Genomic DNA, 72,089 nt, shown 5'->3' on the forward strand with positions numbered 1-72,089 from the left:
GCCTGTGGGAAGTGGTTCCATCCACAGATGGTGACTCAACCTCAGCAGCCTGTTTCAATACTTGATTACTCTTTCCATGAGGAAAATGTTCCTAATACCCAATTGAAACCTTTGGTGCACCCCAAAATCATTTCCTCTTGTCCCATTGTTTATTACTCGGGAGAAGATACTGATCCTTTCCTTGCTAGAACTTCCTTTCACATAGTTCTGGGGACCCATAAAGTCTCCCCTCAGTCTCCTTGTCTCCAGACTAAACAATCCAAATTCCCTGAGCTGCTCCCCACATGACTTGTGCTTCAGAACCTTCACCTTCAATCATGGAATCACAGAATAGTTGAGGCTGGAAAGGATGTCTGGAGGTCATCTCGTAGTGCACAAAGCCTGCCTCATAGACCAAAAGTGTGATCCTCTTCCTGCTTGTGGCAACATAAATCAGAAGTTTACATTTTCTGTAGCTTCATTTTCTGTTGCAGACCCATGGTTAAGCCTGAGTTGATTTGTTTTGGCAATGTGCTTGGATTGTTTTGGGAGGCAAACTCCAGAAGTTCCCAGAGGATATCAGAAGTAAAGCTTTGCCTATTCCCCTGGGCTTCCAATTAAGATAGGATTCATTTGCCCTGCAAAACATGAACTCTCATTTTGCACAGCAGGTGCAGCATTACTGACTGACAGAGCCAGAGCAGTACCCAGGCTAGGTAGGGCCACTGAAGCTCATCCCTCCCCAGCTTTGCACAAACGTGGGTGGGGTGCAGTCCATCCCCTTCACCAGGCCACTGAGAGGCATCTGAGAGGAGGCTTACAGAAAACAGGAGAACATCTCCTGAGGGTGGAGGTCAGTCTGAAGTCAGGAGGGCTCTCAGTGTAGGGAAGGAACAAACCTGAGTATGTTTGTTTCTCCTCAGTGTAGGGAAGGAACAAACCTGAGCCAGGGTCTGAGGCAGAGGCAGCCTGGCTGAGAGAGCCACCGTTACCTGCATGCAACAGCAGCACACTCATCAGCTGCTGCCAGCAGTGCCAAATCCTATTTTCCAGGTCATCAATCTTACCAGCCACTGCAAAACATTATGTAACTCCACTCTACTTGATATTCAGCTTTCATCACATCTCTGTAAGGCTTAAGCCAAAGATCTGGGCAGATTTTGCAAAATCAGGTCCAGTCTGTTAATGGGTGCCTCATGTTTTTGCTGTTGTGGCTCGGTGTGTGTTGCTCCCTGCGTCTGAGACACCATGTCTCATGCACATGGGTTGTGCAAGGGCTGTCAGGCATCCCCCCAAAGGCTTACTAAAGCATGCGGCCAAGCTTAATGTAGTGTGCCACCCAGTAAAGTGTCTGGGAGAAGCACATATTCATGTGATGAAATGAGTTACTAGGCTTGGCTTTGCTGGAGTGGCTTTCTGTAGCTCTGAGCCTCTGGCAGGAGCAGCACTGGCTGGCAGCACCCCAGCCTTGCCCTCCATCCTCGCTGATGGGAGAAGCACACAGTCCAGTGAAGAATAGACAGAGAGGGTGTGCTCAAAGAAGGAGCTCCTCACTTTGAAACCCCAGTAAAAGGCTGTGTGTTGTGTCAGCATTTCCCAGAGCATCCCTTAGGGCTGCCACAAGCCCACTGAGTTGGTTTTTCTGCTCCTTGCATCACCATCGCCTAAAATAGCAATTCACATTAATTTCTGTGCTTTCAACCCACAGTCCTCAGTCCAATGTCACCCAGCCACACAGAGCTTTACAGTTCCCTGTATCTCTTCTCCACCTCATTCTATTTGAACATTTTGCAAAAGGCAGACTTTGAAGATGTGACAGTCCAAGAGGTAAGAAAATGAGGACAGCCTTGGTGGGCCAGACCAGAAGTCCATCTAAGCAGGAATTCTGATGGTCTCTGGATGGAGAAGGAAATTGATGCAGAGGAAAGAGTGCAAAAACAGCGTGGCAAAACCCATTGTACAGCTTTCCAGCTGGATAGCAAGCCTACTGCAGCTAACAACAATCTAAGACCACAAAAGTAGGAACAATCACAAATCTTCCCACCCTCTGTGTGCGAGATGCATTGCTGTCTTTTTTTCTTAACATGCTGTGTGGGTGTTACAACAAAAACCAGTAAAAATATTAAAAGTAAACTCTCCACAAAATTCACCATGGGGCTGTTAGTACAATTCTCTCCTGCAGGACCAGCTGGGGGATCAGCCACACCTGAGAGATGTGAGTTGCTTTGCCAGGGCACCATTAGACAGCACCTGGATTTGGAGGGTCATGGCCAGCCCTGCCTGGAATTCAGATGTGGCTCCTATTCACAAAATCTTTCCCACATGCTCTCTGCTAACATTTAATATCTGTGTAGTTCATGCTCATAAACACTTCAGAGCCCTAGCTAGTCACCAGGGGGTAACTCTGCATTTAAATATCTGTGGAGGATAAATATCCCATTGCGTGTTTAGGATAGGACAAATGGCTCTCTGCCTTGAGTTGGTAGAGGGATGACTGGTTGGTATGAATCACAAATGCTGTAGAGCAATACATAATTCCAGATTGAGCACGGTGTTATGGCACATGGTTATGTTCCCTGATTTGATGGCTTATTTAACTAATCAGCACAGCAGGAGCAGTTCATTCCAACTATTCCAATAAATGAGAGCTCTGTAATTTGCACATGCAGCTGTAATAGTTGTAATGCTTCATTCCTGCTGTGCTGCTTAGTTACATAAACCATCTAGTTGGAATCAATACTTATTTACTGTACCTAATCAACACAGTTTGAATTATAAACTTTCAGAATTTGCATATAAGGTGAGCTGCTGAGATTTCCCCCAGGTACAAATATCTGAGAGTTTCTTAATCCGTTCAAAAGGTCAGGAGAAAGGGATGAAAAAAGCAGCAGAATAACTAACAGCCCCTGTGAAGGCTTTGTTAGGTCTTTTCAAGGGAAATGCAGGGGTTTGACATTCATAACAAGAGGCTGCTGGAAACCACGAAGGAAATACAAAAGAGCAGCCTCTCCTGTGCTGCAGGAACTTTGACCAGTAATTTTCTGGCAGCTTTTAATTACCAGTGGATGGGCTGATGGGCTGGAGGCAGAAGGAGGAGATGAAGGTCTGGATCCCATCACAAAGCCTGGTGCCATTTAACAGCACCTGGGCAGGCAGGGGCTGGTGAAAACCTCCATGCACACCAGAGCTTCTGTATCCCAGCTGGTGAACCTGTCCATTTCCTACCTGGTATCTAACAGACAGCAGAGATTCAATGGCCCTATCTAAGGCACACAAGGCTCATCCTCAATACTGCTTCTCTTCAGACCCCCTCAAGCCTGAGCTCTTGCCAAAACCAGTATTAGCGGCAAAAGATGGTGTAGGGGATGGCTGACCACCCAGTCCATAGCCCATTCTGGCATCCTCCTTGAGATGCTGGCCACAGAGTAGCCCAGGAGCCATTGGGGTGGGCTGTGCAGGAGGCAGAGAGGTCTCTACTTGCATGGGCAGAGGGGCTGCTGGGCCAGCTGGGGGCCCGGGCTCTGCTGCACCCATCAAGGGGGCAGTCAGGATCTGCCCAACCTCCCCTCACAGTGCACACCTTGAAAGATTAAGAGAGAACCCTATGTCCATTTGAAACAGAGCTGGACAATTTTGATTCCCAAGATAATTTCCTCCTTGCATAAAAATAATAGAGGGAAGAAGGGGGAAGTTGAAAAGAACTTCATCCTCAAAAAGACACAGTTTAGAACTCCCAGTTCTCAAACAGGTTTGCCTTGTCAGTTTTGTTTTGATTTCAATTTAAGATCTTTGTTTTAATAGAATATTCTCCTGGAGGAATGCACAGCCAGTTTGTCACAAACATGTTTAATCAGAACAGATGGAAGGCAAAAGCTGGTGATTGCTGTGAGCTCATGTGCCTTCACATGGTACATCTGGGCTTGTCTTTCAGAACTGGCTCCAGGCTTCACAGCAGTCTATGCAAAACTGAGTTTTTCAGCCCAAAGTAGGCAGATGAAATGAGCCTGCCTGGGGAGACAGATTTGCTGCCCTGGTCTGGGAGAAGATGTTGTCTCTGCTGGTGTCCCAGCACAGCCCTGGTTCCTTTGGGAGCAGCAGGCTGGGGAGCACTCCTTCTCAGGGTGTCAGTGCTTAGTGCCTCAACCCTTCCCTGAACACCCCTCTTAGCTCACCTGCACAGGCACCTGATTCTGCTCTCAATGTTTCAGCACACCTGAGATGTCTGTTTGGAATGGCAACAGTGGCACAGGCCATGGGGCAGCAGCTGGGGCAGGTCTGGTCCATTGGGGTATCTTAAATGCTCATCTTTAAGCATTAAGCACCATGTTTTAAAACCGAGGTAAAAAGACCTGCTGGGTGTTGTATTCCTGTATTTGGAAAGCACTAAGAGACATGCAAGAAGCTTGTGGACTCAAAATGTGTCCCTGAAGCAGAGCACTTGCACCATGGAAAAAATATCCCAGTACCATGGCACCAAAACACATTACAAACCACAGCCCTCTGGGCATCAGCTTGCTTTGTGAGTCTCCCTCTGGCTTTTCCAACTAAAGGAAAGTTGGAACTAAGGTGCTAAAGGAAATTACACCAAACATGACAGCTTGGTCCCCTAGGCTTAACAGGGCAGGTCCCTGTAAAGTGATAAAGACTCTGAATAAAGGCTCTGTAAAGTGATAAAGGCTCTTGCACACTTTGTCTGCTCTATCCCAGCAGACAAAGGCCTATGTCCCTGATATGAGGCTGGCTTTTGTCCCAAACTTACTGAATGACATCATGAGGTAAAGACATGGCCTCTGCATGTGCCTTCCCCAGTAAAACATGATGAGATCTTTTTTTTTTGTAGCACAAAGTGAAGTATGTGAGCCTGGGAGATCAGAAATCTGTGCTTCTAAAACAAATGCAGCACACCAGTGAGCACACGTGTCTGTCTTCTAGAAACAATCAGCATGTAGAATGCTATGTCCCAGGGTTAATTTTTGCTATTATTGGAACTCTTTTACTAGTAGGCATCCTCTAATGTACCTTGAACCCCCTCACCTCCACTACCTGTGGCTGCAGAATTGGACATCATCTCCAAAATTCAACAGAAACCCCTTCAAAACCCACAGTGCTGTTGGCAATATTTGCATCATGGCACTCGCTTGCAGCATGTTTTTCACAGCATCCCATAACCTGAATGCATTTCCTAGCTGATCTTCATGGGATGCTGAACAAAAAAAAATAATTTGAGCACTACTCAGATCTCAGCTTGCCCTTGTATCAACAGTGTGCAAATCCTGTGACCAAAAGAAACAGATTGAAAACAAACCTGAACAGATTTTCCACCTAAAAGTACATACACTCTGATGGCATCTGCCTGAGCCTGAGGAAAATCTATTAAAGTTAAGGAAATTGAATCTCAGTATCACTTTGGGCATCAGAGGATCCCTCCCTTAGGATACAGGTACCAGCCAAGGCAGGCAGCTATCCTGGTGCTGCCCAGTGTAAGGGCATCCCTTTGCACTCGTGTTCCCGGTACAGGAGTACAGAGCTGCCCAGGAGGTGCTGCCCCTCTGCTCCTCCACACTTTGCTCATTTGCTGGGGGTGTTCTGCCCTTGCCAGTTGTTTTGTTCTTTAAAACACATCACAGCTGTGATTGCATTTGCAACCTGAGTTTGTCCTGGAGCCCTCAGGTTTTGGCTTTGCTGCTTTGTCAGGGGATTCTGGTCACAAATTCTTTGCTTTGGGGTGCTGGTTGCTGTGTTCAGGTTATGGAGGGAAGCTGACAGGAAAATGCAGGGGTTTCCCCCTTCTTTTATTTCACTGAGAATATGTTTTCAGTCATTAGTTATTCTGTGTCTGTGAGCATTTCAAATAACTGAGTGGAGGTGGATGCTCAGAGATATGAGTTGGTGCTTGCTTTTACTCTACCACTTCAGATACAGAGAGCTGAAATATAAGACTAGGAAGAATCAAAGCATTTCACAATGCTTTCATCAGGGCTTTTTTTCTGCCCTGGCTCTGTTTTCCTGATATGTTGGTCCCAGATTCTAAGTAGCTGTCTTCTCTCCTGATACAGCAGAAATTCTATGGTGTGAAAGACACTCCTTTCATTTTTATCTCACATTTCTGCCAATAATCATATATATATACCTATATTTAGTCATATGGCTCTCTCCATGACAGGGAAGAAAGCAATTCTGGCATGAATATACTTGTTCACATGCTGAATTTTCATTTGCTCGAACGAAATTCCCTCTCCAGCCATCTGTTTATCCATCCATCCAACTACTCATCCATCCACACAAGCAGAAAAACCCATAAAAATATTTGGAGAAAAACAACCCAAAACCATACAGTTGCAGCTGTAATAAACTGTAGGTAATGGCTAATCTTAATTTTAGATTTTTTTGACAACCTATCCCTCTCTGATTTATGCTGTGCTGCCAGTATATTTATGACAGGAAAACTAGTTGAAGAAAACAACTAGTTGTTGGCCGAGCAGCTTTTAAAACTCTGCTTTAGTGCTGCTGTTTACCTTTTGAAATATTTGGAAATTATCAGGAAAGGTAACTTGGAGAGAAATTCTGCTGAAACCTTTCCTCTGGTGTGTTTTTTCAGGCAGGTGTACTAAGTAATAGGAAGAGAGTTCTGCTTTCTGACAGCAGGCACGTAGGTAAGAAATGCAAATGTTTTAAGAATGAAATTTGTTTAACCTCGAGAAGGGGAGGCTCAGGGGGGACCCAATTGCTCTCACCAGCTCTCTGAAAGGAAGGTGGAGTGAGGCTGATCTCTTTTGCTGTGCCTGCAATGATAAGACCAGAGGAAATGGCCTGAAGCTGAGACAGGGGAGATGCAGTCAGATACTGGAAAAAATCTTTCACTGTGACAGTGGTCAGCCTTGGAAAAGGTTGCCCAGGGAGGTGACCATGAGTCACCACCATCCCTGGAGGTGTTTAGGAAGAGTCTGGATCTGGCCCTGGGTGATGTGGTTTAGGGGTTACAGTGCTAGTGCTGATGGCTGCACTGGATGATCTTAAGGATCATGACCTAATGATTCTATTGTGTCATTATGATAAACATGGTACTCTCCAACGGTGGAGGGAAGAGCTCTGCACAGTAATGTTTAGGTGGATAAATCTTCCAGGTGCAACTTCAGTGATCCTTTAGGAGTCAGAAATAGATGTGGAAGAGGTTACACAAAATTAAATCTGACAAAGGAATATATCTGAGGAGAAACATTTAAATATTTTTGCTCCTTCACATGGTTTTGGCAGAATAGGCAGTAGATCTTGTTGCAAGTTTCTGTACAATATAGGACACACCAAGAACACCTAAGCAGCGCTAAATAAATTATTTTTGTAGGAAATTGTCAATTTTTTCACATCCTTCACCTTTTTCCCTGTATTCCTGTGTGCCTCATAGTTTCCTAGCCTCACCTCCCACAAAAGCATGACCAAAAATTAAGGCCTTACCAGCTCACTGTCCTTCAGTGGGTCTTTGTTGCTTTAGCTCCTCCTCGGGGTTGATGGATTTTGCCCAGCCATCCTCCCTGGAAAACAGCATTTCTCCTGCTCTGTCATGCAGTACTCTTTTCCCTTTGGGTGGTCCCTGCTTCTCTCTTGGAATCCAACAGGAAAGCAGGTGAGGGAGGTTCCTGATGGGAGTTTCCCCCTTGATCAGCTCCACTGAAGCTTCTGCAGGGAAGGGCCTTGGCCAGGTCAAACACAGAAGCATTTGCAAGGATGTGCTTCCATGGAGATAATCTTACACCTTTTTTAGGCAGACCTGACCTCACAAGGACATCAATGTCAGCGTGGGACATGCCAGCATACAATCCTGAGCTTGTGCTGCTCTCTTTCCCAAACAGTCACTCAGGAGGTTTTCCTTGATTTCCTCATGATTTATTCTTCACACACCAAAGTCATTGATTGATATGTCCATCCTAGGGAAGTTTCTAGATTCCCTTGGGACTTTGATGCCATCAATAATTTAGATATTGTTTCAGCTGTGAGCATTGCTTCTGCTGGTCCCCAGGGATTGTGCCCTGCCCTGGCCTGCTCTGCCCTGGTCATCCTCATTATTTTCCAGAGGACAGTTCATCTATAAAAGCCACTGACAAATCTATGTCAGAGGGAAAGCAGAAAAATCTGTAGGTGATCAGACTTTGACATCTTTGGTTCTAACATTAAGACTGTAGTACATTTCAATACTATGTAATTTGTTACCACTAGAAAGGTGTGTTGAAACTTCTGGACTAAGCAATCTTATTGGTACTGGAACCTAATCTCTAAATTAGGGAAATTGTGTAGTTCAGATGTAAAAGTGGAATGTGGTGAGCTAACACAAGGAAAGTCAATTCCCTGTTAGCTCCCAGCATTTCCAGGTCAATTTAGGGCATGCACATCACAATACACGACAGTGGGGAGAAAACAGGCATATTTCATTCCCTGCCTTTCAGATCCCAATAGCAACAATGAACTCTGGCCAAAGCACTTGTTTGGGAATTTATGATCAATGGAGGTTATTGGGCCTTGGCCTTAGGTCAAGCAGGTCCCTAAGGGTCATTAATATCTATTAAATGCCCTGTATCTCTTTTATTGCTGTTTAAATGATGAGTAACTGTGAAATATAAGAGTGTTGGCCATATATCAAGTGTTTCAAGTACATTAACAGAGGCAAACTGAGCTCTAATTAAAAGTTTGTTACCATTCACTTGTACTTTCTGTCACAGACCCAATGGTTGGACTGTACTGAAAGCTGATGTGAAATAAAACTTGCAATGCTTTGCAGAAAGAAGGAAAAAGAGAGACTGGAAAATACAATACAAAATTATCTTCTGCAATGCCATTTATTAAATGAGGTCTCTAGCCTCTTCTATCTGAGATAGAGTTTATATTGGCAGCATGAGTCTTGGAGGATGCACAAAAATGGGGGAAACAATGAAAGAGGGAGTGTATTTTACGTACATCTTATTTCCAGAAAAAGAGAAAAGAAAACATGAGATGAAACAGGTTCTTAATAGATAATGTATTTTCAATAACAAAAAAAAAGTATTCTGAAGATCTTTATATTAAATTGACCACAATGGACAAAGTAATATTTTCAACATGATTTGAAGGGCAAAAAAAGAACCAGTGTGAAAGAGATGCTGCTGTGAGCCACAGGTGTTATTTTCTAAAATGAAAAGTCCAGTACATGTTTCAGGAGAAAACTAAGCAGTTTTGTGTATGGGAAGTTCTTCTGGCCCCAGACCAAGAAATCCATATGAAATTTCCCAATATTGGGTGCAAACCTTTGCCTGAGGCATCCCTCTGCACGGTGACTTTTTCTGGTGCAGGGTTGTGTGTGCAGGCTGGACTGGACACAGGGAGCAATTTTGGCAGCTAAGATACCACTGACCTCTGCTGGGAGTAATCAGACACATTTGGCTTCTGTCCTGAGTCCTGTGCTGCTCAGATGTGCTGGAGATTCCTCTGGCAGAGGCTGATGTGTGTGTGTGTGGATGTGTGTGCGTATATATATGTATATACATATATATATAAGATATGCACACCTATGTGTAACTGCACACACCTTCTATCCTTCCATCCTTGCTGTCACTGCAATTTCCCAGGTGGCCAAGTAGTTCAAAGAAGTAAAATCCATCCTGGACTTACAAAATGAAATTTTCTTGGCAGTGAGGAAGATTTAGACCTCCTCAGGAGAAGGATCCCTACCAGTTTTCTCTAGAATACAAAATCATACTCATATAAATGTACAAGATTTGTGGATCTTTCATTTCCTAAGGGTTGAAGGGCAATAACAGGATTCTAAAGGCCTGGCCTGGAACTAATGTGGCTGAAAAGCAGAGGTGTTTGTACTGATTGGCACAATTTGCAGTTTCCTGATGGACACACTGCAAATGCACTGAGTATGAGCAATACAGTTCCAGCTAAGCAAAGGTTTGAACTGGCAATGCACAAACCAAAGACAGATTGTGCAAACAGAAGAGCTCAAATAAAGAGGTGTCGTAGAGGACTTGTCACCTTTCCCATTTATGGCTGGTACTGAATAATTTTATAAATAAAGAGAAAAGATCTTTCTCTCCAGGACATCCAGTGTAGGATATTCAGTCAGTGGCTCAGAGAAGAACACGAGCTGGAAGCCGCCCATTGGAGAAAGTGTTTTGACAGGAAGTGTCAGAGATTATAAACTGAATTATTTTGTTCCCTTACAGTGAGTGGAATGAAGTAATTACTGTAGAGCAGAAAACAGATCAAATGACCCTACAATGGGGTAGTAAAGGAAATTCAAAATACCACATGAAATTTTGTTCAATGATGTTGAAAAGTGGTACTGGACATACAATTAGCAGTTCACAGAACAGGGCTACATCTAAAGTCTGCTCTGTCCATGAAAAATAAGTCAGGCTATGATAAAACAACAAATCATTCATATTGAACAAAAAAAAAAAATGTAGACTAGCAGGATTTATTCCCATACTTGAACATTCTAGCAGCTTTCCAGTTATCTATGTATTACAGGAATTTATTGTCATAAGGACAGAAGATGAATGAGGTGTTAAGACTGGAGATAGCAGAGAAAAAAGACTGATCTTGATTATAAAAAAAAGGAATGACAAGATTTAATGATGCAAGATCTAGTGTGGTTGAAGAAGAGAAGACAGGCCAGATCAGAGGACAGAGACAGGAAAACAGAGTTGTCCACAGTGACAGACAATGCAGAAAAGGCCAAAGGGAAGACGTCTGGGTTTCATTGTAAAGAGCTTACATTTCAATGGTGAATAGTCATGCATGAATGTAGAAGGACTTAAAGGCAAAGCTGAAGAAAAGAAGTTGACCTTGGTTAGAAGCTCAGCCATAGAAACAGTGTCTGAAACTCTGGGAGAAGTTACAGTTGCCATTAGAGAATATACAAGCCGAGCAAACAGAGAAACGAGAAGAATCAGGAGGGGGGAAATATTTTAAATATATATAAGGAAAATTATTTTTTCTTTTCTGGATGTTTGGATGATCGGGCAATACCTTCGCTTGAGTTGTCTCTCTAGTATGGAGGGAAGCTGTCAGAAACAGAGGACACCAGGAAGAAAGGACTGGAATTAAAAAGAGCTGGTTAGACTGCACCTCAAACTGCAGCAGGACTTAGTTCCATTTTCAGGCAGGAAATAATGGAGGTACCAACTGCTAAACATTACTAATCAGCCTTGGAGATCCATCCTGTGCTAACAAAAATTTCCACGTGCCCTTCAAATGGCCACACAAATCTGTTCAGCATTCTCCAGCTGGAAGGTGGCAGAAAAGACAACTGTGGTAAGTCCCACATGAAAAAGGAAAACCACATCCTTTGTGCTGTGCAGTCAGAAAAGACAGAGGACTATTTCTCCTGCCTTCAGGCTCTATGGGTTGGTTTTTATAAAGCAGCTCAGCCTTTGACAAACAAGAGCCATCTGTGGGCTGTCATCCTATCCCTCCCAGTTGCAATGGCTGTACAGATGCTGTCAAACTCCCACTTTCACCTCCTGGTGAGTAACACAGGTCCACACTCAGGTAGCACAATATAGTCTTTCACCCACCTGTCTCTTCTAAAAACAAGCTACAGTTCAACATCTTTAGGTATTTTCAGCGGGTTTTTGCTTATCTGAGGGAAAGGACACTCACTTTAATCTTCCCACTGCTTAAAATTCCCAAATATTTCTAAATAAATAATCTGGTCTATCCTTTCTGACCTTGAAGGACTTTTAGGCATGGTCATAGAGACAGCTAGAACCAAGACTGTCTGTCCTTATACAGGCCAGATGGTAGTATTTTTTCCCCATGTACATTTCTGTCATATTCCGTACTAAAGACATTGTTAGAGAGCTCTGCATAAGCACTGTGGCCTGTCCCTGTGCATGTTTCTGGCAGCTCCTAAGTCCTTATGAACATCCCAAATGACACAGGAATGGATTTGCTATGTGAGATTGTCAGAGTCATAAGTTTGCTGTTCAGGAAGTCACTGGAGGAAAGACATGTTGCCTAAACCAGGTGCACCTAAAGATCTCCCACTGGGTTTTGACTCTGCTGAAACACTGAACTAACCCCAGCTTTTGGGAAGTAACTTTGGAGCAAGGTAAGTAGCACGAAGTACTGGAACCAAAATTTCAGCAAAAAGCCTACAGCTTTTAGGAGCATAAAACCTGATATTAATGTGCACCCAATATCATGATTATTAATAACAGATATGGAAGAGTTAGCAGGGGAGGAACACAGGACTAGCAGTGCAAAAGTTAATTTAGATTTGTTTATTTGATTACCTGGAACACAGTACGGGCAGGAGCAGTAGGTGCCTTGTGCAGGCAGAGCAGCGTGGGTTGTACTCATCAGTATTGAAGCAATTACCTGTACAGATGTAATACCAGTGATCTCTTACAGCACTGAAATATAAAATGTTACTATATTGCCATTACATCTTGTCTAATGATGAGGGAAGGATCCTGGATGGGCAAATGCCAAAACCTTCTGTTCAGTCTTTGTCTTAGGAGGTAATAGCTCAATTTACCAACTTGTTTTGGTGGATTTCAATTTGGGAAGGAGAAAAATAAAAGTGCTTGAGTGAGAGTTTTGTGGGTTGATTTGAGGCTTTGCTGATATTGATCAAGCTGTGCTGGAAACCCAGGGGGAGAATTGTGGTTGCAAATTTCTTTGTGATTTAGATATTTGGGGTGGAATCCAGGTCCAGCTTGGGTTCCTCCACCTGGGTGTCTATGCTGCCAGCTCCAGCCAGGAGCATTTCTTCACCTGATGCCCTCTGAGATGCCCTGTGGTCCCATGACACCTTCTCAGAGCTGGCAGAGAGGACACAGTGATTACAGTGGGTCCCTGCCCTGTTACACCAGACAGGAAGAATATCCTAAACCTTTTAAACCAGAACCAGGTTAACACTACAAATTGACTCAATATAAAAGCAAGGTTTGCAGCAGCTTTTCAATTCTGCTGCCACTTCATCTGTCAGGTGGGGTATGATCTGGAGCTGCAAATTCCTCAGCATATAGCAAGTTTTCAAGCTAATAATCAAGTAAATTATCAAGTATCCTGTTAATAATAGGTGGGTAACTTAGCTGGCTATATTGATGCATCCCTTTGTTTAGATCACAGACAAATTGTTCTCTTGAGTTCTTGAGCTCTGGTCCTTGGTATGTGGGCAGGTGTCTGTAAGCTGGAACAAGCAGAGGCATGCTGAATGGGTGAGATATTTGGAGATGTGTCTGACTCCAACCAGGCGCCACAGATGAGAAAAACATTTTGAACTGCCACTCATGAGACTTTAGTTCTGGGCATGTATGAATGTGTACGTGTGTGAGCAAGGGAAGGATTTGAGACCTTACTGCATAATCCCCATGGAGAAACCTTTCCAGGCTCCCTCCACCTAACAAATCCAGTGACACTCCAAACAAACAGAAAAGCATCCTGATTTTCCACCCATTAATTCTTCACCAGAAAATCACTTTTCCTAGTACTGTGGGAAAATGGCATGTTTTATAATAAGCCAAAACACTGAATCTCTAATTTTCTACCATGGCTCTATAGATTCCTGTTCCCAGTGCACAAATCCTACACCCTGTTGTGTACCTTACTGGAAGGCAATGTTGATGCTCTAGCTGGGAGGTCAAGTCATGGCAGCCTTTTGCTCTTTTGGGCAGGTAATCTGGGTGTCTCTCATCTCCCCTGCATCATTATAAAATATACGTGCCTTTGATATAAAGACCTATTTCTTAAAACCTTCACCTCTCCATTGTCAAATGGGGTCATAACTGGCTTGCACATTCAGAAGTTAGTGCAAGGAAATGACAGACTGATGACCTGGTCACTTAACTTTGTTTTTGTAGTGAAGTGGGGTAAAAATACAGATGAGAGCAAGCACTTACTGGGCTGAGCTCCTGGGGAGAAACAGAGGTAATGGTGGTACTGTCAGGGCAGAAAAAAATTCTATCCCCAAAGGGGCTGCTAGGAAACACCATCCATTCATCTCCTGGGTCCTCTGCTTCCAGCAGCTCTGGAAGTTTCTGGGATGTAGTTACCAGCTGTAGCAGGTGCTCAGATGCCTCATTCATTCCTACATCCTTCATTAGATGGGCTCATCTTTTACAAGAGGTTGCAGCTGAGGAGCACCCATGAGTATCTTCACAGTCTTCAGCTGTGAGCAGGTAGCAGGAATGACCTATGATCAGCTGAGGATATTTCCTTCAACTTCATTTCTTAACATGCTCCTTCTGCTCCTCCTCCCTCCAGGCTGTAGTCTGTGGGTAATGGGATTTGTCTGTGATAATCAATAATTCATTGCCTTATATATTTAATCTCTGTATTTTCCTTGAAGAGTTTCTTTGCATATGGCTGAAAGCACCAGAACAAAATTACCCCAGAAGTGACTGTAACAATGCATTTCTCCTCCCTGATCACTTCATTTTCTGATGAGGAGTCTTTATTCACCTGGGTGCTTTCCCAGCTAATAGGCTATTAAAAAATCCATCACTAATATAGTGAAAAATATGTTTTCACCCTTCAGAACAATCAGCAGCTCTCACATTAGCTGCACCTGGTGATGGCTGATGCAGCTAACCCTAGTTTTCCCTACAGGCAAGGTCACAGGTAATAAAGCCATAAACCTTACAACTGGTTATTATTAATTGCAGCAACCTTTACAAAAGGGTCTCACCTGCCTGTGCAGCTCCTTTTTCTTGTACCTGACCCCACATTCAGTCCAGTTCTGCTGCTGTTGTTCCAGAGCTTGAGATAAAACTGAATAACCTCAAAAAGGCAGGTGAGAGAACTCAGCCATGAAAACATCTCAACATCATGGGGATTTCCAAGTCATCAGGTTCTTGTTTCTGCTCCCAGTGGGGAGCTCTAGAGATTTGTCCTGCTCTTTGTGGACAGAGTCCTGTGGACCTTGCCTCTGCTGCAAACCCTGGAAGTCTAGGAATGGGCCATAAAGAATAAATTCCTTCATGTACATATGTAGGTATATGAAGTAAAAGAAAACCATGTCAGGCTAGGGGGTTGTCATGTGAGTAGGGGGTCACATTATTCATGCCTCTGGCAGCCATTTCACTGAAGGACTGATTTTGTTCCATTTCCATGTAAGGCAAGGCTAAAGCCATACATAACTGGACAGAGATCCTCAGAAATGGGGCCTGAACATAAAAATCTCACATCTCCCAGGCTGCTGGGAAGAGTTCTTGCCCTGCAAGGTCTCTGGTCTCACAGTCTTTAGACAGTTAATCTTTTTGGAAATGCAAGCAGGTAATGAGAAAATCTGGGATTTTCAGCATACCCACAGCACCTTCACCCAGCCATTTTGGGTCCAAAATCCATGACAGCCATGGATTAGACTGCCAAGGTCAGCTCTGGATGTTTTTGCTGGATAATATCGCACCACCTCATCTTCCTGCTCCTGCACAGGGCCACTTTTACAAGGTATGCTTGGATACAGCCCCCCTTCACTGAGAATTTATATGGGATCATTTTATGAAACAGGGAGCTTATAAATCCAAGCCAACACATGTTGATTCTCATGTCCCAGGACAACACAATGCTCATCTTCAAAAGTCATCCTGAAACATCTATGTTCTCAAAATGTGTTGTGAGCTTTGAGTCTTTGCTCTGAATTTCAGTTCTTTTTAACTTTCTGTATGCACCTTTCCCAGATTTGTGCTGTCCAAGGACTCTGATTGCTGGCAACCACCTCTCTTCTTGTCCTTTATCTGGAGTACTGGAGGCTGGAAGTGTAAGAGCTCAGCCATACACTCTCATATGTCCCAGTGCATCACCACCAGCCCATCACTGTAGAATTGCTCTAGCATAGCAGGAGACAGAAAAGCCCAGCAGAGCATCCTGACAGGACTGGCAGATATTTCTAATTGTTTAAGAGCATCACTTTAACCACCTTAAATCAGTCAGTGCTGACACAGGACTATATTTGTCCTCAAATCCAGAGAGCTCTCTCTGCATTTTAATGTGTAGTTTGAGTGTATCCAATTTGTATGCAACACAGCTGGTACAGGTTATTTTTAGCAAGAAAATAGGTTTCTTTTGTTTGGCTCAGATAGGTGAAAATTTACCACTTAAAGAGCTTGGTGGTGTCATCTGCACCTAGGGATTTACTTGTAGGAGCTTGCTCTGTCTGTTGCTTATGTGATGGCTGCATTTGAAAAGCTTGCATGGAAAAATCATGTTTAGGAATGCCAGGCTGCATGCAGTAATGATTAGTATGAAGTTGATCTAAAAGTCTACATGTTGGGGCAGGATTTGCTTCATTTTTATTTATTTTTATTTATTTTTATTCACTGCAAGACTGCTCACATTTTGTAGTCAGTTTCACCCGTAGGAATCTGAAGCACCATTGACCTCTGTGGCATTACAGATAATTTATACATTGGTGCAACAAGGTGAAATTATTCATACTCCCAGGGCCCTACTTTCAGCTGAAATTCTTCAAACACTCATCAAAACCTTTTTTAAAATGTCCTCAGTTGCAGTTTAAGAAGGGGGATATTAGAGTCAGAGCTGCTGTTTTAAATCATACAGGTTTTTGTAGCACTTGTTGCATTTTGTTTATGGGAGAAGGAAAAGGCTGCACATTTAACTGAGTGGCTCAAACTCACATGACGGAGAAGTAACAGAGTTTACTTGGTGCAGAGAGTACAGGGAACAACACAAAGTGGGCTGCCAGTGCACCAGGGCAGTTTCATCTCTCCTTATTTTAGACATTTCCACTCTATTCAGTACCTCAACCTAACCTTCCCCTGATGTCACTGTCTGTACCTCTATACCACTAAAGAGAACAGTCCAGGGTCTCTTATTTCACTCTGAGACTGAGTGGTGCAACATAGCTTGTGCCACATGCTGGAACTCTCTTCCTCTTTGCTCCCATGTGAGCAAACTCTCTTAGACTGGTGTCCCAGACCCTCTTGCCCTCTCTACCTCTCTAACATGCATCCTGTAAGTGCTGAGTTGTATTGGGTTTATGTCACAGCCATAGAGTGACTGATGTATATTAAGTTTTTGCACAGTACTCTAATTGCAGCATGTATCTTCCTCTCTGTCACTGAATGGCTTTCCTTCTTTGGACTTCAGCAGTAAGATTTTCTTTTCATCTCCTTTCCCGTCTCTCTTCTGTCCATTTACTTTTGCTCATACATTTCCATATTGCCCACTTTTCTCCTTTTTCTCCTAGTCCTCGTGTCCACACCAATGTCTGCTTTCCTTCCCTTTGCTTCCCTCTTCCTTTCCTTGGGTCTGTGCCCCACTCCATTTTTCTGTGGCTGCAGAAGAGACAAGTTTGCATGGTGCCAGAAGCTGGCACCAAAACACAATTATATCCATACTCCTAGAACCAAGGAACTTCTCGTACTGCATCCATTCCAGTACAAAGATCTTACTCCCCAAGGTATTAATTTTATCAACATCATCTTTCCCTGATCCTCTTCACTGAGGCCGGGTCCTGGCCCTCTCCCAGCAGTAGCAGCAAGGAACATGAGTCTGTCTGGCTGATTCCTCACACTTCCTCTCCTGGGACAAGCCATTCATTCAGACACTGCCATCTGACAGAAATAAGGAAAGCCAAAGAGAACTCTCCCTGAACCCATGAGAAAGTCCAGGTCTGGTGCCTTAAGCTGACTCATGCTATGATGAGTTATCCCTCTAAGAAGTTTCTATTTCTGTTTTCTTTCCCATTTCCCTTTCTCCTTTCCCTTTCTCCTCACCACTATTTTTTCTTGCTTCTGTTGTCCCCTGCTTCCCTCTCTTCACATTGCTTTTTTTTGTGTGCATGTTGGTATAGCAGATAGGAAAGCCCCCACTTGACCATGTTGATCATTGTGGTCTTGCCAGCAACCTGCTCCCTGCCAAACTATTTTATAGACTTATCACTGACTGGATCCATTTCAGGCTCCTTGGTGTGATGACATTCACATGTTCTGATGTCATTGGGAAGAAAAACATTTCAGTATCTCCCTCAAGTGGGGGAGCATTTCATGACCAGCAGTCAGTACTGCTACTTAAGAAGGAGCAAAAGAGTTGGAGGTAAATGAGTCCAATAAAAACCAACAGATGTTTATCCTTCACTTAGGAAAAGTCACTGCAAGCAGAGCAGGGGGAAGGGGATTAAAGCTTGAAGGACCTTTGGACTGTGGATCCTCCAGAATCAGACATGAAACTCACCCTTTTTTACCTTATTATTGACAATCCTAGCACCAAGCTTTGGCATACGATAGAGTATTTAAAGCAAAGAACTCTTCCATCCTCTTAAAAAAACTTGTGGGAAATGGAAATCAGGAGCAACTTAGCAGTGCAAAACATGAAACTGCACACTCTTTAAGTGTCTCTACATCACTAGATAAAAGAGAACCAGGCCAAGCCCAGAGGCTGATTATCTGCTTCTCTGTACCCTGTTATTTCACTCCCAACTCCATTTTGGAGGATGTCAGCTGGTTCTATCCAGTGCACTTCTACATGAGAATTTAGGTGTGACTGGTCAGGGCTTCTTGGCCTCATCTTTATCCAGCAGTGTAGTAATTGCCATAAAGAATAATGACAAAAAGCAGACAAATTATTTTTCCCTGATGAAGAATAAAAAGGTGGGGTGTATAGAGGTATGCTAGGTAGCCACAGAGTAAATATGAGCCCCAAGAACCTGATGTAACCATGAGGAAATCCCTTGTGGTTTGGAGATTTACCAGTTGAGTAATTTCTTGACAAGGCAAGAAAATGGGCCATTGCTGATTTTTCTTTCACTTGAGCTGAAACACCATGTGCAGTTCTAAGCATACACGTCCAGGAAGATGCACTCAGCCTCAAGGGGAGGATAATCAGCATGATCAAAGTCAATGAAGAAACTGTGCCAAGAGTATGTGACACGTTTAACCTCGCAAAAACTAAACCAAAAATGTGTCCCCTCAATTGTATACCTGGCAGACAACCTCTAGATGGGGAAAAACAGCTTTGCAAAGCATAGGAGAGACTTAAACAGGAGAGTGGGAACTGGAAAGTTATTTCTTGCCATCAAAACACTGTCATCTGGAAAAGCAATGTCAAAGAAATCTTTTCTTAAGTAGTGTAACCCTTTTCAGGCAACTCTGATTCGTTTGTGTAGCCAGACACATGGTGATGTTGTTGCTAGCAAAAAGCACCGTTTCCCAGAAGACCTCTTCCAGTGCTGTGTGCCTGCAGTATTCACGAGTGAGAACTGGAAGGTTTAAGATGGGATGTGTTGCCCAAGAGCAATTGTTTGTAAGGTAGAAAAAGGACGGAGCTATCCACCCTGAGCTGCCATCAAAGGCAACGGGAGTGACCCTGTCAGGATGACTCAGGAAGCAGGGGGGGCGCCCTGGCTGGCAGCAGCCCTGACCCAGGGTCTGTCCCCAGCTGGGATGCTTGGCTGGTGGAGCGAGCACTGCTGTGCTGCAGGCAACCAGCCTGGGCAGAGGTCAGGGGAAAAGGAGTCAACCTTTGCAAGGACAGAGCAAAATCCGTCTGGAGGGAGAGAGCCAAGCTGAAGCAGTTCTTGCAATGGGGTGCATTGGGGAAACGTCAAGGAGCTGGTTTCCTACACCACAGTTCTGGTGTCTTATCTTGCAGTGAATTCTGTGTTAAGAAATGACACTATGTTTAATGTGCTAGAGTGTTTTCTTAAAACATACTGGGGCTTCTGTCACAGCCCTTCAGCTTGGGACAGGCATCTCCAGCCAAGATTATCCAAGGTGAATCTCCTGCACTGGAGTTTTATAGCTGACCATGGACACGGGTACTTGGGATGCCTGAAGTCCACATCCTATGTCTCCTCTTCACATTTCTCTGAACCTTTCACTGTTATGATTTCTATCTTAATATGGTTTGTGAAAAGGAAATCCTTGCTCTTCAGGGCACCATCACAGTCCAAAGTTTGACTTTGTCTTGACACCCATTCCATATAGGTTTACTGTGCACCACAGTAGGGTACAGAAATATTGAGGTCTAAATAACCTGACTAATTCTAATTAATCTTGCTTAATTCCACTCAGGAAGGCATCTGACCACACCAAGACAAAACTTCAAGCTCATGAATTCGAATTTCTTCAGAGTTATGCTCTTCATCCTCACTTCTCTTCCTCCTCAGACTTAATTTTTTACATATCTCATCCCATAGAAGTTAAGATAATGATCAACATCTTTTTCTATGTTTCTTGGGTTTGGACACTTACTTACTAAATACTCTTCTTAGAGTTTGAAAATCTAGCATCAGTGCAATTTGCATCTTATTTGATATTTTTCCACATTTGCTAGAGGCAGCTGGTCAATCCCGCAGTGCCTGAGCAAAAGTCCCCAGAGCAGCAGAACAATCTGAGTCTGTTGTTACCACCTTCACTTATGGTACATCTTTTCTGAAATGATAAAATTTGATTGCTTCTTATGCATTTGTGTATGAGGAGAAGATGTAATACTGTCTTCTATTGGAAGATTATATCGGATTTCAAATCAATTTCAATTTCTCATGTGTCTTCAATATAATTTTATTTCATCCTTATTTTTGGGTATTACATTTTCATCACTTCATTTTGCTTTAAAGATTGGAATTCTCCTGATGCCCTCCACAATAATAAATTAGTTGTAATCGGGAACATTGACTTTGATGGTGGAGAGTGGGTTTAATCCTAAGTTTTTAATAGGAACCTTTTACTTTCTTTAGTGGGATGTTGAAGGGTTTGAATTTTGCTAGATCTCTTTCTTTTCCTCATCCAAATGGAAATGCTCAGGACCCCAGCCAGTGTGCAGTGATGTCCCAAGGAACTTGTGCAGAATTTTTCAAAATGCAATGTCAGCCTTGCTGTTCTTACACTCTTGTTTATTCTTGCTAGTAGTGCTTGCACAGAACATGGACATTAACTTTTGGGGAAGGGACATGTCCACATTTGGGAATGATGCTTTGTGGCAGCTTTCTGCTTTCCTCTGAACCTTCCAATAGCACATTTGATCTGACTAACAACATATTTGATGTTTTTTCTTACACACTGTGGTCTGAGAAGAATCTGTGGAGCCCACCAGCCTGCGCAGCACAGAGTAAGAAACATTATTTTACTATACCAGCATCAGGCCAAAAACCTGTTCTTAATTTCACAGCTGTCAGTAGAGATTTTTGAAATCTTTTCCACATGGTTTTCCCAAGTGTGAAAACTAGACAGCTTGTCAACTTCTTAAAAAAGACAGCGTGACAAAGGTTTTACCTGTCACCTCAGGCCAAAGGGAGAGTCACAATGAAACTGGAAGCAGAAATTTTCTCATAATAGGGATGTCAAGCAAAATTTAGCAAGATGTAGTACCAGAGGTATTTAGGCTTGAATTGTCCCCTATTGAAGAATGCTCATCAGAGCAGGTATGAATTTTGATACATCACTTAGGGAACAAGCTTCACTTTCTGATACTTCAGATCTACATTACAATTTCATGATGGAGCAGAATTAGTCCTGAATATGTTCTTTTTATAAATCCATTTTTATTTTTATAAATATCCCATGAGATATTAATGGAATAGGGTTATACAAGACGTTATTTTTGAGAGGTTTGAAACTGATTGCTAAATATGTATTCATGGACATTGCAAATTAGGATCTGTGGTCATGTACATAAATATATAAACACATAAAAATGTATAAATAAATAAATAAATAAATAAATATGGGAGTGTGTATGTTCCTGCATTTGTATATATGAGTGTATATATTTATATATTTATTTATTTTTCTGCTGCTGTCTTTGATTACCGGATGTGAAGTATAAAATCCAAGACTAGTAAACCACAGAATCACAGAATGGATAGGATGGAAAGCACCTCTGGAGACCATCCTATCCACCATCCCTGTTAAAGCAGGCTCACCTGGAGCATGTTAGTCAGGATTATATCCAGACATTTTTTACTATTTCCAATGAGAAGCCTTGTACAGGCAGTCTGTTCCAGGGCATAGTCACTCACATAGTAAAGAAGTTCTTCCTCATGTTCACATGGAACTTTCTGTGCATTGATTTCTGCCTCTTGTCCTGTTGCTTGGCACCATCAAGAAGAGCCTGGATCCATCCTCTGGCCTCTCCAGGGCACTAACATAATTTAACAGCAATCCCAAATTTTTGCTGCTCTTCCCTTTGTTACTTGACTACTAGAAGAAATAAGGAATCAGGACGGCACTCTGAAGGCAGGGATATTATAGTACTGTGTGATGGCAATGATAATGTCTGTTATAAGCCAGAAATTGAATATCTTGAAATGTACTGCGTGTGAAACACAAAGTTAGTTCTTGGCTGGGAGACACAGTCTAAGCAACAGAGGCACAGTTCTTTCTGACTTCTGAGGCTCCTTCCTGGTACAGCCATTCAAAATAGATGAACTTCTGAAACGGAGATTTGGCCATGACTTTCTATTCACAGAACACAGAGCCACAGATTACCTTGAGTGGAAAGGGACCCATGAGGATCATCAAAGCTCAACTCCTGGCCCTGCACAGGACACCCCAAGAGTCACACCATGTGCATGAGAGCATTGTTTAAATGTTTCTTGAACGCTGTCAAGCTTTGTGCTCTGACCACTTCCCAGGGGAGTTGTTCCAGTGCCCAACCACCCTTTGAGTGAAGAACCTTCTCCTGATATCCAGCCTAAACCTCTCCTGACTCAGCTTCTTGTCATCCCCTTAGTTCCTGTCACTGCTCACAGAAGCAAAGAAATCAATCAGTGCCTGCCCCTTCTCTTGCCCTCACAAGGAAGCTGTGACTGTGATGAACTCTCCTCAGTCTTCTCCAGGCTGAACAGACCAGGAGACCTCAGCTGCTTCTCACATAGCTTCCTCCCAAGGCCTGTCACCACATTTGTAGCCCTCCTTTGAGCACTCTGTAAGAGTTCCATGTCTTTCTTACATTGTGACACCCAAAACTGCCCCCACCACTTGAGGTGAGGCTTCCCCAGTGCAGAGCAGAGCAGGACAATCCCCTCCCTTTCCTGGCTGGCAATGCTGTGCCTGATGCATCCCAGGACAGGGCTGGCCCTCCTGGCTGCCAGGGCATTCCTGACTTGTGTTCAAATTGCCACTGATCAGAAGCCCCAGGTGCTTTTCCAAGGTGCTGCTTTCCAGACGCTCATTCCCCAGTCTGTCCATGCATCAAGGTGTGCCCCTCTCTAGGTGCAGAATCCTGCACTTGTTTTTGTTAAACTTCATATGGCTGGTGATTGCCCAGCCCTCTAATTTCTCAAGATATTTCTGCAGGACTTCTTCACCTTCAAGGTGGTCAACAGCTCCTCCCAGTTCCGGGAAATATATATAGTATAGAAATACTATAAATAGTATTCCTCATAGAGGTTTCATAAGTCCCTTGATTTTTGCAGCTTTCTGAGAAAGTCTCTGGCATTCATGCCCTGACTGTTGGTTTCTCTTTGCTAAGTGACCCTGGTTCCCTGTGGAAAATGCAGCTGAGTCAGTCGTAGCCATGCTCAGCTCAGTATTTTCCCTCTGGTTCTCTGCTCATTGGACTTTCAAGGTAAGAAAGTTGTCATGTATCTGTTTGAGTGGAGAGGGGTACAGGGAAGATGGACGGGTGTCAGGATATTCTTGGTGATCACGCAGCTCAGGAATGATTTTTGTTGGTCTCCCTTCTCTTCTGATCAGGTACAAATCCTCTGTCAATGTGTTGAACTGTCTCCAAAGCTACCTACTCACATGGGCCCTGTCCTTAGATGAGGTACAGACTGTAGGGGTGGAAACAGCAAGGAGTACTAGACCAGAAGAGGCACGGGAGAGGGGATGTTTTGGTTTGGCAGCTTCCTTTTATCAGTGGGTTTCTCTGAATTGATCTTGCTGGCTTGCTTGAATGGGTAGCTCTGTGTACAGTTTTGCTCTAGATGTCTTAAAAGAGCACAGCTACCTAAGGATTTTCAGTAAGAGATCCTGTGGCTTTTAAAAGCTCTTACTGATGGCTTGTTCAGGGAAAAAGGCCTTATTTGAGTAGTGGTGTTGGGAAAGGCTTGTTCAGATGCACTCTGTCTTTGCCTCAGCATGCTGGTGACCATGGTGTCAGCTCCATTGAGGATGTGTCAGGGGTATCTCCACCCAGGGGCATTTGCAGTGCCTTGGATGAAAGGCAAGGAATATGTCTATGGTGGATGGTGGCTTTGATTTGGTGGCCTGATTTTTTTTCATGGCTTTGGATAATCCCCAGAAAATACATGGGGAGACAGCAATAACACTTTTCAGTAATAAGAATGTTTTGACCCTTGCCAGTATAAAGTGCATCACTAGAATTGGTGTCTGAAGCACATCCAGGACTTCCATATTTTTTCTCTCCCACAGCACAACCCAAGAACATATTCTCCCCATTGCCAGGCTGCCTGTTTCATGTCCTACTGTGCTTCTGGGCTTTGCCGATTTTGAATCAGGTGTCCAGGATCCCTCCAGAAAGACAGACCATGCAAACTCTAGATCAGATGATCAGAAAAAAGCAAGAGACACCACAGACCACGATCACAGTCCCTGAGCTCATCTTGCACCTTGCAAGCATGAAGATTCTCCCTGTGAGAACATGGCCTGCTGCTTACTCTGTGATGGTCCTGACAGTGAATGTCACAATGAGAGATGGTTCTGCAGGTGGGCATCAGCTCCTTTGTCTTTGGGCACTGGCTTGAACATCCCATTCCCCTGAGAAAGGGGCAGCATGTTCTCCTACGTCATTCCCAACTGGGCCATGTGCCCATCCACTTACATTTCCCAGGGCAAACTCCACCACCATAGCCCAGCTAGCTCAGGTGTCACTAGATGCCATTAGGAATTTGAAGGGAAGGGAACTGGGAAGCAGCCAATCTGGAATTGTAGCTGGCACTAACAAGTCAGTGGAGGTGGCATGACCAAACACATCACTTGGCTGTGTCACACATGCTGGTGACCTGATGGAGCATGTCCTTCCCATCTGGTCTCTGCTTTTTCTTTCCATGGCAACCATGACACACAGGTGTGGGAAGGGCTGGGCTTGTGCTGGTGTGGAGTCAGGTGTATCTGGACTCTTCCCAGGCAATGGGAAGGTTCACAAACCTGGCTGGCCATGGGGCATCCTTCTGCCCAGCTCCACAGGCTGCCCCAGTGACTGTGTGCCTGGGAAAGGCTGGGGTAACAGCTCTGAGCCGGGTATGGCACATGGCACCTCCACTTCTGGAGGATCCAGTTAAGAGCATATTCTCATTCATTATCTGCATTTATGCTTTCTTTTTAAATTGTGAGGAACCACCAGAAGAGATTGCTCCAGATGCAGTAATAAAGATCAGAAGATGTATGATGGCTGGTTCTTGAACTGGATTATTTTTCTCATTCTTTCTGGATTATTTGTCCTCACAGTTGCCAACAAAAAGCTAATTTACAGCATGTAAGGAGTATCTTACCAATGAGCAAAACATCCTTAAACATCCTGCAACTCTGGTGAGAGACTGTTTGCAAGAAGAAACCAAACCCAAGAAGGTATATATCTGTTATGGAGGGTTTTTGGGCTAGATATCAGAACGTTCCTAGAGCTGCCCTGCCAGAGACAGGCTCCTTGTCTCCAGAACTGAAAGCTGGTTATAATGTAAGAAAAGTTGGCAGAGAACAAAGATCCCTTCTTCAGGGGTTCATTTGCCAAATTTTTTGTAATGAAACACAGCTCCATGCTGAGTGTATCATCCCCAGTTGCACCTCCCATGGCTGCTCAGAAGACATACTATCATCCAGCAGCTAACATGCTCAGCATCTCAGCTCTGGAAATGCAGACAGCAAACATGACAAGCAAACCTACCAGCCACCACTCTGAGCATTCAAGCTTTGATTGATGCAATATGAGAGGTGGACTAAGGTCCAGAGCTTTATTTCTCCACTCCAGAATATTACAGCGCCCTGCATGGGGTCGCTGCTGGTGAGAGAAAGATGAGAATCTTGTTTCTTGATCAGAAGGCTGGATTTATTGATATATCATATATAATACATTATAACTATACTAAATAGAATAAAGAGAGAAATTGCAGAGCTGCTAGGCTAAGCCAAGAATAGAAAGAAAGAATCTATAACAAAGTTGTGTCCAAGGACTCTGTCCCTAGCTTGTTCCTTGTGATTGGCCCTTAATTATAAACATGGGAACATGAACCAATCACCAATCAAAATAGGTGCCCCTGTTGCATTCCACAGCAGCTGATAATAATTGTTTATGTTCTCTTCTGAGTCCTCTGCCTTCCAGAAGACACATAAATCTGAAAGAAAGGATTTCTGTGAAAAAATGTCTGCGACACCAGAAGGCTCACATTTTGCTCCTGTGAACAGGAATGTGACTTGTGTGACCAGGTCCCTGTGTTTGCTTCATCCTTTCAGCTGTAACATCAACGGGAGAAGCAACTGGAATTCTGGCCAGTTTTTCTGAAAGGCAGAAAAGGAAATTGGAACAAAGTTACTTAACTTCTTTGGCCTCCTTAAGCTGTAGACTGGTGGATGAACAGATTAGCTACATAACATCAGCTGAATGCAATTAAATATACTGCTTGTCTTTGCAGATGTCCAGGAAGGTTCCTGTATATACACAGCCCAACATGTGAGAGGGACAGGACTGCACAGCATGTTGGGACACTCACAGTGCCTGGCAGGTCATGCTCAGTGCTGGCCAGGAAGTTGAAGCACATCAAACAAGGCTGGACTCTCTCAGAAAATCTGCTCTTGCACATCATTTACACTGGCTTTTAAATAGACCATAATTTAAACTGCCTTAGATACAATGCAAGAATTCAAAACACTAGACTGGAGATGGTATCACTGTTGAAACAGCATCTGACTCCTCTTGACTGTGATTACACCTGGTTGTTTTGGATAGATCTTCTTTCCACTCCTATCAGCAGCAGGTGGTTTCTACCTTGGCCATCCCAAGTGACCAAGTGTCAACACCTCTAAGATGGAGGAAAAGTCTGCTGCCTGCACTGCTGTCAGCACAGTGAGCTGCTGTTGCATAAAGGAATAGGCACTTCAGAAAGGAGGTACTGATCAGAGGAATCTGCAGCCCTTTCTCCCAACACACTATTGAGGAAGGCAGAGGATATATCATGAAAATTAATGGGATAATGCATTGATTGAAATAAAAATAATAAAATCACAGAATGATAGAATGGTTTGGGACGTTAGAGATCATCTAGTTTCAATCTCCCTGCTGTGGTCAGGGATACATTTCATTAGACCAGTGTGCTCAAAGCCCCATCCAGCCTGGCCTTGAACACTTGCAAGGGTGGAGCATACAGAGCTTTGGGCAACCTGTTGCAGTGCCTCAACATCCTCACAGTACAGAATTTCTTCTTAATTTCTAATCTAAACATGCCCTCTTTAAGTTTCAAGCCTTTTCCCCTTGTGCTATCACTACACTGTCAAAAGTCCATTTCCGGCTCTTCTGTAGCCACCTTAAGGTACTGGAAGGTGATATAAGATCTCCCTGGAGCCTCTTTTTCTCCAGACTGAAAAACCCCCAACTCTCTCAGCCTGTCCTCATGGGAGAGGTGCTCCAGCCCTCTGACCATCTTCATGGCCCTTCTCTGGACTCACTTGAACAGGTCCAAGTCTTTCTCATGTCGGAGGCCCGAGAGATGGACAGAGCTCTCTTGGTGGGGTCTCATGAGATCAGAGTTGTAGGGGAGACAAGCAATCATGAGATGCTCCCCTGCTTGCTGTGGCCCCATCAGGCAACCACAGCCACACGTGGTCTCAAACTGGGGCTTAAAAGCTGACGTGAAGAGTGGCATTTCCTTCTGCTGCCTCTCTATGACTCTAGCCTAGCTTTGAACTGAAAAATTAACTTTGTCTAGATGTACCAGGGGTTCCCTGAATGACAGAAAAATGTGCATGTGAAAGTAGATAATTTGCTGCTGCTTCAGGGTCCCAGTCACTTAAAGGCTTCATTTCCTATTCTTATGTCTCCTTCAAGCTCACAAGTTTATTGTTGCTTTAACTTTCTATGCACATAGCTATTCTTAGATTTTGCTTCCTAGGAATTTAAGGAAACATATCAAAGTACTTTTTAAGGGGAATGTGGTCCCTTGAGGGACCTAGAGGCATTGCAAGCAATTTAACTGTCAGGAGCTTTATTTTTTAGAATAGAAAATGCTTTTAAACTACATTTTTTACTATGATACTTCTACAGTGAAGAGCCCGAATCTTCAGCTCTGTGAGTAGACACATGCAAGAGCAGTAAATGGAGAAAAGTCAGTAAATGGGAATGTGGCATGTCATACAAGTGTTGTTGAAACGTCATGAGAAAATCCCTAACAAGGATGGTCTAAAATTTCTTAAATCATAACTTAAAAATTCTATTACTTTTATCTGCACCTCAGATTTTGACTCATGTTTCCCACTATTTTGTTGGCAATGTGGAGAAGGCAGTTCTCACACATCCAAGGACATTTCAGTCTTGTGAAATGATGGCCCACTTACAGAAACTCAGTGTCTGTTTCTTGTTCCTTCTCCCCTGCACTCAGAGGAGATCCCTTGTTAGCTCTGCGATCAATAAAAAAACATTTCTTCAGCCACAGGTAAATCTAGTTTATTAAAACACAGTTCTGACAGTTAATTCAATTGCCAACAAAGTAGTAAGTGTGATCAATACAAAAAAGTGACCTTATAAGTGAGATACATATAGCCTCTAAATGCAAAATTATCTGATATTCAGGTGCACTGGACAGATACAGACAGAAGCATGTGGGTGAGATTAGACTGTGGCTATTTTTTTGCATTCTCTTGCAGTATTTGAAGTGAGTGGGGTCTCATGAGAGGCTTCAAGCTTGTCACGTGTTGCTGTTCAGGTTTCCTCCTGATGGGTGAAAACTACAGAAAAAGAGTTTGCCCTTTCCTTCCAATTATGAGCTTGCTATATCTGCATGGTTACCATCTCAATCAAATTCCCATTGCAAACCACTGCTAATATTCCCTTTTTCATCAACAGCATGGGATCAAGGAGTTCACGTGGCATCATCAGGTCAGCTGTCAGGTATGCTGCTGCGTTATTGAAATAAGGATTTGGAGCATGAACTTTAGCGAAGGTTTCTGATAAAACTCTGTGCTTACATCAAAGGCAGCATCGAGTGACTAAAACAGATTGAACATAACCCTTAGATAGCCAAGAAAAAATGTGCCTTTTCCAGTGAATTGCCAAGTACTTTTCCACCTGACCAGCAATGATTTGTTTTCTGAATATTTCAGGCAGAGCTAAAAATAGCTTGCTGCTGTTATTTTTGTTTGGGAGCAATAACATTCAGTTTATGGAGTTCTTTCTACATAAAAAGTTCAGAGCATTGAGAAGTATCTTCACAGAGAGAAACCCTCCTTTGTTGAATTTCACAGCGAGAGAAGGCTTTCAGCATTTTTGTTAGTTTTCATATAAGTCCAGCTGCTTTCTTGGAAAATATGACTGACCTTCTTCTCTGTTTTTAGTAAAAGATGAGGTAATTAAACCCAAAATCTAAATATGGTCTAACTGAGTTTGGAGCCTGTTTTCACTTAGGTCTAATTTTTAGAAAACATATTTTAGAAAATATTCAGAGACTTACAAATACAGACAGACATTTGATGAAATTTTCCTTCCTGTACCTGGGTTAGTGCTTCCCTGTTGGATTCTTCCATGTTTGATGTAGGAAATTCAAACCAATAGGAAGTTAATCCTATGAAAAAAGGGACCAGTTTCCTCCTCAGAGGAGACTGAAGATGAGCAATTGGGAATGCCTTTGGCAGCTGTTCAGTGTCAGACTGACTTACCTGTGCAGTGGAAACCACTCCCTAGCAACCTTTTTGGACCAAAATAATTTTTAAAGTTTGTCTTTGGATCCTTGCATGGGAATGGAACTGCTTAGCCTCAGCTTTGTGAGAAGCACTGGCAACAGTGGGCATAAAAACAAGTGTTGCAATGACCTTGAAGGAATTGACTCCACATGAAGAGCTGCAGGATGCAGCCCAGTGCTCTGGACACCTTCATCCTGCCCTCATTGCCAGCAGTCAGATTACTCACAACAGTCCAGGACGATGCCACTTTCTTGAAATCATTCTCTCCCTTGAAAACCCGTAAGCAGAATACCTTGGTGGCTGGCCCAGAGTGGAAAATTTAGACAGGTTAGTGACTTCTGAGCTGCCTGAGCCAGTGCTGGGTCCTGTTTGCCTCTCTTCCTGCTTTTTAAGTCAGCCTCAGTAGAAAGCATAAGTGATGCTTTATATTTCTTTAATGCACAACCCCTTTGACAGTGTTTGCAGCAACTGTCAGGGTACTGTGAATGTGTAGGGAATCACAGCGTCTGAACCCCTGCACATGCAGGGAAATGGAGCACTGAGAGGTTCAGGCACAGACACTGAAGTGGTCAGGTGAGCAGTATCCCTTTCAAGTCACTCAGTATTGTGAAATGAAATAATGGGACTCCAGTATCAAGGTGGATTCCTTTCAATGCCTTGTCCTGGGGATGGTGAACAACAGAGGTGTCTCTACACTGCTAAACAGAGGACAACCAGGGATCATACCCAGCGACTAGTCTTCAGATCATCCAGACCCAGTTTTGGTCACTCACAAATAGCTCTTTCCCAGAGATTTCTGCTCCAGAGATGCCTGACAGTGAGCAACAGAGCTGCAGGCCGGCCAGCAGCACAGCACGCAGCTTCTGCCATTGAATAGTAAGAGCCCAGTCTAGAGATCCCATCAGGACTGTATATATATATATATATATATATATTGGTTTGCAATTCTGCACCAGCTACCTGCAGCACAAACTTCTGAGTTTTGCTTTGAAATTTTCAGCTGCAAAGTAATAGAGGAAGGGATCGAGGCAGCTGTTCATGGCAGCGAGGCAGAGAGTGACCACCAGCGCCTTGTGCAGGCTGGCCTGGCTGCAGCTGCTGTACATCAGGTGGACAGTTCTCAGGATGTGGTAGGGAAGGAAGCAGATGAGGGAGAGGATGAGGGTGATGACGATGGTCAGCAGCGCCTTCCTGTGACAGATTTCCCTCCTGCTCTGCGGAGCCCGGGACTTGAGCAGTGCTCTGATGGCAAAGACGTAGCAGAACACGATTGTGCCAAAGGGCAGGATGAAGCCCACGACGAGGACAAAGCTGTTCATCATGAGGAGCTTGTGTGTGCTGGAGGGATGCAGGTCCAAGCATTTGACTGGGTTGCGGTAGCCAGCGATTCCCTTGTTTAACAGAGGGCTGGCAGCGGCCAGCACGAAGATCCATATGGCCACACAGGCAGTCCTGGCACACTTGGTGTTGGTCACTTTTCCATGTTTGAACGGGTGGACGATGGCTATGAAACGAACCACGCTGAGCACGGCCAGGAAATAAATGCTGCAGTACATATTCATGTACAAGGTGTAAGTCATGATCCTGCAGAGGATGTCACCAAATATCCAACGGGATCCCAAGAGGTAATATGAGGCTCGAAAGGGCAAAGTGCTGACAAACATGAGGTCTGAAATAGCCAAGTTCTGCATGTAAATGTTTACTGAGGTCCTTTGCGATGTCTGGAAGAAAACATAAATGGAGAGGCTGTTTCCAACAGCACCCGGGAAGAAGATAAAGAGATATGTGATGGGATAAATGACTTGTTTGAAGCCGTCAACCATATAGTTGGAGGAGCAGTTAGTGAAGCTGCCATCTAGTGCTGCCTTGGAAATATTGGAAATATTCATGGTCTGAGCCAGCGTCTCCATTTTTCTGCCAAAGGGAAAAGAAGTGGTGTGAGTGCTGGGTTACAGGCTGGGCAGGGAGTTTGGCTATTTGGGACTGTTTCACAGAGGGCAGAAATTCCAAGGTGTGGATGACAGCGGGAATAAGGGTTTGTTAAGGAGTAATTACTTGTGACGTCCCAGTAAATACACATCTCAAGACACAGAGCCCCAAGTAAACTCTAATGAGTTTCAGCGCTACAGCAGCTGGTTGTGTTCTCAGCCTGTATAAGTGCTGTCTTTTAGAGGTGCTGTGTGTGTGTTTTAATGACAAGTCTCTGATCTTTGCTGTGCAAAACAAGCCAACTTGCTGTCAGCCATTTTGTGGCAGGGAAGTTTTGAGTCCCCAGTCACCTACCATGGAAACATCAAAACCTGATCAGAAAAGAAATCACTGCCCACTGCTAGGCCTGCATTTCAAATTAGAATGGAAAGCCAGAAGAATTGAATCTGCCTTTTGGAAGCAGGGAAATTTTTCTGGTGGGTTTTGGCAGTATTTCCTGACGAATACTGGATATATTTTGATACATGTGAAAATTAAGGACATTTTGACCTTAAACACTCTGCAAACACTGTGCTAATTATGCATGGTTCAATTTTTAACTCACTCCTCCTTGCATTGTATTTCTACTTTCTTGTTAGCTCCTGATGGTTTTCTATGTCTCTTTTTGTGGGGCTTTTGCTCCATGTACCACTCTCTTAACCTCTTGTGCTCAGCTGTTCTGCACCGGTCATCCACACACACTGCAGCTTCCAGGGCAGCCCCCATTTGCAGCCCTAATGAAAATGGCCTCTGAGAAAATGGGCTGTGCTCAGAGAGGGGCATTTCTCCTCCTGTGAGGCTATAATTCAATCAAATCAAAACCACTCACCACTAAAACACTCTAAATAATAACTTTTTTTCTCATTAGTGTCTATTTTCTGAGCTCTTGATTTCTTATCTCAGCTGTCCTGCAGCTAGTAGTATTTTCAAAGGAAGGTGTCGGTATTGTTTCTTGTTTGACAGTGGGAACTATTCCCTCTTTGTATCTGCCAATATATTCTAAATATGGGGCATGGGAATTTTTGACCTGAAAACCACAACTACATGGCATTTCCAGATGCATGGAAAAGAAGCTTTTAATTTGCTCCAATGTGAGTGATTATGCGCCCATGGTACACAACAGCATCTTGTCTCTTATTCTGAACCTCACTGGCTTCCCAGTTTGAAACTCATTTATTTGTACAGGTGGACCCTCCCTGGGGGTAAATTTGGCTTTGCATTTGGGTACTTTGAACACCCAGCTACCCAGTGTGCTGTAAATGGGAGCTAATTTGCAAACTGGAGCTGTGGTGTGGGAGCCTGAGCTGTGCTCAGAGCCGGCCATGGTATCTCCAGGGCTGTATCTCAGAGTCTGTCCGAGTCCCTTAAATACAGAAACCAGATGTGCCCCAGTGGACATCTTTTCATCCAGCCCCACCAGGATGGCAAGCGTGGGAAGCACAACCCCAGGCTGGCTCCCAAGGAGCACTTCACGGATATTGGGTCTCAGGAAAGCCCTGGACTGACTAAACACATGCTCTTAAAGTTCATCTCCTCCTTGTTTGAGATTCTCTTTCTTCATGAAGGAGATGGAAAAGATATTCTTCTTAGAGACAAATCTTCAGTAATCAAGGGGCTTTTAATTGTTTTGGTTTTCCTTATGGAAGTACAGTCTGATATACACATTGGTATGGGATCAAAGACCAGCTTTTCTCCAGAATGAATATGATCCCCTCATTTTTCAGGGAAGCATTACAGCCTGAGGTATGGCAAAGAGAAGAGCCCTTCTGACTCTGTTTTCCTATGGTCCAAGCATCCTTGCCTTTAGAAACCCCAAAACAAAATAAAATATTAGTGAAGGGATCTGCTGCCTGTTGAAGCACTCTTGTTTTTTCATGCCAGCTGTGAGGCAGAGGAGTCAAATGAGATTGAAGAACTTGGACTGCAGGCAAATTCCAAGCTCTGCTCAGCACTACGAGTGAAGGCTTGTGTCCAGTGCTATCTGATGAAGGATGGGACTGGGGCAATGAAGATTCAGTTGATGAAAAGCCCTTGGGTCCCTGCACCCTGGGGAAAGCACTGCAACCACAGGGGCTGAGGCACTTTGCTCAGGCTCCTCACATGAGGGTACCTAGCCAACAACTCCCATTTAAGCTGTTTTGTCCTCTAACTGCGCAAATGCTCCTCAATTCTCTTTCCAGCTAGACCGAGACTGAGGACAGAATAGTGCACTGAGAAAATTCAGTGTCCTTGACCCTAGCAAGAAAATCAGTTCTCAGACTCCTCTCCAAGTTATTCCAACACAAGTTTCAAGCTGTTGTGGATGTCCAAGAGAAAGAAGCTGGAGACCAGTCAGCTGAAACCTCCTGAAGCCCCATGGTGCCTGCACTCAGCACAGGGCCAACAATGGCCCATACAATGTTCATGTGTAGATGCTTCTGTTAGCTGTGTCTTGACACACAGATCAATGCAGAAAGAAAGGTGAAGTGAAAGATATTTTTCATGGGGGACGACCTCAACCAGCCACAGAGGATAAGGGGAGAATTTTAGCCTTCCTTGAATCCAAGAACTGTTATTAGCCAGCTAAGGTTAGGAGATGGCTCCTAGATATACAGAACTAATGATTTATCTAAGGACAGGCCATAAACTTCACTTTCAGCAAAAGATGGTTTCCTGGGTCAGGAATGAATAGGATGAGTTAAGAGTGAGAGACTGGACCTATAGGAATTTTCTGTGTCTCCTAGAAGAAGGAAGATTTGCAGTAAGATCTAACAGCCCTCCAAAAAAAAAAAAAAATTAACGGGAGAAAAGGACAAACTGAAATGGGATTCTCTCTTCAGTGGTACTGCAAGGCTCATCTGATAGAAATTCTCTAACAGGAGGTTTTTTCTATATACGAGTTTCACTGATGGAAGCCATCAATGGAAGCAGCTGACACATGTCCTGAGGCTGTGACAATCTCCCTGGCATGAGAAAGAGAAAATCAGCTGAGAAAGAAAAAGGGAGCCTCTTCTGAAATAATTGCTGCATGAATAGATTAGATGTAGAGTTTGGGTGGGTTTTTATCTTTTCTTCTGTGAAATCTTTAAAAAATATTTACATCTTAATTAGTGTGGATTTTATTAAGAAATATTTATCTTTCAATACAAATTACATCTATATTATAAATTATATATATTTATTATGAATATATATTTTGCCTTCTATCTTAGCCTGGCTTGAGTGCAATTTTAGGTAAAATGATAGCAGAAAGACATTCCTTGCCTAAGGTGAATTTTACATCCTTAACAAATGGATGGGTGTGCAAGACAGGTAGGGGGCTGATAGAGCAAAAGTAAGAGGAGATTTGTTTAATTGAAGGAGATACTAAACTAATAAAAATGCCCCAAACCTTTCATATTTTAAGTTCAGGATCCAACTGCCCGCTAATCCAATAGACTGGCACATGCTATCTTGAATGTCTGATCAAAATCTTACATGTAATTCTGCACTGATGTCAACCCTGAAAAAGAGACAGAGCACCCATCAGACTTGGCATGAGACCAAAACCCTGGTGCAAAGGAAACCTCAGAGACCTGCAGGAGAAAGCATAATCAATAGGAGCCTGTGTTGCCATGCTACCAGCTTTATGGAAATGATACTGTAGGATGCTCGAGTGGAGGAATGGCACTGTGCAGGAGGGACTACATAACTCACAACACTGTAAAAATATTGTGGCTAAAGAGAAGCACAACAGGGCTCCTGTAGACAGACTCTAATAATAAAAATATACTATTAGGAATGCACTACTGAGCTCCTTACCAGGTTGTGACAGTTGCCAGAGCACATTAAGTGAGGGTAGGAAGATGAAGGCAGGTAGGAATGGGAGGAGGTTTGGGGTGTCTTTATAATAACAAAATGCTGCACCAGGATGAGATGTTATGTCCATAAGCAACAACTTCCTGGTTCCTAGAATAATTAGTCCTGTAAAAAAATCATGCCATTCTACTGTGGCATTCTACCTCTACAAGACACCACCTGATCTTTAGTGCTGCACAGGTTTTGGTGGAGGTAACTCTGTACTGTTAATCACAGTAGAGCTGGGTTCAGCAGCATCGTGGGACAGGAAAGCAGTCCCAGAAGGAAGAAGCCTATGTAAATTTGGGGGCTGTTTTTGAAAACAGACAATTCAATTGTTTTTGAAAACAAACAGAAAATTCAACAGGCCTACATTCCAAAAGAAATAGGCACTTTAAGAAATATTGAGCCCAGTGTCTATCAGTAAAATAGTTACCAAGACTACTATAAGGAAAAGATCTCCATTTGGAAAGCAGAAAGCTTGTCAAAATGTGGAGAACAGGAAGGTCTGTATCATGACAGATCAAATGTGGAGAGGAAACCAGGAGCATTAAAGAAAAAAAAATAGTGAAGAGCTTCTGATAAAGGATGTTCTGGGTTGACAGTAAGTTTTGTAAACCTACTGAAAGATGAAAAACCACTTGGGAACTGGCAGGGGAGTTTGGTGGCAAAAGATCTCTTAGGAACAAGGTCATAGCAGGAAAACTCAGGGAATTCACTCTTCCCAACCAAAGATGCTGGGATATTTTCAGGGCTGGTACAGTAAAAAGGACAGAGGAGCCAGCTCCACTCAACAGATGTGGGCAGGAAGTATTAAACCAACTAGATAAGTGAGATTCCAAAGAGTAATTGAGACCAGATGGCACTCATATCAGCATCCTAAAGGACCTCAACGTGAGACTGCTGGCCAAGGCACGTAACCCACCATTGCAATCAGGCCCTGTGCCAGGGCACTGATGTGTCATCAGTGCAGCTCTCATTTACCAGAAAGGCTTGATAAGGCTGCTCAAGGCCGGGAGCTCGTCATCAGTCCTGGGAGCTACTCACCACTAGGACTGATCTCCTCCTCTGGGACATTTTGGGGGCATCTGTAGTGAAGAATGAAGGCATTGAGCTCATTGAAATGCCAGTCTGCTAAGAAAAAGTCGTCATGTTGTCTGAAAAGGGAGATCTTGTTTGGCTTACCCACTGAAGGGCTGTGATGACAATGGATGAAGGGGACCCAGTGGTCATTGTATACATGTATATATATAGAGAGAGATGTACATATATGGATAAGGGAGGAGATTTTCCCCTCTGCTTCACTCTTGTAGACTCCACCTGAGCATTGCATTCATCTCTGAAACCCTGACATAAGAACATCATGGACCTGCTGGAGATGGCCCAGAGCAGGACCATGAAGATGGCCAGAGGGCTGAAACACATCTTCTGTGAAGACAGGCTGAGAGAGATGGGGCTGTTCATCCTGGAGAGGAGAAGACCCCAGAGAGACCTTAAAGCACATTCCACTACCTAAAGGGGCCCTACAAGAAGGCTTGAAAGGGACTTTTCACAAGGCCCTGTTCAAGGCAAGGTTGGATGGGGAAACCTGGTCTAGTGGAAGGTGTGTCTGCCCATGGCAGGGGGCTTTGAATGAGATGACCTCTAAGATCCCTTCCCACCCAAACCATTCTATGATTCTATGATATGTGTTCATTTGTAGAGTTGCATTTGTCAAAGCCTTCAACACCGCTCTGCAACAAAGGTTTCTTAAGTACCTAAGTTGCCAGAGAGCTGGAAGGCATGTTCTTTTGTGGGCTGAAAGCTGGCTGAAATGTAGGAAGCAAAGTGGGGGCTCAATAAATAAGCAATGGAGTCCTCCAGGGTTTGGCACTCAGACTAGATTTATCCAGTGTCTGTATCAACAGACTGGAGATGACAGCTCTCCATGTTGGCAGATGCCATGCTGGAAGGGTGGCAGATGAGAATTAGTATATTTTAATGTAAGGTGATGCATGCTGGGGAAAAATAATCTAAATTACATTACATGGATTTTAAACTGGCTGTTGCATTTGGGAAAGGGCACTTGGCACTGGCATCATTGACCATTTGCTGAAGTCAGTTCTGCATTGGCTACAACAGCAGAAGAACCAAAATTGCCAGCAAAATGAGGGGCACCAACAAGTAGGGTATCAAATCTTGTACAAAATCTTGATGCATTCCCACAGAGGAGAGTTCTTGTCTCCACACTAAAAACAGAGATTATGGAGCTCAAGAATGTGCAGAGAAAGGCAAGTAAAGTAGTCAGCAGCCCTGAGCTACCCCTGTTCTTACACAGGGCAGTCAATCAAGGCATATGGCATCCCAGCAGAAAATGGGGTGCATTTCTGTGCCATGTCTGGACAGAAGGACACACTCCTTCTGAAGGTGTGTGGTGGCGGGGTGCTGCTGCTGAAGAGCTAAATATGAAACCTCCACTGTCTCTAAAGGTGTAAATAAACTCTCCATTTCCAAACTGTTGATCTGAGATCTGCTGCTCTAAAACACTGCACTCACTATAACTCACTGCACTCACTATAATGAGGAATGACAATACAACTTCATTTTAATAAGATGTTCGCCAAATGCAAAGTAAAATAGGGAAATCATGCTGTTCCATCAAAATATACTACTTAGCTATGTAAAGTGAGAAGTAGTTAGAACTTCTTGTATGATCTTTGCACTTATCACAGTAACCTTTTGTCTAAAGAGAACCCCAGACACCTGAGTCTGTTTTTTATTTCCCAAATAGGAAGGCAATTATAATATTGCTGCTATACAGGAGATCATTTGCATTTGCCACTGCACTTCCAAGAAAAACAGAAGTTCTCATTTTTTTTAAAGTTCCCACTGGCTTTCTTGCTAATATTCACTTTGTGTTTCAGGAGCAGCATTACCAAGAATAAATGAAAAAAAATTGCAATATTTAGAATCAACACTAAATTCATCAAAACATGGCATATTATTCACCTTTCTAAATGCACAATAATGGAGAAAAGCCCAATAGTCTGACATTTAACACCTTTTATTTTTAAAGTTTGCCATAAGCCAAATACATGTTTTTCATCTAGTTAAAAAACAAGGCTCTCTTAATCAGATCCACAACTTCATTGTTATCTTCCATCTGGCAAACAATCCTAGTTACATAAATCTACCCTTTTTTCTGCCAAAAAAATTTCTCAACACCAGCTTTGTCATAGAGAAGTTTGGTGAACTATCACTGTCTCTGGCAAGTAATACCCTAACTGCAAATACTGAGAAGTAAAAGTACGTTGTATTTTAATCATTGCAACCATTTTCTCTGCAGCAGAGAAAGTAAACAAATCTTGTCTTACCTCAGCTCACGGGCCTTCTGGTGCATTCAGTATCTCCTTCTTCTGCTTGCTGTTGCTCACAGACTTCAGGATTTTTAATGGAAAGGAAACCCACAAAAACTTGAAGCAAAACCCAAGTGCTACTAATGCAGAAGCCAAAGAAAAACCATGAACAGGGTAAAGGGAAGTAAATCCTGGTTCATATTTCTTACATCTTCTTAAAAGAGAAATGTTCTCAGCTCAAGGAGTGGTGCTAGCAATCACAGGGCAGTCTTTCATTATTTTCACCCAATGAAAAAGAATTTACAGCTACATGGCAGTTTGAGAAGCATTTTGAATTTCTGTGTTTGGGCTCACACTTCTATATATGTGCTTTCATTAGTCACAGTTGCCTAAAATATTAGTGGGATGCCCAAATAATCTTCCCAAGAATTGTGAAAGATGTTCTTGGAATTAGGGAGAGGATATTTGGGTTTGTTTACTTCCCAGAAAACACATAAATAACAAAATTGCTAACAGGCTCCTGGGATTTGGTGCATAATCTCATTCAACTCATAATTCAAGGCTGAGTTGACAAGCTGAGGGACTAATTTTCCTTGAATTTTTATAGGAACAGATAGAGCTCTGTTAGGCCATGAGCAAATGGCTGCAGTGAATGCCTTACCCTATCTTAAGCTTCACCACTTCTTGGTGGAGCAATGCTGAGTGCACAGATGGGTGGTCTGAGCCCACTGCTGTTGTAAAAGAGGTTTCTATACACACTATAGATGGAAAAGCTTGATTATTTCTGTCCCTGTATGTGCTGTCAGCGCGTGCAGGTGGACCAGACACATCCAAGTGCTTTCTGGTTGCTATGCTGTATTTCATATTGGCAGCAGGTCAGGAGTCCACACACGGCTGCTTAGCACAGCAGATGAAGAGTCTCCAAAACAACCCAACCTTCTTGCCACCCACACTTGCAGTTATCTATACCCCAAAGTGCTTTGGATAAAGATTGTAATCTCTCCTCTATTTACCACTTGTACATGTCAACTTGAGAATAGCCAAAATAGCCCTTTGGGTGTGCTCCTCATGCAGGGTCATGGTGGCAATGTGCACTGGCTGCAAAGACTTGTGTCACCTGTCACCAGAGCTCACAAATCCCTGGACCCACAAACAGCTCTGTGGGTCCTCTTTTTTAGTATGGAGATGAAAAATAACAGAGAAAACCAGCTTAGCTAAGAGCTAGTCTAACTCTTTTGGTCTCCAAGGTGGGCACAAAAAGTGGGTTTTGACTCTTGCCTGCATTTGAGTTGACAGAGCAAAGTCAACTTATAAAGCTCCCCAAAAAAGAGATCCACATCAAGTGAATTTTCAAGGTGCAGAACAACAATGAATTAGGACCCTCTTGAAACCACTGTTTGCCAACTCTTGTGGCACCTATGCCCATGGATAAGTGTCCTCTTGCAGCTGTGGTTGTGCTGGCTGCTTTGGCGGCTGTCCCAGCTGTTTCCCTGTCTGCCAAGGTTTGCCTGCAGAGCGGCTCCTGGGTGCTCCCTAACCCCACCCAGTCACTGAGGCAGGTTCTGTAGACACCTGAAACAGGATGTGTCCTCTCACCTAGGTCACATGGGCTAAAGAGGGCTGGAAACGATCCTGTGAGCATCTTTGTGGACAGAGTCCCTTAGGGAAAGAGACAAGACATGCATCAGGGACTGAGGCCACATCAGCCATTGAGACCACTGCCAAAAGGCAGCTCTGGCCTCAGTCTTCACTTGGGCAATGCCCCAGTAACTCAGACTGCATCTTTTCTGCAACTGACAGAGACTAATTTAGGCATTGCAGCAGCAGTCTGATGACATCCCCATCACAAGGCATGTGGCAATAATCACTTTGGGACTGATAAGCAGGCTGTTCTCAGATAGAGAATCAGAGACTGAAACAGGCAGAAAAGTTAAGACATTGATCACATTTTATTTTCCTGAGATATTTCGAGAACATCTTTTTCACCATGTGATATGACTGTCTTCATTGCTTGGGTAATTTCCCACATTCACCTTCTTAAATGCCCTGCTTTCTGGAGAGTACTGCTTCCTCCCTTTTATAAAGTAATTCTATGTTTTGCTTTAAGCCTGGCTTTGAATAAATGAGGTTGGCTGCCAACTCACCCTGCACCTGATGAGCTAGATCCGGAGTGACTGCTTGGAATTTTTTAGAAACATTCACTGTATGACTCAGCTTCCGAGGGGAGTTTATTACATTTCTTACTAATAAAAACTTCAGTAATTCTGGAGAAGACATCTCAGAATATCATGAAGAATCAAAGACTTTCATCACAAGATACTGCATGCATATCACATATTTAACAGTTAGGAGCCTAGACTATTTCTGAATGTTGAGTCCCTAAAATGCATAGATGTTTGAGGACACAGCAGAGTGCAAACCACCCCTCTGGGCTACAGTCTCCATCCTGTCTCTGTCTCTGTTTCCTTTTGCATTTCTGGCTCCACAACAGCCCAGTTTCAAGACAGTAATAGGGGTTACTCATCCTATTCCTTCCCCTTGGTCATAAAAACACATGCCCTCAAGCTCTGCACAGAGGTACTGCCCACAGGGGAGGGCAACAAATGTGTGAAGAAGCCAGATTTTGGCCCTGAAATAAGTACTCCAGGCTAAGTAGAAGCAAAAATTTGGATTCTCCTTCACTTTTTCAAAGTTTCCTATAGGCTAATTCAAGTGTCCTTGTGGGCTGAGCATGATCTGCTGGGAGTGCCAGTCAAGGAGCCTGTTCTACCACATTCCCTGTACAGGACACCTTGGACATCCCAAATACACATCAGGCCATCATGTGCTCCATGGGCCAGGCTTCCCCCTCCAGCCACCCTGAAGTCAGGTGAGGGGCTGTCTCAGAATGGTCATCCCTGCCCCATTTTCTGGTGCATCCCTCCAGCACTGCAGTCTCATTGGGCAGTGGTCACCAGATTCACACCTCACCGGAGGTGCTGAGAGCACCTGGAACACATGTGGGTCTCGCTGGATGCACAGAGCCCAGCAGAGCCCTGAAAGCTCACCAGCTCACAGAGCATGGACAGCCCTGTGCAGCAGCTCCAGTGCCTCAGCCTCCCACAGACACAAGGACTGTGCATGGGAGACACGGCAATCCCCAGCACCAGGAGAGCTGGGTGACATACCAGGTCTCCCAGGCAACCCAGGTGAAGGAGCCTGTATATTTTTCCCGTTGCTCAGTCAATGTTTTGCTGTCTGGAAGCACAAAATTCTAGTGGCAGAGTTTCATTTTTTTTCATGCCAAAAGATTCTTGGTAAAAATGGATCTGTCAGAAAACCAGAAGGGATTACCTCCATTGAAGATTTTAGCACTGCATGACTTCAACACGGCAGCTTAGCCTACTAACACATATCTATTTCCAGAGACCAAAATTACAAGCCTACATTCATCTTCTGTGCGATCCAGAAAAAAACAGCATCCAATGTTTGTAGCTCATCTGCTGTCAGCCATAAGGCTGGATGGATGGAAAGACAAAAGTGACAGCTGCATGAAGAAAAGGGAAGAAGCAGGGGCAATTTTAAAAGGAATTTTACAGAAAGGAAAAGCACAGACGGTTTTCAAGCTGTTTCTCTTGCAACATTAGTAATGACATCTTTTTTAATTGCCTGTGATCCTTTCTTATTTGTTTGCAGTTCCTCATTAAAATACTGTTGAGAGTGGAGGAGCATTAATATATAGCTGGAATGGAAAAAGACATCTAATGCTGTCTTTAAGTAAAATAAACTGTTCTTTTTGAACTATGAAGCACTAAAACTGGTAATGTTTTTGCCAGGTCCTTCAAAGGTGGCTGTGGACCTTGGGAAAAATTGATTGTCTCCAAAAGCTGTGGAACTGATGGCAACTGGGAGCATTAATGCTCTTCCCAGAGAATAATTGATAAAATTCTTGATTCTGAAAAGACTGAACTGGAGCAGGACAAAACACCAAACACCTTCTGAGGCCTTCATCTAAAACCTATTGAAGTCACTGGAAAGAGTAGTGTCTTTTGGACTTCAAACCTAAGACAGACTCAGAAACTGTGACTGTAAGAAAACCAACTATTGTTTTCTTTTTTCTCCAGCTACCTAAAAGCATTTTAGATCTAACATGTGCAAGCTTGTCAGCATGTCAGGTGTATTCTGTCTTCTCCATGTAATATACCTCTCAAAACCTTTGCAGCCATTTCTTTACCTTCAATCATCATGGTGCTGAAGTTACTTTCTGCTTGTGTTGTTATTTCTGGTTTGCATGTGAGACACTGCAGGACTGCAAACTGGAAGGATAATGAAAGTGTGGAATTTGAAGGATTTGGCAATGAATCTAGTTACCTGTGTCTCCCAAAGACTTGCTATTTGTATATGATGGTACGTGTCTGCATGCATGCACACAGTGCTTTGTTTTGGTCTATGTTTACCACATATTAAAAGTTCTGTGAATGCTGAGAATTCTGCTGAACTCTCTATTCCCACAGAGATAGAAACTCAAAGCAAAACAAGCTGCCTTTTTGCTACTTTTCTCTTTTTCTCTTTTTCTCACAACATCCCTGGCCCAAGACCTGGATAAAATCCAACCACAACATTCGAAAATCAGAATGACCAGATGTAGATGCTCTGCTTCTTCCATTCAATGGCCAAACGCCACTGTAAGATACAACCTGCAAGTTCCTTCCACATAGCCCACTATCACCAAGTCCACTTTCATATCAATGTACTCATTAATGACAGTCACCAAAAACTTCATGAGAGACCACAATGTCCCTCTCTGCACAATGTGGGACATAAGTCCCCCAGTCTGAGGCTGATGGGTCCCATCTGGCAGAGGTCCCTCTCTCTGGGGCATGTGGGAAATTCTTCCTCCGGGCATTGGCTGCTGCCAACACAAAGCAAATTTGTCCTCAGTCTGGATTTTAATGATGTTCCTTCAGATAAAATTCAGATGAGATTAGATCTCAGTAGACACATTTTCTATTCTACTGACTTTGGGAAATGGTTTATTGTGTGCTGTTTGATATTTTTTAAACTGTATTTTATAATGCCATAGAAAGTTATCTATAGAAGAGATTTTGAAAGAGATCATAACGTGACCTTTGTCCCTTTTTTTTTCTCTCAGAATTTCAGTACAAAATCCATGTGTCTGTGATGGGCCATAAATACATTTTTTAAAAGAAGTCCATTTATAAATGAAATTTCTAGCCATGAAAATTGCTATGATTACATTTTTTTTTCATAATTAATTTGCAACTAGTGTCCCCCCGATAAAAACGAGAATTCATTTAATCTCATCTTTGTCACAGGTTACATGTTTTTGTGACATGATCTCTCACTCCTCATGGTGATGAGTCCACATGGGTTTTTTTATCCCTCTTATAATCTTTTTTCAGACAGGGAGTCTCCAGCTCTCCAGGCTGTAATCTCCTCTGTATCTTCTGGTTACTTCATCCTATCCTGGAAGGGCCATGAATTTAAGATCCCAGATACCCAATCTTTGACTCCCTCAAGCCTTGTTTATTGAAACTTACCGTGGTAAGTTTAGCAAACTTCAGGTTTTGGTGATTTAATGATCAAAGTAACAATAAGAAAAAGAAACTTAATTTGTGCTGGCTACAAGTGGACACTGCTTATGCTTTTGCTGGAGGAAGAAACTAAAGAGAAATGCACAACTTTTATTCCATTTTGTTTGGCAACATGTTTCTTCCACTTTGTTGCTGTTGCTACAAGACAGCACTGTAATTCTCTGGAAATACAGAGCATGCCACCAGAGAAGAATTAGCTCAATGGTTTTAGTTTTACACAACTTTCTCTATGCCCAGGGACTGATCATTTTGAAGAGAATAAACAAAATGAAGTCAGCTGTTTGTTCAGCATGTTCCAACACCCGTCCATCTGCTTCCTTTTGTACTCACAGTCCCTCAGTCACAACTTTTCTTATCAGCCACATTCAAAAATATGACTCATTTTTCACATAATAGACTGGGTGGAAAGTAGAGGTTTTTATATGTAATAAAGCTTTCTCTTGCACAGGATCTCCTGCATTAGCTCATATTCTATTTCTCATTACAGAAAATGACACAATGAAAATGTACTCTTTCTAGCCCTAGTTAGCTGCAGCAGGACTTGCTGTCTGTGCCACAATTAGCTCTTCTTGGCTCTTCACAGGACCAGGTACATGAAGCTTTGGTCTAGCTAATTCTAGGACAAGGACGAGCCATAAGGGGACTAACTGTTTGTACAGTTTATACACAGTCTTCTCCTCTCTACTCAGGCATCTTGTAAGCTGAGCTCACACACTTTCATGGCTGCAGAGCAGAAGCCACTCTGAAGTGCGGACATTGGCCAAAACTTCTGCCCACAGCTCCCTCAGGGTTTGAATCTGTGTTGCAACACCATAAAAGCCATACCCCCAGGCAGATGAAATGGTTCCATGGGAAAGGTCTGTGTAGTCTGCCCTGCTGGTGATATCTTCAGTAACCATCCCCTTTCCAGGGTGCCATGCTGTACTCTGATTCCTGGATTCCCAGGTGAAGGCTGTTTGCCTAGCACATTTATCACCACTCTTGCTTTCCACATGCTAGACTGGTTTTAACAACATCTTGCCTGGCTGAGAGACAAGAGGCAAAACACACAGCAGGCTGTCAGTAGATTTCCAGTTCAGATGAAATCTCACGCCTTTTGTCACACAGATTTTGTGCTGTGTCCCAGGGAGACCCTCATGTGCATCAGACAACCACTGCTGCCACAGGAATCTCTCATGAGCTCAACTAATTTTCCTAGGATCAGAACATCAGTACTGGGAAAAGGAAAGCTCTTATCAGTGAAAATTGTGTCTGACCGACAAACTGATGTTTTGCATTTCTCAGTGTTGACCAATGTAATTTTTCTTTCTTGCTACAATCACAAGTACCCATCCACAGGACAAGAGTGGGACTGAGGCCCATCACATCTGGTTGAGATGGTCAAACTTTACTGGAATTGTTTTGTGATGTTAAAGTTATTACAGAAAGTCAAAGGCTTATGTAAAGAAGAAACAAGATGAAGTTAACATGCTTTAAAATCAAGGCAGCAACTTACCTTTTGTATCTGATAATGACTTGATAAAACTACATGATGCAGACTAAAAACATCACTGTGGAAACTTCCACAGAACAAGACCTTTATTATGTCTTTTGCACTTCATTTGCTTCATTCTACATTTTAATTTCCTAAGCATCGCCTAAGTGCATTCAGTGGGATAGTAAGTATAATTCCTATGAGCCAGCTAAATTACTTTTAGCAAATTTGTATCAGCATTTAGATTGTATTAACATCATTACATTATAATTTAAACCTTTCATTTTGCCACTAATCAAAGACAAGTTTTGCATATAAGCCAAATCTTCAAATTTGCCTACAGTCTCATGTCTTACTTTCTTTTTTCATAATTAAGCATGGTCACTATAGCCTCTGTAGGTAATAGAGTACCTTCTACATATCACCTTGCCTTTTGTCAAGCAAAATTCCTAGGTCTAATATCCTCTGCTTGCATCTCTGCAAAGCAGCATTATGTACACCACCAGATATAACACTGGGAAATTCTGCTTCCCTTTGACAGGCAATACTGAAAACATCTGCTGGTGTAAGCAAATTGGCTGAGGAAACTGCATCTCCCACTTTAGGAATGTTTTCTATTCATTTTTCATCTCTCTAGTGCATAGATCCATCACTTGTATTGCTGACACATATTAGAACAGGAATTGTAACACTAAACTGCTGGAATTATCCAGAAGAAGAAAGCAAAATTTGCTATGTCAAGAGTTTGCAAATGGGTGATAGAGGCTCTTTGCTATTTGAAATGGCAAACTGTAGTAAACCTAACACAACTTTAAATAGTCTAAAATGAAAACTTCCTTTGCTTCAGCACAAGAAATCTTAGCCATAGCTAAGATTCTCATCAATAAAGATACCTTCCAAATTACGTTTGGCTCTTTCTTGAGATACAATATATAATGACTGCAGTCCACAGCCATAGAAACACAAATATTTTGCTTCCCTTTAATGCAACTATTCAATGGAACAAAGAAAAATATCAAACTAGTGATGAGGAGCTGGTGTATATGTATGAACTCACTCCTGGGTGACCATCAGGCCATGCTTGTGTTCACCAGCAACAGGAGACACTGTAGCTAGAAAGAGAGACTGCCTTTGATAGTGCACAATTGTAGCCTTCTTTAAACCATTCAGAATTATAAGCTATACAATAGGAATTAGCCTTGTATCTCCACCATTTGTGTGTGCCTGGGAAAAAGCTCTTTCTGGTGTCAGTGATTAAAACAAACGAGATAATATATCCAACCTATTGCTGCCAGCTGACTGTTAAAAAAACCAAGCTTTATCCTGCAGATCAGATTCTGGAAGATCAAACCTATGGATGTACACATTCTTCACATCACTGCAAGAGCAAGTCAAATGTCAAGAAACGCCACACAAAATCAGTCAAGATGCTCACTTTGCCTGGCACCCTGATTGTAACAGGGAACAAATCAAGGATGCCTGTGGAGCAGTTCAATAAAAAACAAGTATGTAGTGATGTTTTCCTAGAATAGTCTTTCAGCTGTCTACAATTCTTGCTTAAAGATTTGCTGCAGGAGAAAAGTCTGGAGATTTAATAACCCTTGATGGGTTTTCCTTGAATGAATGTCAGCCTTTGGCAACACAACATCTTGCACAGAAGAATTCCTTGGAATGAGTGAACATCATGGAAAAAAATGCTACAGAATTAGATCAGGTACATTAGACACAGATACATTAGAACTACCTGTGTGAAAATCACATTCTTTCATCTTTATTGAACCTGCTGACTGTCACCTTTCTTTGAGACTCCTTGCTTCTTCCACTGAAAAAGGAGAGGAAAAAGTTGTTCCTTCCTACATATGAAGAAAACATTGTCTGGTTCAGAATGAGGATATACCTAGAGCAGCATGCAGTCTTCTGTGTGCGTGACAAAGAAGTACAGGAACAAGGCAAACTTTTATACTGCTTCCCTTAGTATTCTGCCACCTTGCAATAATTTTTAGCATGGACAATTTTGTTTGCTCATTCTGAATTATTTTTGGCCCCTTGAGCCAGAACAGAAAATCACGGTGCACATGACAGAAAGTATGCATCTTTCTGGCATTTGCATTGGTGAAAGATTTTTTTGTATTTCCAAACTCGGTGTGAGTACAGTCAATTTGTAATCATCCCTTCCAGGCTGTAGACCTTTGACAAAACTCCAGATCATTTCTGGCAGGCTGGAGGGTCCCAGCCTCCACATTCAATCCATGTGTGGAAGCCAGGTTGCTCAATTTGCTCATTTTAAACTGTAAAACTTATTGGAGTTAATAACCACTGAGCAGGGGCCCTCATTGTTACATAGAATGTAAAAAGCTGTGGATTTACCCAGTGGTGCAGTACCTGGGGTTTTTTGTCTTCTCCTGAACTCCTAATTCTTCATACAATGAACTTCTGTGTTTGAGAGGCAGCTGTGAGCTCAGAGCGCCCCATCTTAGGGATGGAAGTAAAACTGCCAAACACAGAGGCTCCTGATGCACATCATTTTGCATCCATCTCTGCTAAATTTCATGTGTCATTTAATTACTCTCTTATTCATACTCACATGGGGCTTTTGCAGCTCTTCAAAGTCAATCCTCATCTTCGCTGTTTTGCAGAATGGCAAAGTATTCTGCATATCATCTTCAAATTTTATCTCCTCACTTTTTACTTTCCTTTCTAGACTGTTTTATTATGTGGGACAGCTAAGTTCCAGTAAAAGCTTCCACAACACACAGGTAGCAACCGCTTTTTCCCCTTAAAAAAATTATTTTCCTCTACACTTTCTCCTCATTATTAATACAAGGACCTTCCCTTCCAGGCACCAGCTGCTCAATTGTTTGAATGGTTTATATTCAGATTCTTCAATATTGTTTAGACATCATCAGATATGTTGAATTCTAGATCTCCTTCATTATCATAACCTCTCATTCAGAGGAACCCAATATGCTTTTAGTGATACAATTTACCACTGTAAAATTTCTTCCTCACTAGAAAAAAGTTCTTCCTCACACTATCTGTTTTATGCATGTATCCACTAATTCTCTATGGTTCTTTAAGAGCATTATTAGTCATTTGCCCAGTACACATGCCAGGTTTCCAAATTAGTGGCCTAATTTTTCACATTAACTCTCTTCCATTCATTTGGTAGTAAGAGAGTTGTAAGCACAGTGTTATACATTACAGTGAGAAATGCAGCACTTTCTGCCTGGAGCTTCTTAGGTGCACTTTGGATAAAAACCATCAAGTAATGGGGACTCATTAAGGTTAATACTCTCTGCTTGTTCCAAGACACTTTTAGTTAAAATTGAGATATCCACTGATATGTTCTCTGCAAGAAAGGGTATCCAGACTCTTCTTCAGTGGATAGATCCAAAAATTATGAATACTTTTTTTTTTCTGTCCGTGGCTTTTTCTTGCCCACATGTTTCACACTCCCGTCATTGAGCTACTGAAACAAACCCCTGTCAGGCTTTCTGACATGATTTTAGGATTTATTAATTGATTTAAGTAAATAACTCCCTGGATTATTTGAATTTGGAAGGGAGATTTAGGAGGAAGTTTTTTGGCCTGCCTTGCTACACTTTTGACCTTAATTACAGCAAACAGATCTTCCCACTCACCTTGCTGGGCACAACTTCAGCTGCTCAAAGGAAGTCTTCTTGTCTGTAGCAGCATTCCTTTCAATGGTGTCCATGTATGCTGCCCTCCCTCTGTGCTTTCTCAACATCTTTTTTGATTAACAGAAAGTATTTGTTTTCTTCCTCTGCTGTAGAAGTCTTACCTGGTACTAAAGTTGTGTGCAGAGATTCAATGCCCTTGTAAACACTTAATAAACACACTCTCCTTTATATAGCTCCCCTTTGCAAAATTTAAAACTCTAAGGTGTTTGTTGCTTCTTTGAGCATTGTTGCTTCTTTTGATCCTGAAGATGCTGTGAATTCATGCACATCAGTGTCATGATGACCAAAGGGCTCTTCCACAGTAAGTGGCTAAATGCTAATATTGTTCCTTCGTGGAGTCCCAGGTAATCTACTCCAGCTGAGGCAGAGTGACTGGACTAGACAGTATCCAGAGGTGCCTACAACTGTGATATTATTGCAATATCTATGATATTATTAAGTAATATTATTTAATAACAATAATATACCCAAAAATAATGTAATATGGTGTTGTGATTTAACCATGATGTTGTTGGCTAAGAACAGTACAATAATTGAAATACAGTTAAAAATAGTGCTACCACTAATAGCAATTGTAATGAAAAGAGACATTGCAAAAAATGAGAAAGTAATGAAAAGATACAGAATGCATTTATTTATTGCCCATTGACCAATACCCAGGCAGTCCCTGTGCAGCCATTGGCCCCTACTCTCTCCCCCCAGCTGGAATTACATCTCTGCCTCTTCTTGGCCTTGCACAAATGCTAGGACCCTTTTGGACAGCACAGCCAGAGAGATCCTGATATCAGCTTCCTGCTGAGCACAGGTCACAAGTACCAACACCTCTCCAGTATTTCCTAGAAGCTGGTTCAGATCCACTTTGAAGTTCACTTGGCAAGCAAGCCACTGCTATGAGCTCAGTTATTTATGTGGGTGATGATCAAACTGGCCACTGCTACAGCTTTTCCTCCCTTCCATGGGCATCTCTACCTCCAGAGGGTTAACCTTGTGCAAGCAGCTTAATTCTGATATATAAGGCATGGGGGAGGGAAGGGAGTGATGGCAGCTACTTAATTCTGATTAGTAAGGGAAATACAGCAATATCAGGACACCCCTGGGAAAAAAATCATCTACTTGTGGTTTCCACTGTAAGGTAGAAATATGTCAGTATTAAGTTACTCCTGAAACAGTTATTTAAGGACTTAATAGAGGACTTAATTCCTCAAATTAAAGATCAGGGGATTAATTTTAGCGTGAAAAGAATATGTCTGATGCAGGAGAATCTCTTTTTATTGAAGCCAGTAGGCCAGCTAGTAGGCCACACTTGGATCATACTGGAAATGAAATGCCTTCCTAAGTGACATTAAAACTCCTTGGCAAAAAATGGGAAGGTTTTAAGACTGAAGATTTAACTGAAAGTCTGTAAGGGGGGTTCTTGAAGCACAGGAAGAGCTGAAAGGAATCAAGGGAAAATGGTGGGTTTGGGATTTTTTTCCATTTTAACAGCACAAGATGACAGACTCAGACATGTTTAGTACTTGTCAGACTGTGACTGGAAGGGCTCGGAAGATGGGCAGAGATGTCTCCATCTCTCCCAGTGGCATCACAAATCAATAGATAAAGACAGGCTGAAGAGCAAAGCACACAGATCAACACTAAGACCTGAACTGACAGTGACAAGGAGTTGTCCTGTGGGAATTCGGTTTGTTCGTATCCATGATGCCTGCTTATACTTGGAAAAGTACTAATAAAATATGGACGGCAATAGAATGAGGTGGATTGTTGCTAACACAGCTGTGAAAGAATATTGATATTGCAAATGCCTGTTTCTCTCCCAGGAACGGGGCTGGGAAAGCTGGGTTTGATGGAACCTTGAATGCTATAATTCAAAATAGTGCTGGGAGAGAATGAGGCCTTTGGTGCCCAGACATTCATTAGAGGCACAAGTCAGGTCCTTTGAAGGTTGTCTTGGGCTTGAGCATCCAATTGCTGCATGGCTAAAATTCAGCCCCCCAGGAGGACAAGACCCAAGGTATGCAATTTGCTGAGGGCAACTTTCTAAATCAAGAAACAAAGGAAATAATAGTTTTGTTAACAGACTTCATCCAGTTGTAGGAAGGATATCAAAGAAAGTCTGCAACAGATAGATGGGGCTGGGTACACCAGGAGAACAGAGTGAGAAAAGAAATATCCTCAGCTTCTGAGGCAGAGGAAGACTGTCACCAGGGTCACCAGGGTACACTGTCCACTGAAAGCTGTCCCTGGGATCTCCTCAAACACAGGTGAGGAGGTTCTGGCAGCAATTACCAACAATTCTGTATATCTAAGATTTGAGATGAACAGAGAACACTAGTAGCATTTGCAGTAGAAAAAAATGCTAACCTTAGGTGTTATTTCTGGAAAACCCCTCACTGGGAAATCTCATAAATGGATATTCCTAGGAAGACCATGAGTCTGTGGAACAGCTACTTTAAGACATGCAGGCTAAAATGAGAAGAATGAAATGATACATGCCCAGAGATGTTCTCAGATGTCAGAAGTGTTCCCAGACAGTCTACTAAAGGGTTAAACCAATCTGGTACTGGGAATGCCAGCCTGGGGTCTTCCAATTTCCTTGTATGTTTTGGAAGTTACCGCGGTCACTGCGATGGGTCATTCGGAAAACACAGGGTCATAAAGTCTGAAGCAGTCAGTTTTGTAATGTGTGTGTAGGCCATTCAGCTCAGTGTTAGAGGATGTTCAGCACACTTATTAGTTTATCCAGAGTCATGGGAATTGCAATAGGTCTGGGAAGTGAGATGAAAAATAGGAATGACTATAATGTATCAGAGCAGAGCCATCTTCCCTGCTAATTCAGAGATTCAGGACAAGAGTTGAGGTATGATCTTGTTGGGAAACAGGAGATTTCTGAGTAAATAAAATATGAGTTTATAAGAAAATAGACAGATCTGATTTGAGGGAGAGGATCCTTGGCTGCAGAAACAATTTAGAGTGGTTCCCAAAGCAGGGAAAAGATATTGAAAAATATACTAACAATTGCCTACCATGCAAAGGCACCAACACTAATTGTAATGAACTGAGCATTCCTACTTTTAATATAATATCTTGTCCATGGAGTAGATTACAAGGAGATTTTACAAAACCACTGTCACTTGGCAGGCATACATACTGATTCAGCAGCTACAGGACTTGAAACATTTCCCATTAAAGGCAAAAGAGAGAAAAACCTACGTGGAGATATCAAGAAGAAGAGAGACTTTGCCAGAGGAGTTGCTTTTTTGGGAGACATTACTAAATTGTACCTCAGATCCATGATGATGAATGAATTAGCCAGTGAGCCCTTATTCCCCCTTCCCTCAGTGCAACAAACCTGCAGAGAACACTGGGGCTATGAAATTTTTGATTCCACTGCAGCAAACAGTATTAATCACAGAATCACAGAATCACAGAAGTTCAAGACTGGAAGAGACCTATAAGATCATCAAGTCCAGTCGATGTTCTAACTGTTCAACTAGATCATGGCAGCAAGTGCCACATCCAGTCTTTTTTTGAATTCTTCAAGGGATGATGACTCCACCACCTCACTGGGTAAATGATTCCAGTATCTGACCACTCTTACTGTGAAATACTTCCTTCTTAATTCTAACTTACATCTCGCTTGACGCAGCTTGAGACTGTGTCCTCTTGTTCTATCTGTTGTCGCCCGGAGAAAGAGACCGACCCCCAGCTCACCACAGCCACCCTTCAGGAAGTTGTAGAGAGCGATGAGGTCGCCCCTGAGTCTCCTTTTCTCCAGGCTGAACAGCCCCAGTTCCCTCAGTCATTCTTCATATGGCTTGTGCTCCAAGCCCCTTATTAGTCTCGTTGCCCTCCTCTGGACATGCTCAAGTAACTCGATGTCCCTCCTAAAGTGAGGGGCCCAGAACTGGATACAGTACTCCAAGTGAGGCCTCACCAGTGCCGAGTACAGGGGAAGAATGACCTCTCTGCTCCTGCTGGCCACTCCATTTCTGATACTGGCCAGGATGGCCATAGGATAGACAATATTCCAGTTAATTTAAAGGGTGCCTGTTTTTACTTTGTTTATGTTGATGCACAAACACTTGTCTATTGGCATAGGGTGCTGCTTGAAGTCTGGTTAAAGAATTATTTGCCTGAGCCAAGGTAATCCATGGAGCTGGGGTGTGCAAAGCCTTGCAGAAGTATGAGCAAAATGTGCAAAAAGGAAAATGACAAGTCTTACAACCCACCCATCTGTGTCTCTTCTGTCCAAAGAGCAGGTATTTTCTTAATGTGACCTTGACTCCAAAGCAAGTCTTGAACTGAAGCTTTGATGTCTCATCTTTGTGACTGCACCTCTGAGAGGTGATGCAGTAATATTTCACTAAGCAGGGTATGTGCACAAAGTTCACTTGGTGCAGATGGCTTTCTTATATAAACTATTGTAAAACTCCCAAAATAAGCTGAAGGAGCAGCCTGAGTTATTCTAGAGTGCATCTGACTGAGGAGCTGGACTACCTATGCTAAACCAAATCTTTCTCTACTGAAATTCACTTGGATATATTTCTGTTTTAAGACTGGTTGTTCTTGGCAACTTATTAGCAAAAGTAACAAAAAGCTTTCAGAAAATGGCTTAAGGACTTTGATCTAAGCAGTCAGTGGTCTAAAACTACAAATGTCTAGTGCATGCATGGACAAATAGGAAAGAGTCTTTTTTACAGCAAAATTACTTACCTGTGCAGCAAGAAAGATTCTTTGAAGTGAATCAATATGCATTCATTTCTGATACACATTAAAATTATGGCTTCATCAGTGAGAAAATCATGACAGTGAATAAAAGGAAAGGTTATTAATTTTGAAATAAGTTTGGGCTGTTGTCTCATTATCATTGTATGCCAGAAGAAAGTAATGTTCAAGGCACTTTGTAGATCTTGCCTTTCCAGCCTGCCTGTGGAAGGAACTCATTCTAAGCAACCATCTTCATAAAGGCACAGAAAATAAGTCTAGAAAATACCAAGGAACAGCTAAATTGTATCTATTTAGGAAAATATCTGTAAGACATTTCATTTAGAGCACTTCCTTCCCACACTATGGTGTATTGGTAACTGCATGCCTACCTGAAGTGTCCAGGAAGATGAAGATTGCAAAATACGGAAGTGTTAGTGAATGTACGGTGACATTAATTCTCAAATGCAGTATTTTCTTTGTGTGTGTTCCTGTTACTAGCTATGGGTATATTATATGGCACCTAAAATAGTCCCTCTGCTACTGTTCTATTGCAAGTAATGGTTGTACTGTGCCCAGCACGTCAGCTCCCAAGCCAAGGCCTGAGGACAATGTCATAAAGTGCACCAAGTTCATTTTGTGCTTGATCTCTTTCCTTGCCAGGTGCTAATGAAGAGTGATGGGCTTTGCTGAGTTTATTGTGGCTGAGAGATGATATGTCAAGAATGATCTGAGAGGTAACAAATCCCTGACTGTCAGAAGGGACAGTGTCTTCAAGGATCCCAGGGGATATGCAGGCCCTGAACTGAATACCCCAGCAAAGCCGGAGTGCTCCAAAGAAACTAGACAGTGGGAGTTACATTTCAAAGGGCCAAAATGTGGATGGTTGCCTCTCAACACAGTGCTCCTTGCATTAGGTGTCCTGTTCAATAATATCTCCATGTAGATTGAGGAAAAAAATCTGAAAAACAAGCCTGAGCAAAGAACTGAAAGCAAAGTTGTGATCTCAGGAGACATATTTAATGTATCTGCAGTTTTATGAACCACCAAAACACGTACAGGCAGACACTGCATTAAGAAGTACTTCAACACCCTCTACAGGAACCAGAAATGAAAAAGTAATTTATACCTGTAGTTAATTCTGACAAAATTTAACAAGAAGACTAAAATGATTTTAGATTACTCAGACAATGTTGGAACTCTCATTTTTCTGACCAGGTTAATAAGTGTGTTATTTCCTAGAAGCTATTATATGTCATGTTTATATCTCAGAAAAGATGTTGCCTTGAAGGATACAAACCTTCCTCACCTTGTCACTTGTCACTTAGTTTTGGGAATGGATTGTTACCACCATGCACTTTCTGAAGAACTTTATAATGTTAATGTTTGAAAGTAAATTTATTCTGATCAGTCCATGCTATATCTAGAAGCCAAATGTGCCTCTTGGCCAGCATCTACTAACAACATTGTAGATAGTTTCTGTGCAAAATTCTGAGCCCTAACTTATTGTGGAAGTGCTGGGAAGGATTTACTTCATTCCTATCAGCTCCTATTGTGCCTCAGCATATGAAAACATTGTTTTCACCAAGGTGGCTTCCTCCTGTCACAGAACAAGGGAAAACAAGATCAGGTGGCCATGAGATGACACAGACACACAGACAAACCACCAGCACACTGAGGCCTTCTTCTGGCATGGGGGAAGGTCCTGAAGGCCTTCTTCCACAGAAGAAGCTTACAAGCCTCAGACAAATGCAGCACACCTCGAGAGCACCCATGGACATGGCAGACCACGTGCCTAGGCCATGGGAGAGGGGGGACAACTGTCCTCAGGGATTTACACTTGGGTGTGATGAAGGAGTGGTGTGGGATTTGGGAGTTTTAATGCAACAAGTCAGGATGCAAGGCACACACAGTCAAGCAGTATATATTTCATTTCCACTTCCCCTGCCAGGCTTAACACGGTTGTTTTCCTTCCTCACCCCAGACACTGCAGGGCTCTCAGGGGCAGTGTCCTGAGGAAGCCCTGCAGAAGCCACACAAGCCTGGGGCTGCAGCCTGACACACTGAGGGCCCAGGGGAGCCTGCGCAGGGCTCTCAGGCAGGAGACAGGCAGCAGCAAGAGAACCCCTGATGGCCACAGCTCCCACTGCACCCCTAGGCTGCAGCACAGTGAGGCTCCCCAGAGAAAGATACGCAATTCCCCGTGTGTCCAAGTGGACCTGTGGGAGAAGTCAGACACATGTACCCTCAACCCACATTTCAGGGGAAGTCATCAAGGCAAAATCAGGACGTCAGCTCTGTTGTTTGGGTTTTCTATCTCTATCTGTTTTTTAAATCAGGCCATGTGCTGCAATGCTCTGTGCCCTGAAGGCCTGTCAATCCGTGCTGCGTCTGTCAAAATGTTGGGAGGATGATGACACACGTTCAAGACAGGATAGGCTGTGGCTGCAAACACAGCTACTCAAGCATGAAATCTCTTCAGGCACATACCTGTAGTGAGGTAAATTTGAGTCCCTTGGCCATGGGGCAGCACTGAGGCAGGAGATGCCATTGAGGGGTGGTGCAAGGTCTGAGCAAGGCCAGATGTGCCAGCTGTGTCCTACTGGGCAAGTCTGTCCTTGACAGCAGAAGAAAGGAGCTCGGTTATTCTGGAGTGTGACAGCACTTGGACAGCAGTGCTGGAGTGATGCAGGATTTGGTCTGTGGTGCTGCTGACAGGGTGGTACCAGTGTAAATGCAGGCAGAATGCCAGAACATGCAGCCACAGTGCCCACAGGCTTAAACACCTCACACAAAATTGGATAATTTGTTAGCCACAAGCCTCTTGCCCCTTCTTGTACCTGACTTTATTAGCCTCTTCTAACAGATTTGATGTGATTCAAGACATGGGATGGCAAAGCCTCTATTAGCCAGGGCTGTTCACAGCGGAGCTTCAGTTCATCTTTGAAAAGGTCAGACTTCTCACTTGCGTGTTTGGAAAAAGGAACAATTGTGTTATAGAAGAACTAAAAATACCTAAAACCTGACTTGGAATTACTTCTCAAAGAGGTGTCAATCTGCTTGCTAAGTGAATTTGTCTGAATAGGGAGAATTGGTGTGAATAGGGAGAGTAGAATTTCAGGCATGCTGGTTCTTGCAGTCTCTTAATGGATGCCTATTTGTCATATAATTTTGCCATTTGCTATTTGATTAAGGGGTTTTTAACTTTTCCAGTAATCTGCTGAATTATGTGTGATCTGTGGGTGTGAGCATTCTTTGATCTCCATTTATATCTACAGAGTTAGCAAAAGTCCCTGCCAGTTCCTGTTAAAGGAAGAAAGCAAGTTCTTACGTGTAGAGTGGTTCATATGACACTTTGCAATCATCTGGATTAAAAACAGTGCTTTTTTTTACTGAAGTGGCTTTGGAATTCAAATTCCTCAATTAAGCCTTTTTCAGTCTGAACTCAGAACTTGCTTTTATATACACTTGTATTTTCTCTCCCATGTATATCAAAAGAGAGGCCAGGGAATTTTGTTCTTTCTTATGGTTGAAGCATGAGGGCTATTTTTAGGAACAGCACAGTGTCACTGCAGGATGGCAGAGGACTGTCATCTTTGTGCTTATGATGCACAGAGAATGTTCTAAGAGGTGCACATGCAGTTCTGTTTGCAGGTTCTGCAGCTGATGGCTGACATCCATTCCAATGCTGAAAGTTTGTTTTTGGAAGAAACAAAAAAATACCACAGGAAAGAGAAGGGAGAAAGGGAGAAGTGTCTGAGTGAACAGTCAGAGCAGGAAGAGCAGTGATGGGGACCCAGATGAGAATCGTCCTTTGGTAGCCTCTTAGGTGGCAGCATGTAAATTACTGGACAATATTCATTAAGTGTGTAAACTACTGCTATCTACTTTACTAAAAACTATGTTTTAGATTTCTCTGATTCAAACTACAAAATGAGATATAAGCAAAAGGGGAAACAAGGTGGCAGACTACTGCCAGTGGTAATTGTCCTCTGTGAAAATACATTATAACCATGCCTGGGTTTGCAGGTACAAAACCATGAAAAAAACATGAAAAACCACACGAGGATGAGCCCAACAAGGTAAAGGCACCACTTCAGAAGCTCTGAAACCTGCTACCACAACAGCTGTGGTGAGAGGCTGTAGAGCTGGGAGTAAAACGCAGTATGCAGGGCTGCAAACAGCAGCCCCTCAGCACTACCAAGGCAGTGGGACTGAGGTGTTGAAGGTGCAGAGAGGCACCCATCCTGGGAGCTGGGCAGAAAAGCACCAGGTCCAGGCACAGACACCTGCTACAGCAGGGCTCCCTCTTCCCTGTGCCACCCAGGCAGCTGCTGGCTGCTGAAACAAATCTCAGCATCAAAGCTGTGAGTCACAGACAGATGTTTTCAGTTCAAGATTCCAATGGGGAACGAAATCCTGAAGGAAATCAAAACGATAAAAATTGGTTTTAACCTTCAGGTATGCCACAAAATCCTCCTTCTTCTTTCAACATTCCTACTAGAAAAGCCAGAAAATCCCCGTTCCACTGAGGGCATTTGGGGTCTTGGATGATACATGCTGTAGAAAACCTTGTGAGTGACAGGTATGGATTTTGACTATCAGAGCAATATAGTAAAAAATCCGTTAGGCAGGGTAGGTAGACAAAAAAAAGTTGGTCCAGACTTCAGAAAGCAACAACACCCTTGTGAAAAAAAAACCCCTTAATTTAAGGAATAGCTCCTTATTCCTAACAGCTCCTTTTCTCGGGTCTTTGTATGATTCATCTGAAAGTAAAAGGCATCATCTTTGTTTGAAACAAATAAGTGTGGAAAATCACATATCTTTGTAATCAGAGACATGCATCCTGTAGGAAGAACCAATTTAAAACTACAGTGAAATAGAGAATACAAACTGAACTGCATCAGTTACATGTGCAAGGATACCACAAACCCCCTGATTTCTTCCTTACACATGAACTGTGATGTCTCAGCACACACAGGGTCCATTCTGCTCTTAGAGAATGTCTGTTCCTATGGGGCTGCTCTCCTGAGGGCCCAGAAGCATGGAAAAATTGGACTAATATATTTAATCTTCTTTCATATTTGTTAACTGGCATGTTCCATTTAATAAGGCATAAAACAGGTGTAAAAGAAATACCAAAATCATGAACACCTGCAGAAAATGTTCCGTGCCATAAGGTCAAGACTGTGTGAAAAATAACAGCCACTGGCAAAAGTTAGCAGAACAGGATGCAAACATGGATCTTGGCAAACACCTATTTCAGTCCTTTACATAAGCAGTCATTAAAAACATAAAAATAAGATGCACGGGGAGCAAGGAGCCATCTCAGTAATGAGACACTGGCGCCATCTAGAAGAGGAATAAAACACACCCAAAAGAAGTGGAGCATAAAAAGCAGCTCAGCCTGGTTTACAGAGTATAAAAGGCATTTCCCACCCACAGTATTTTTATGAATGACAAGGACACATTTCAGTGAAAACTGTTCTCTGCTTTTCTAACTCTCAGTGACTCTAGAAAATACTTTAAAGTGCATTACTCCTGTTTTTATGCATATTTTTCATATGACTTAGACCCTGGATGTTTCTGCCCCATGAAGCACGAATTTTTAGGGAATTTTTGGTCAGCTCCTGCCCCCACTTTTCCTGTCACTGAGAGTGCCACAGCAAGGCTGAGGGAAGCACTGTGAATTGCGGTGGTCTGTGTGACTGTCCCTTGCTGCTGCAGAAGCTGAGGGAGCAGTGATAGAAGGAATGATGGCTTTTTTTCTTTCTTTGACACAACAATTTAGAACAGATGAGGAACTGTTTCCAGATGGGAGAGCAAAGGTGGGAAACAGAATTGGTTTTGCTGGTGTGTTGAAAATCAACTCTTCGTCCTGTCCTTATTGAACTCTGGTATTCACAAATATTTTGGACATTATTGAACCTTGTGACACAAGAGTCACCACTCAGATATAGAATGGATATGTGGAGTTTCTCCCCTCCTTTTATGAGGGAGATATTGGGCAACATTTCTGCAACAAGGAGATACAGCAGTTACAGCTTGTCCTCTCTGCTAGTAGATCCATACAGGAGAAAGACCAGACCCAGTGAGCCATAGCACAGCTCAAACTGACTACCAGGAGCCAGAGGATCAGCTATCCAAGATATATCCCATTAACTGGGAATTCCCATCTGCAACTGCCATATCTTGAAAGCATCTACCTGTGCTGTGTTTTTACACACACCTCTAATTTTGCAATCCTGTCTTCTTTTTCATGTGTTGCTGTACTAAAGACAAGAACTGACTGCTCTTCTCAGTCCCACTTGCCATGAAGAAACTGTTCTGCCCTTTCACTTATAAAGGACAAATCAAGGGCCTTAGCAGATGCCCTCTTTCAGGTTTAAATTCCATCTGACATCCGCCTAGGTTCAAATGACTTTCGGTTTGATTCTGTTTCTTTTGCATGCTTGAGTCAACAAATTTCATAACTGGGTACAAAGTCCCTAGCATGTTTCCACGAGACTAGACAGGCCATAATTTCTGAGTTCAAAACCTGCCTGTACACCCATGTTGCTCAGAGAGTGTACTCAATCCATAAATTAGCTAAAAAAAAAGAGAAAGAAAACATAAAAGTATTATAATCTGTGGTTCCAATACAGAGCATTTAGACAAGATGTTACCAAACAAGGAGAGCTATAAATTCCCATTTACCAGAAGATTTATGTGTGATTTATGTGCCTCATGCATTCATTCCCCCAGCAAAACCCAGGGCAGAAGCCCTTAACAAGGGTCATATTACTGGGTCACAGAGGTTCACAGAGTCAGCACTGCCAACACCAGGGACAGTTTCACCAGTAGCCAAGGAGTAGCTGAATGAAAGCATGTGGGTGTGATGCATGTGCCTCTGTGGCTGCCACACAAGTGGCTGGACAGGGCTGTGGTTTTGAGGTGTACATTGCTGACCAGGTCAGCTGGTCACTGCTGCAGGGCTGCTCGAGAGGCCGAGGGGGCTGGGACCTGCTTGAGGTGCTCTAAGGGAAGTATCAACCATCTGTCTTTAAAACAGCAGCTCTCGTGAGACATCTGTAAGGTCACTGAGAGCATTCAAGATCCTAATATAGCCACAATGACATAGACATAAATTAACTGATGCTTGACCTGTGGGGAATGGCCACAAAATAGCCAGAAAATTGCATGATCTGGGCAAAGGCTGAGGAATGCTTTTGGAAATGCCCCTCAAGCTCATTGCCCTTACATCTGCTCTTTCTCTTCAGGCCTGAAAAGCAGCTTGTGAGCATGAAAAGCATAATAAGCTAATATAAAGTTATTCTTTGTGATTAAGCTAATATAAAGTTATTCTTTGTGATTTTATTTTAATATATTGTAACAATTATAAACATTAACTCTACCTCCTGATTTCTATTTAACTAAGCTTCCAACTTCAGTGTTACACTCTTGGAATGAGTTATCCAAATCATTCCTAGCTAAAATAAGTGTTCTGTTGGCACTATGTCCAAACTCAATCTAATCAGATGTAATTCTGTGTGTTTAATTCCAAGAAAACTGAGGTTAAAATCCAAAAGTGGACTCTAGACTTTCCAGTCTCTGAATTTTCAAAACATTCAGACTTGGATCAAGATGTTAATATGGAAAACTTGAAATGTAGGAAAGTTGTCAGTCATGTTTGATTCTGCCTCTGAACTTTGAAGGCTGGCAAGCTCTTTTCTCCTGTGGGTTAGCCTAAAGTAATAGCAGTCATAACATGGCACAAAGTCCATAGGGCCAATATTTTAATGAGGTCAGGCTTTATTTTGGATAAGAAACCTACAAGCAAAGCCAAAATGTGACAAGAAAAACTACTGTGAGTGGGAGATAATTTATCTGAACCAGAGTCTCAACTCAGTGTTGGAGCTGACCTATGGACTGCTGGATATTCTGTATTTCAGATGTAGCTTCAAACTTAATGCCAAGAAAATTTTTTAAAGAAGTTTCTTGTAAAGAGCTATTCCTGGGAGACCCTTCCACTGTACTGAGGTAGCTGAGGGAGTTTCCTGATGTGGCTCAGGGGAATAAAAACCCAGACTGAGGTAGCTGGAGAAGTGAAGGGGGCCAAGAGGAAGGCAGACCTGGAAGCAGGAAGAACTAAACTAACAGAAATTGTAAAACAACTGATGAATGAGGTAAGGGAAGGAGGAGAAAGCCATGCAGTTCAGCTGACAGAAAGATGCTGTGGAGAAGGAAGCTCTCTTTCCAGGATCCTGAATGATGCTGAACAGATTGTCTACTCAAGGCCATTCACAGTGGCTCACAAAGTGCATTTTTCTGGGCTTGCCCTGAATCCTGTGAGGTGATCTGGACTTCATGTATCGACACAGAGCTACAGCCAAAGGCAACAAGAACTCCCTCTTAATTTATATATAATGCATACTACATGGAAGCCAAAATTATCAGGGTTTTTTATTGCCATTCAGAATATCAGCTCTCAACAGATAAATGGCAGTTGTCATCCCCTCATTTTACAGGACCTTGAAAAAATGTTATAATTTGTAAAGCACTGAAGTACTGAACCAGTATGTATCATGGCAAATCACATAGGGAAATTAACCATTGTTTAGAGAAAAGGAACAGAACATTTTCTGTAAACAAGGCTTAAGGAACAGCTTTTTTTCACCTAAACAAATGCTGATTTAAAGTGCGTGATACAAGCACTTATTCATCTTAAGCTCCCTGCTGCAGAAAGGTAAGAAAGAAATGCTTCCAGAAAGTAACTCAAAACCTGTGCTGAACTGAAAAACTATGAGGAAGCCCTAATGTGTCCCCACTGACTCCAGAGGGAGCTTTGGAAAACTGTCCTCTAATTTCATTGCCAGTAAACTAGGGCAAAGGCTGAAGGCTAAAGCAGGATAAAGCAAACTGAGGAGCAGCTCTTGAACAATCAGCACTCTTCCTCTTTGTGCAGATCAAGGCAGAAATTCTTTGGAGGAAAAGTAAGAGCTAAAGCCCATATTATAACATGTCTGTACAAAGGGGGGAAAGGCTGGCTGTACATTTTTTTCCCTGGCATTTCCTAACATTTTAGAAATTGGATCGCAAGCACTCATGCTTTTTTAGCACAGCTTGGTGTGCCAGATGTGCAGGTAGCTCTCATGTATTCAGGCTGTCTCTGTTGCCAGATCTAAACACACCAGTCTCAACTTATTGGCCAAAATGGCAACCAAAGACCAGCCATAATACTTGGCCTTTTTTCTTCTTGTTACCTTTTAGTTTTTAGTTTTCAGTTGGATACAGGATTTATTTAAACTTCAGGATTGCTCTGTGAATATGTGAGCTGGGTTTTAGATCACGCAATCTCTTATTTTAAACACAACGTGCTGAGGTATATTATAATACACAGTATATTTAGGAGTAGCATTAGGCAATAAAAACACGCCTGAATGAAGAGGATTTTTTTAGAGAAAATAACAATATCTCAGTGATGACTGGATTCTGGTTTTCCTCAGTTTTTTTGTGAGAGGAGGAAATGTGGCTTTGACAGCCCCCTCTTCTGTACCTGTGTTAAAGGCAGCTGAGATAGTCCCTTTGTGAGGCTGAGAAAAAGGTTACAAACAAGTGCCCTAATTCAAGTACAGATGTTTCCAGAGAGGATACAGAGTTCATTTCTAAGAAGCAGTGTTGAGCAGCTTTAAAGGGAGCTTTCCCAGGAGCCACAGAAAATTTCAGCCTGCAGCAGCACCACCAGCAAAATGCCTTTGGCCAGAACTGCTGGCGAGCTGCCACTTCTCATCTTCCCCTTTTCCTGCAGCTCTGGGTGGAAAAGCCACATCACTGCATATCTGGAACATACCCAATTGTATATGGAAACTTTATTTATGGAGTATAATTATGTAAGTATCACTGTCTTCGGGTAGAATTGCATACAGTATCATTCTTCCTGTATTTCTCCCTACTAAGGGAGTTAGCTGCTGCAATGATTTACACACTTGAGTAGGAATATTTGAATTAAACCTTTGGTTACTACCATCATGTTAGGAAAACAGCCATGTTATAGCAAGCTACTTTGGTGAAGTTTCACAGGAATAAAAGATATTTTAGGAAAGGAGACTTTACTTCCATTTCCAACCTCTCCCATCAGATATAAGCAAACAGAGTGACAAGTTATAGCTATGGACACATGGCAGCACACACAGGCTGGTACAGCAAACAGTGCTGTGTGTCACAAAGCAAACACAGCTGCACGGTGTTATGCAATCTACCTGCCCTGCTCCTTCTTGTGCTCTTCCAGGAACACAATGAGAATTATCGAATTACAGGCAATCCAGAATAAAATCTAGAACCAATTTAGACCTCAGTAAAACTAAGGGTGACCTCTTCCTTTACTTATTTTCTGAATCTACACCTGTCTATGGTCTGTCAGAATTTTTCTCCATGGTCTAATTACTGGCTGATTTGTGGCCAGGAGTCAAACTTTGAAACCATTTTGCTTCAACTCAGTAATTTCTCCCTCTGCAGTAGCTCTAAGTGTTGGCACTGCTCTCTTGTTTTCAGTTATTTCAGACTGAATCTCTTATTACACCCATGATCTGATTCAATTCATGCAGCATTGGCTAGGGTCACAGGAAATGTTCAATGTGCCTTTTAATTCTGAGTGGCAATTCCAATCTAAACACTGTCTTACAGTAAATTCCAAGCAAGCTGGAAGACACTATTATAGTAATGTGAAAAATTAAAATTTGGTTTTAAGGTGAAGTAGAATTCCTGTTAGTGCCAAATTGTATACAAGTTACAATCTGTGTAGTTTTACCTGTATCCCATGCTTTCTTTACAGTAAAAAGAAGTAAGCAGGCATGTCTGAGGCAGTGCATTTATTTCAGTTCAGCCATTTAAAAAGGAATCAGGCTCCAACACCACTGCCCCTCTCTAATGACTCACAACCAGCTCAGACACAGGCATTGACACAATACAGTCCAGTTTGCTCAGAAGGATACTGCACAAAAGCTTGAACTTAAAAAGTCAGGATATCAAAAGCTTACACCTGCATGAAAATAAGAGCTTGACTGTGCTTATACAACCTGCTGAGAGCACATGTAGAGTGTGGGTGCAGAGTCCAAGGAACAGGAATGGGTTGCTGTCAGCAGAACTGCTCCTGACTGCAAGGACACGATGGCCCCCTCTTTTCTCCTATGTCCCACAGTTGCTTAGATCCCATGAATTGTGCTTTTCCATCCCTCCCTGCCTGTTTGCTCAGAAACAAGGTGACTAGCACCTTGGGCATCAATGCCACCAAAGCCAATGTTTGTAATTATTTTTCACTGGCATGTGGCCTGTGAGACCAGAGATGATGAAATACCATGTGTCTGATGTACTTTGTTATGAATAAATGCATGCATATCATGTGATTCTCCCTAAGAGAGAACAGGCTCACAACAAAATTGAAAGCAACAACTTCCTGATTCTTTGCTTCACTTCCAACACATCTAAAATTAGTCTGCAGATTGTCTTAATTTGCAGTAATCAGCCAATGTCAGCTGTACATTGCAGGAGTGGGACATAATTCTGCCACTCCTTGAAATAAAACTGCCAGCACAAAGAGGAGTTGAATTAGGAAGCTTTCTCCATAATCTTCCCTCTGTTTAAACAGGCTAACCCACACTAACTCTCTCTCCAAATTTTGCCTCAAACTTTCTTTTCCAGTCCAGATGTAAATTTTGTGGTCAGAAACTCATTAATCACCCTGTTTGCCTTGGTTCACTGCAAGTCTGGGTGTCCATCAGTCCAAACACAATGATCTGCCTTATAATGTGTGGTTCAAAACATAATTCTGCGATGGCTGAGGTAATTATAATCTATGAAACTGCCAGGAAAAAAAAATAGCTTATTTTCATTTTTGGGGGGAAAAAGGAAAGTTTTTAAAGTACTGTAATTCCTCCTAGAAAAGAACAATAGGAAAAGGGTATTTAGGCTTCAAAATCCAGCAGCACTTTACTGGAAGGTTGTGTTGATCCCACCAACCCCAGCCACCATCCCTGGAGGTGTTTAAAAGGTCTGTAGGTGTGGCACATAGGGACAGGGTTTAGTGATGGACTTGGCAGTGCTGTGTTAATGCCTGGACTCAATGTTCTCAGAGGTCTTTTCCAACCTAAAGAATTCTATGATTCTTTGATTCTATGCTACTCAGCAAAGTACCCAATCCCCATACCAGATCATGAACTTTTAAGACATAGGTTTCAGGGCCTATATGCGATAAGGAGTAAAAATCATATTAATTATTAATATTATTTTTCTCTTTCAGTTGCCTCAAGATGTCACAAAGCAGGAATTTCAAAATACCTCATTTTCACAGCCAAGGTGGGTTAAAATCTGTTCTGTGGTAGAGTGTTAAAACCTTTACAGGGTTAAGAGTTTTGCCTAGTTAGTACAAAATCACCAAATCACGTGAGTGCCAGATGCACCATGACCTCCTCCTTACAAAGTGGTAATTCCCTCTTAGAATGAGATCCCAGCTGGAGTTAGAGCCCACAGTGGAGGTGCTGTCTGCCCCTTTTAGGGCTGTGGGTAGCTCAGCCCAAGCTTTGTCAAGGAGAAGCTCCCATGACCAGGCCCACATGGATCCTTCCATAAGCAGGACATCCAGGCAGGGAGTTGTGATAAGAGTTCCAGGACTGAGCTTCATACCCAGTATGTGAACTTCCAGAGAGGGTTTTTTCCTTCAGACAGCAACAGGTTTCTGCACAGGGCAGACCAAGCCCAGGAGTTCTTCCTATCACATGCAGATAATGAAACTGAAACAAATGCATTTGTACAAAAAGGAGTTTTCATTTCAGATAACTGGCATTTTGCACTGACAGTTGCCTTGGTGTAAAGTTCTTGGCCGTGTCTAATCTACAGAAAAAACTTCATTGAATGTTCTTTGCTTCTGTTTGTATCTCATTCTGCTTCTTGCACACATGCACTTGTAATACATCAAGTTCAGAGGCCACAATCCCATCTGAGGCTTCCACAAGTAGTGAGTAAATGTAACACTAATTGCAGTGTATCCACAGTGTATGTCATTCTCGGGCACAGAAATAGCAGCCCTGATTCTGAGTTCAAGGAGTTCATGTTAAAACTTTGAGATCACACATCGCTTTTCCTGGAATTTTACTTACTTTTCTTGAAAACACGCTGAAAAGCTTATTCTGAGGCAGTGAACCAAGGTCAAATGGACTCAGTTTCCAGTCTGTTTGCGTATTTGCACAAGTTTAGAAAGCTCTTATCAGTTCATTTAAACAGGATGAAGTGAAGAAAAACAAACCAGAGGGCAAAAAAAAGGCCCCTTCAAAGAACCTGATTCATGCAAGACACAAGTAATAGGTAAATCAGATTTCTTGATTTAAGTCCCCTCCTTTTATGTGCACTTAAGTGCTACCACAGTAGCCCAACTTCCCCCCAAGTCTCCTTGGAATCTCTAAGGACCACAAAAATAATTGCACACTGGGGCCAAAGCAGTGCCATAGCCTAGGTCTGCTTGTTCGCCCACCAGCAGAGCCCTTTGTCCAGCTCTTTCCTCTCCTGAGCCGTCAGTCTTCACAGATCTGCTAAGAATGTAATTATTCTGTAAACTTCTTCTGTTTCATTTGGTTGAAACAGGACAAGAAATGCAAAAGTCATTTGTCGAGGGGATGGGATGGGGAGAGGTCAGCAAATGAAGTGGTCATATGGACTTTTATTTTTTTAGTAAAGCTGGTTTAAAACTCCAGGAAAATTTAGACAGTGAGGAACAACCACAGAATAGGAAGAGAGAGAAATAGTACTAGGACTATTATTAACATGACCAGAAAAGAGAGAGCTAGTCAGTGACAAGAATAGATATCAATAATTAAACCTTCAGGTTTAGGAATTTTCAGAAAGCAGTTTTAAGTAACCCAGTATGTAGTGAAACTAATAATATCCAATATCCAATATTTTTTACGTCACTGTTCTAAAGAGGTATCAAGATTTTTTAGAAATTATGTTGTTTAATATCTTCATTGCAATTTAAATACCCAGAGAAGTTATCAATTTAAAATTAAGCCTGTGGGTTCAGAGATTATGTTCAACTTTTCCTGATGGAATGAGAGAATAGATATTTTTTATTTTTTTGCATCAGAGTAAAAAAAGTGTGACTTAAACTGATTTGTCCTGCTGAAAATCAACTGAAAGCATCAGCTATCATTTGTAGTTCACTACGGGGTTGCACACACTGCCAAAGAGACAACTTCAAGTTCTAAATATCAGAAGATTTTCCAGAATCTCAGTGCATTTCAGCAGGTTGTCATGCTGTTACCTTGTAAACAGCCATGTCCCCATGAAGCCTAGTAGCCAGTGATGGATTTGCCCCATCAAACAAGGACTTCTTGCCAGTCACCATCCCAAATTCCAACTATTTTAGCAGAGAGAAAGGGCCACTACCAGGATTTAATTCACCTTGTTCTACAGGAGACACCTAAAATAAAGTAAATCACCCCTCAAAATTGGGATTGTTCTTCACTGATTAGAAGGGATCCATGGGTGATTGTAGAGCCTACCCTGTGGATATCTAAAGGAAGGAAAGATGCTCCCACCTGTGATGCCTGCTTGTGTGGGGGCTGGATCTGGCCTCACTGAGGAACACAAACACTGCTCTCAGCTCATGTCACCATCAACTCCTGTCCCTGCTTAAGAGATCATGGCATTTCACAGCATGAAGGAAGGAATACTTTAGATTCATTAACAAGGGAAGTTATTTACACTTCTGTGAGGCCTCTTATTTTTGGAGAATGGAGCCAGATTCCTCTTGATATTCCACATAATAAAAAGACTCACTTTTAGCCTGGCATTCTTCACATAGATTATTTTCTATCCCTATTTATTTGCTTATGTATTTTTTGCCTGTCTCTGAAACATTTTCCCGTAGAATAGATGGCAAAGCCTGCATGTGCTGGGAAGATTAAGGTACAACTTGAATAGCACTTTTTGGTTTGTATTTTAATTCCTAATTACCTTGCTTCATAGAACTCTATCCCATCAAGATTCCTGCTGCTCAAGCAGAGCAACGAACAAACTGAAGCTTCAAATATAATTTAAAGCTTCCTTAATTTAGGCTGTGATACTGAAGTTAAGCTGCATCCCTAATTTAGTACTCACAAAGGCAAGCCAGTATTTGTTCGGTTTTTTGCTTCCCTGTAACTGATTTTTCCCAGTTAAATTTCAGGTTTGATTAGCCATTTGGATACAAAGAAACAGGTAGAAGAAGTTAAAGTTTGCTTTTAGAAGATTGGGTAGAGGACAGAAGAGAACTTTTTAGATAGGATTGTAACCATAGGTCTCCCCTAGAAAGAAATTCCACTAAGGGGAAATAAAGGACAAAGAAAGAGATTCTGAAGAACAATTCCCTATACATGAAGCCCCTGTGGGGGACAAAATTGCACTAAAGGAATACTTCTGATAAACTGGAGCTGGGAGAAACTTCTCTTAAAATTTTGAATATCTCCATCCCAGGATTCTCTATATGAAGCTTGCACCCTGTGAAAAAATATCTATTTTGACCAAACCCCATTTAGCCTCATTTTGCTTCTTTTTCTGTCCACTGAACCAAGCTAATCTGTAGCCTGCATGCTCTGTCACTGGTCAGGCAATATGCTTAGAAGTCTCCAGCCTTGCTTCAGTCCCCTGGCAGCAAGTCAGCCAGTCAGCTGGCAAAGCTGGATAATTGCTGCTTAGCCCTAAAGAGCTTAAAGGTTGTTTGCATGGACCTGTGTCCTGGCAACACCAAAGCATTGAACCAGAGGGCAAATTTGCCTTCCCCTGAACAATTTCTGTAAGGGAAGAAACATGGGAGACTTTCAGACAGATGCTAAATGGTGGTTACCAGGAAGGACTACCAGGGACTGAGATATATGGGCTATATTTTATGGTTGATTTGCTGTCATTATAAGGTAAAAGAGACCACTGGGCTTCATCTTTTCCTTCCCTTCCCTTCCCTTCCCTTCCCTTCCCTTCCCTTCCCTTCCCTTCCCTTCCCTTCCCTTCCCTTCCCTTCCCTTCCCTTCCCTTCCCTTCCCTTCCCTTCCCTTCCCTTCCCTTCCCTTCCCTTCCCTTCCCTTCCCTTCCCTTCCCTTCCCTTCCCTTCCCTTCCCTTCCCTTCCCTTCCCTTCCCTTCCCTTCCCTTCCCTTCCCTTCCCTTCCCTTCCCTTCCCTTCCCTGCCTTTAGAGAAAACTCCACGTGGTTCCAGTGGCCTAAAGGGTTTTTTGGAAACTGCCTTTGTGGGAGTACTTAGAAGACCTGAAAAGTAGGCTGTGGTAGAGACAAGACAAATACAGACATTAGGTTACACATTATAAGTAAAGCTGGTGTTTTTACTTTGTTTATTCAGTGCAATTTGCTCATGATAACTTCTGTCTTTTGATATTCTCCTGATTGATATTGTTGTTTTTTCATGGCTGAAGCAGCTTGACCGGCTCCATCTGGAAGAAATAACATACAGGTAAGGATGATAAGGAATGTCATTAAGTAAGACTGAGCCACGTTCAGCACTGTTCCTCTTGTCTGGCTGCTCTGTGATGTCCATGTACAGTGTGTAGGATGGGACACTGGAGAGCACCACCAGCAGCTGCAGAATGGCCACCCTTCATGTCACAGTCATGCCTGAATTAGGTGATCCGAGAACCACAGAATGGAAGCCCTAAAGTACTTGGTCACTAAATTATCTTGAAAGTGTTGGCAGTCAGGTTATACAATCCTGCTCATGGTCTGAAGCAAATCATTAAAACAATCTTCAGTATTTGACCTAAGTACCCTCATGTTTCAGATGTGCTGCTTGCAGCCACCTAACTCCAGTAGTACTCATGCAATTGCATTTGTATTGCAAACTGATAAGCACTGGGGTGATTCAAAGCTGTGTTAAACATGATGGATGCAGGGAGAGAAGTAGCAAGATGCTCTGGAGTCCAGTGTGAGAACCACCAAAATAATGAGGGGAGTTGCATTCTACCTCATTATTCATCATTGGTCTGCAAAAGCAAACTTGGACTACTTTGGGACCAGATTTGCTGCTTAGTCACAAAAAAAACTGTGAAAGTCTTCTGAGACAGTCTAAACTGTATGTCCAGAGAAAAACGTACCACTTTGTCAGGGGGTTCTCCAAGTGTTTTTCATCCCTATAGACCAACTCAGCTGTGCCTGACCTCTCCAAACCATTTTGGATCACATGGCTGACATGTGTGACATGAGTGACAAACCACTCCGTGTTCTTTCCTGGAGGAACACTGGCCCTGCTGTCAGCCAGGGAGATGGGAAGTATAAGCAGCCTTAAATTGGGATGAGAGAAGTGTAGACGGTCAGGGAGAGGTTTAAGAAATGCTTTAAGCTTTGGGTTTGCAGCAGAAACATAAAGAAATCTTTGGATTTGGATTAAGACTGAGAGGCTGTGCTTTGGTGTGCACCCCCAAACCTTGAGCATTAAGTACCAGAAATGCATTGTGCCTAAGCCTCTTAATCCAAATTTATTCTTAAACAATATTCTACCTATGTCCCCTGAAATGTTATGGACCACAACTCTGAGGAGATCAAAACTTATTATCTGGAAACAAATGGCACCCGGCATCTCAGGGATCTGATTAGATATTTAGAGATGCTTTTTACTTGAAATTTTTATGTGGTTGTAATAATACTTAATATGTGATATTCCAGGGCAAACTTCTCTTTCAACAACAATACCAATCACAGCTTGCAACATTACTGTGTTTGT

The 72,089-nt window shown here is 42.6% G+C and overlaps 1 protein-coding gene across 1 annotated transcript; it reads right to left on the minus strand.

Moving 5' to 3' along the window:
- Positions 1 to 30,724: 30,724 nt before the first annotated feature.
- CYSLTR2 (cysteinyl leukotriene receptor 2) lies at positions 30,725 to 39,142 on the minus strand. Its single transcript, XM_059466710.1, has 2 exons — positions 38,906 to 39,142; positions 30,725 to 31,682 (listed from the first exon to the last, which is right to left on the minus strand). The coding sequence occupies exons 1-2, from the start codon at positions 38,929 to 38,931 to the stop codon at positions 30,725 to 30,727; spliced, it is 984 nt and encodes a 327-aa protein (XP_059322693.1). The 5' UTR covers positions 38,932 to 39,142.
- Between the last annotated feature and the right edge of the window lie 32,947 nt (positions 39,143 to 72,089).

This window comes from Ammospiza nelsoni, chromosome 2 (genome assembly GCF_027579445.1).
Source record: "Ammospiza nelsoni isolate bAmmNel1 chromosome 2, bAmmNel1.pri, whole genome shotgun sequence".
In the NCBI taxonomy this organism is placed as follows: Eukaryota; Metazoa; Chordata; class Aves; order Passeriformes; family Passerellidae; genus Ammospiza; species Ammospiza nelsoni.

Excerpts from the sequence above, each read along its gene's own strand:
- CYSLTR2 (XM_059466710.1), bottom strand. The coding sequence starts at position 38,931 with ATGCACCAGAAGGCCCGTGAGCTGAG. Across the intron at positions 31,683-38,905 it reads CAGAAGGCCCGTGAGCTGAG|AAAAATGGAGACGCTGGCTC; the intron begins GTAAGACAAGAT and ends TCCCTTTGGCAG.